This window comes from Peromyscus maniculatus, chromosome 10 (assembly GCF_049852395.1).
Source record: "Peromyscus maniculatus bairdii isolate BWxNUB_F1_BW_parent chromosome 10, HU_Pman_BW_mat_3.1, whole genome shotgun sequence".
Lineage (NCBI taxonomy): Eukaryota > Metazoa > Chordata > Mammalia > Rodentia > Cricetidae > Peromyscus > Peromyscus maniculatus.
Window position 1 is genome coordinate 49,001,451 of NC_134861.1, and position 60,948 is coordinate 49,062,398.

Consider the following 60,948-nt stretch of genomic DNA (forward strand, 5'->3'; position numbering starts at 1 on the left):
AGCTGGGGAGAAGGTGCCATGTATATCTTTTTTTTTACTTTTATTGATTCTTTGTGGATTTCGCATCATGTATTCCAATCCCACTTATCTTCCTGACCCCTTGCATCCACCCTCTGCCCTCGCAACCTCCCCCCCTCCAAAAAAAAATTTAAAAGAAAAACCAAAAACCAACCCAAACAAAAACAACAACAAAAAAGAAAAGAAAGGAAAAGAAAAAGGAGATGAGTCTTGTCATGGAAGCTGGGGTGTGGCCCACTGAATCACACAGTCTACCATCTTTACTTGCAAGTGTTCATTGCCATGAGTCATCTGTCTGGCTTGCGGCCTCTGGCTTCTGCTACACCACCAATAATGGGCTTTCACGGGGACTCCTCTTGGACATCCTATTGTCCTGGGTCGTGGAGATCCCGCTGTTTTGGTTCTATAGGTTGGTCTCCTTCACCTGTTCCAACAGTTCGTAGATGCGGTGGATGCTGGAGTGGGCCAACTCACAGCCCTGGTTCTGGGTCTGGGTGGCTGCTGGGTTGCTCAGCCTGCTAGCTCTCAGGTCCCCAGATCCGGGTCACCCACACTCACACCACCAGGGCCAGCTCTACTGTTTTGCCCTGGGGAGGTGCCCCTCTTTCCTGACTACTATAGGGGGACACGAGGGTGGGGGTCAGGTCAGCTCTCCTGCTCTTTTGACCTCAGGGCTGACTCACCTGTGCCCCCAACCACAGGATCAGCTCTAGTGTGCTGCCCAGGTGAGGTGCAGGGCCCACTCTACCATACTTATTTTTAATCAGGAAAGAAAAAGACGTCTCTAGCGTCCTACAAAACGTTTAGTCTGAGTCCTAAACTGAAGCTCACATAATTGAAAACACGACAATGATCCATCCGTTCGTGGCAGAGATGGTTGTTTTATAAAATAGTTGATGGACACATGAGTGGAAAGGACCCACGGTGCTGTGTGACAATTGGCTAAATAAGTCATGAGTGACTGGAAGACATAGCTAAGTTGAGAGAAAAAGTCAGATTTTTCCCCTTACAGTGAAGAGGCCACACACATCTACTCAGCACCTTGATGCTTAAATCATCATAGTTACAAAGAACGGAACTGACACCAGTTAAAGGCATTCAGTCCCTCCTCCCCGCCTCTCCCTCCCACCCGTACACCCACTAGGTTTAGCTTTACAAACTGCCCATTATTTGATCATTTTTTTGACCTTCATAAAAGGTAGCTTCCTGTGATTCAATATAAAATATTCAATTAATGATTAATCAAGCGGATATGCTAAACACACCATGTGAAGCTTGGGAGAGTAAGGATTGAATGAGAAATGCTTTCCCTTTCTGCAAACCCTTGATGGGGAAAACACACACTGACACTGTTTGTATGAGAGTTCTGGATGTACAAAGCACTTTGGGACCATACTGTCATCTATGTATGCATAGAAAACAGCAACTTGTCAGCGGGGATGTGGCTGGGGGGAGCTTATGAGACTGCTTCCTTTTGCTTAACTCTATTTTTATACATTTTATTTTACAGTGAATGGCTGGGGAGATGTTGCCATGCAAATGGGAAGGCCAGAGTTCAGATCCCCAGCACCCACAAAAATGCCCAGCCTGGGAGTGTTGGAGAAAAGAGATCCCCATGGGGTGAGCTGGTTAAATTGACTAGCCAAATTAGTGAGCTCTGGGTTCATCAAGAGATAATTCTGCCTTGATATTTAAGGCAGAGAATGATTGAGGAGGACACAAACATCAGCATCTGGCCTTCATAGGAATGCACCCACACATATGTGAACATGCATACATGCATGCACACCACACACATCCATCCAAAAATCTCGACTTTCTATTAGAGCCTGTGCAATATTTTGTAATGGAAAGTTTCTGACAATGTACTGTGAAGGTTGCAGAATTAATGGCTGTTAGTGGGGGTGTATAAGACAGAAGACTTCAAAATTAACACATTCAGAACTATGTAGGGAAAACAAGTGAGAGACAAAATAAGCAATCAGACAACGGCCACACCACAGGAGACAAGGAACTCTGGCCCACAGTCCATAGAAAACAGCCCCTTATTTCTAGCAAACAGCCTTCAAAGCCAAACAACCTTTGCAGAGCAACAGCCAGGATGTTATTAACACCAGACATCTTCCCTGATCTTCGTCCGCCATCAGAGAAAGCCAGTTACGTTCCCTAAACCAATTACACAGGACGCCCTCCCCGCCCAGGAGTCAGCCGCCTCCAGCTTCCATTGGCCAGCACCTTCTAGCCTGGCTGCTTCTGCTGCCCATCTACCACCATGAAGCTTTCCAGTCCTAGGCTGCCACCAAGTCTCCCTCAGCCTAGGTGACAGTGTCACACTCCCCTGCTGGTGCAGCAGTTAGTAGACAGCCCAGTTTCATTTTCATTGGTCAGTCTTATTTATTTCCTCGGAAGAGAATGAGGAAGGACTAAGGGGTGGGATTAACATAAAGGTTACCATGCTGAGGTCATGTCATGGATGAGAACTGCTGAAGAAAGCTGCCCGGCAAACCCACAATGTCCACTCAGTGCAGGGTTCTGAATGAGCCCCAGGAAGAGGAAGTCTGTTTGCCACTTTCTGTTTCCTTTATTATCCCCCTTTTCCAGTATACTTCGCTCAACCTTTTAACCTGAAAAGGGGACTCTACACCCAACACATACTCTGTTTTGTCTGTCCTTTGAAACCTCAATGTATATCAGGAACATGTGGTGGCCAGGTTCTCACCCCTAAGGTCAGCTAAGGGGGGAATATGTTGAACTGCTCCCCATGGGTCCAATGGAAGGCTTGAAATAAACACAAAGGCGAATCTAGCTAGCTCATCAGCACAAGCTACTTGCTTGAACACAACTCTGACCGAGGTTTAATGAAAACCCTCTTTGTTTCCCAGAAGTCTCCAACCCAACACAGTCTGAGAAACACTAGATAGGAGTCCCCAAATAAGGGCCCAGGGGACTCCCAGAGCAGGAGTCAAAGATCGGGCGTTGCTCTGGTTTGTCCATGGTACTCGGTGCTGACCGTGACACAGATGCATTTCCAAGCTCCATCTTCCTCTCATGCTCACTGGATGGTAAACATGAATCACCATTAATAATAATTTTCCACTGCACGTCCAGAACAATCCATCCAGAGAAAATTGGAACTTCTTCTTTACTGAGGTCCGGTCCCATCAATTTGATGCTCATTTTATAGAAAGGCCATTGAGCAAAATTAATGTACCCAAACAAATAGAGTTTGTCCTTGTAACTGATTCAGAGTATGACAGGAAACAAAGGGGCTGCCTTAATGGCCTCCTTGGGGAAATTTATTTTCAGAACATTGAGTTATTTTCTTCTACTCTATGAGATTAGATTAAAATCTTTTTAAGAACAAGGAGAGAGAGAGTAAAACTTAGTTGTCTGTTTTCATAGGCATCACTTGAGAGCCCATCCACCTCTCGTTTTCTCCTTTGTCGTTGTCCAAGTCAGACTAGGCTGCCATCTCGGTGGTATTTTATTTCCTGCCATTTTCAGGGGTTGTTTGTCTGTTTGTTTGTTTGTTTGTTATTTTCTCCATCCCACTTAAACATGGTTTACCCCCAACCCTTTCATATGAAGAGAAAAATCAGGAATTACCATAAGCCCGGAAGTGAGGGAGCTCCAGCCTTTTGAAAATATCACTACGCCTGCCTGAGATATTGCTTTGGATGCCACAATGATTTGAGTGTGTCTTCCAAAGTTGATGTGTTAGAAATGTAATCTCTAACTTCATGTTAGTGGTTATGTGGACTGGGGGTTTTAGAAGATAGTTAGAATTAGATGAGGTGACGAGGTTGGAGCTCTATGACATATTAGTGGCTTGATAAGAAGACAAAGAGAGACTCGAACTTGTAATGTCACATAACATGTCCCCTACCACGCTATGACGTAACGAGAAAGCCATCACCAAATGTTTTTTAACTTCTCTATCTCTAGAACCACACATAAGATAAACCCCCCATTCTTCATGAATTAATCAGTTTATAAACCAAGAATGGAACACAGCCTAAGAATGAGTATTACTGAAAAACTCTGGCTGTCTTTTTCTCCTGTACTGGATAGGTCAATGATGTTATCTACTCTACACTCAGGAATAAGGAAAGAAAAAAAATGTCCTCCCCGCCATGGTCTTTATGCACAGAACACATTCTACTCTGTGTGATCTCCCTATTTCCTGCCCTCCCCTCTCATTATCAATTAACAGTAAAGACAGCCAGTTCAGGGATAAGGAGATGGCCCAGTCAGAAAGTGCTTGTTTATCAAGTATGGGGACCTATTACATCCCTAGGACACGTTGGAAAGCCTGAATGAGAAGCAAGTGTATGTGATCCTAGAGCAGAGAGGCAGACAGGTGGATCCCTAGGGCTGCTGGCAAGCCAATCTAGCCAAACTGTGAACGTCCAGGTCTCCACATGCATACATATATATGTGTACATGTGCGTGCACACACACACACACACACACACACACACACACACACACACACACACACTCTATGGACTAATTCATGAAGTAGTTCATGTCAGGCATGACAAGTTTTATCCAAAAAGGAAACGTAGTGATGTAAGAGGCCAGCCAGCTCTACCTGGACAGAAACTAGACCTAGAAAATATGAAGGAAGAGTCCGTTGAATAGCGGGAAGAGAGGCTGAAACTTGCAAAGCGAAGGTGTGAATGACCCATTACAGTTAAGTGACTACCGCAGCTCAAGGAGGCATGTATAGGGGGAAGGTCACCGGTGAACACAAGCAGCAGGAACAGCATTGCAGATAGGCCACACGAGCTTGCCGTTTTCCTGATGTTGGGCCGACATTAAAGCAAACAGCTGGGTATGTAAGAGTCTTGCCTAGCATACACGAAAAGCCTTGGGTTTGATCCTCAGCACCGCATAAACTGGGTGTGGTGGTGCATGACCATATTCCTAGCACTTGGGGTTTGGTGGCATGAAGATCAAGGGGTTCAAGGCCACCTTCAGCTACATAGTGAGTGCCAGACCAGACTGGGCCTACATGAGACCCTGTCTCATAAAAACAGTTGATGGCTGCAGGGGGAGAGAGAAGTACCTTTTCTTTGGGAGTGTGGCCACTGGTGTCTAGTGGATGACTCCATAGCCAAGTGCATATGGGCAGGATTAACTAGACTCAGAGGGTTAAATAAATCAGTAAATAATTAATTATAAAAGGAGGACATGCCTGGGCAGAGGTGGTGCATGCCTTTAATCTCAGCAAGTGGGAGGAAGAGGCAGATGAATCTCCAGGCCAGCCTGGTCTACAGGGCAAGTTCCAGGACAGCCAAGGCTACACAGAGAAACCCTGTGTTTGGAAAAAAAAAGAAAAAAAGGAAGGAAGGAAGGAAGGAAGGAAGGAAGGAAGGAAGGAAGGAAGGAAGGAAGGAAGGGTGGAAGGAAGGATATGAAATTGGGAAGGGATGTGATGGGAAGAGTTGAGGGAAGAGTAAGGGACTGATAGGATCAAGACACAAAGTTTCAAAAAATAGATTAATGAGAAACAAAACAAACACAGCAACAATAAGATCCCACAAACTGGACACTGCAATACACACTTGGAATCCCAGCACATGGGAGGTAGAGGCAGGAGGATTATAAATTATAGGGCATTCTGGACTACATAGGGAAACTCCATTACAACAAATAAGAAAACAGCCTGTGACCTGGCCCTGAGTACCCACATCTCTAATGCATGAACCACAGGCAGAGGCTCTATAAAGAAGAGGCACCGAGTGGAAAGGACTCCTGTTTTCAGACAGGAGCTGAGTGTTGTGAACCAGCTCTGTTACCATCTATGGAATAATTACGAGTACAGGGTTTGGCATCACTAAGCCCACTATTTGGATCACAAAAGTGGAGTTGGATGAGATGCATTAAATTGGTGTTTAGTGAGAACCCTCTATGTGACAAGTCCTGCCCTGGCTAATGGGGTAGAGCAGGGAACTAACCAGTCTTTGGTTCCTAGGACCCTGTTGGTAGTACAGAGAGGTAAGTAGGTTATTCTACAATTGTGTCATGTTAACCTGTTGTCTTAGTCTCTATTCCTGTTGCTGTGATAGAATACTCTGACCAAAGCAACTTCAGGGAGAAAGGGTTTACTCTGGCTCACAGTTCAAGCGTACAGTCTATCATGGTGGGGAAATCAAGGCAGCAGAACCTTAAGGCAGCAGGACCTTGAAGCAGCTCGTCATATTGCATCCACAATGAAGAAGCAGAGAATGGGAGATAGCAAGGCGGCTTAAAGGATAACAATATTGCTAATCAAAGCTGGGGGACATGAGTTCAATTTCTGAAACCCCTGTAAAGGTAGAAGGAGAAAGTTCCACCCTTGCCTGGTGGAATGCACAGCCTATCTCCAAAAATAATAATGAATGTTAAGAGAGGAGGAGGAAGAGGAGGGGGAGGAGGAGGAAAAAGAGGAGGAAGAGGAAGAGGAGGAGGAGAGAAAGTGCATGCTGCTGCTCCAATCCTTTCCCCCTTTACATAGCTCAGGCTCCCAGCCAGGGAATGGGGCCACCTAAAGTGGACTGGTATTCCCACCTAAATGTAATAGCTGTGACTTCTCCACAGGCAAGTCCAGAAGCCCATCTCCAAGATGATTCTAGATTCTATCAAGTTGACAATTAACACCATCACACCTATGTCACAGGTAGAGAAGCTTAGGCAAAAGAAGGATGTCAAATCTGGTTTGGACAGAAGTTCCTCACTAAAGACTCCTGGGGAAGACTGAGACCTGGTGAGTAAGGTTAGTCCATCATACTGAAGAGTAGGGGTGTTCTAGCTGAAGAAGGGAAGAGAAAAGTGGTCCATATAGCAGTTAGTTCATATGCCTACTTGGCTGGCTACAGTGTTCATTTGGTAAAGTGATGATAGAGATGTTTCTATGAAGAAGCTGTACATGTGGTGACCATCTGCAATCAGTTAACTTTGAAGTAATGGAGAGTGCTCTCAACAAGGTAAGTGGGCCTCAGGCCATTAGTTAAAAAGTCAAAAGAGCAACTAATATTTCCCAAGGGAACAATTCTGTCTCTACATGAGGCATCTACTCCTTCCTCAGTGTCCAGCCTGCAGGCCTTTCCTAGATACCCTAAACTTTCCGGGCCCTCCCACCTCTGTAGACAAGTCTTAAAAATGACCCTTGTTCTGTTCTGTTCTATTTCTGTGGCTGATGCAGTCTAGGTGCAGAATTATATCCAAGTCCTCAAATGAAGAAGAGACCAGAAGGACCGGCTTCACCAGTGAGAAACAACGGCCACAGAGCCTTGGATGTCTCAGTAAGAATAGAAATTCAGCTGGGCGGTGGTGGTACCTGCCTTTAATCCCAGCACTCAGGAGGCAGAGCCAGGCGGATCTCTGTGAGTTCCAGGCCAGCCTGGGCTACCAAGTGAGTTCCAGGAAAGGCGCAAAGCTACACAGAGAAACACTGTCTCGAAAAAACCAAAAAAAAAAAAAAAAAAAAAAAAAGAATAGAAATTCAGGCTCTTCCTGAGAAGTTGGGGGAAAAGCATGCTGTAAGACACACAGATGTGTTAACATGCACACGTACATAGGAACCACCAAAGACACACAACTCACATGGAGGAAGGAGCTAGACGATCGAGGCTTAAACACCGTCTTCATAAGATAAAGGGGAGTCAGAAACAGGAGCCAGGCACTGTGGTGTGTGTTTATGATCCCAGCACTTGGCAGGTGAAGGCAGGAAGATCAGAAGTTCAAGGCCATCTTCAGTTATATGCTGAGCTCAAAACCAATTGAGCTACAAGAGTCTCTCTCTCTCTCCCTCTCCCCCTCCCCCTCCCTCTCCCTCTCTCTCCTCTCCTCTCCTCTCCTCTCCTCTCCTCTCCTCTCCTCTCCTCTCCTCTCCTCTTCTCTTCTTTCTCTCTCTCTCTCTCTCTCTCTCTCTCTCTCTCTCTCTCTCTCTCTCTCTCTCTCTCTCACACACACACACACACACACACACACACACTCGGGGAGAGTGGATTGCTATAAGTACTTTTATAATGATAATAAATGACTCTTAGGGAATATGACAGTGTAGACTATGGTGGGAGTGGTACAAAGCAAGAAAAGTGGATGATTTAAGAGCCACTTCAGAAGTAGAACTAATGAGGTGAAGGATGGAGTAATGGAAGGATGTGTAGACTAACTCATTAGCAAAGTCAAGTACACACTGACAATTACTTAATAGCCTAACATGACATTTGCAATTTTCTTTCAAGCAGGAAGGGCTGTTGGCTCTACTTCTGATGCTCGTTTGCATCTCATTTATTGCCCAACAACCCCAACTCTGGGATGAGACGTTAAAAATAGCATCAGCATGTGAGACTTTTAAAGTTATTATAATATTACTAGAGTTCAAAAGTCGAACTTGGGGACTAAAAACTACTATTCACTCATGTTCAAGTGTCCCCACGGAGTCTTCCAATTGGCAGAACTTCCTTGGACCAATGAAGTACCTTTAAATTGAGGCCAGCTGGAGTGAGTCTGGCAAAGAAGCAATTCCAAGAAGATGTCATGCCAGGCATGTTACTGTAGTTGAGGCATCTCCCTAGGTGATTCAGAGAGGTCTGGACATGTGGATAAGTTTGTACACTGCATCCTGTGCCTAGTCTGGATGGACTCATCTCTGAGGAAGGGATTTTGATAATGAGGCCCAGGACATTCAAAACATCCTAAAGTGTGAATTCAATATATTCTGTATGTTGTGCTCCAAGGGCAGATTTTTAACAAAGAACTCTGATTGTTAGAAATTTAGAATGTTTTAATTGTGTGTGTGTGTGTGTGTGTGTGTGTGTGTGTGTGTGTGTGTGTTGAGAACTCCCACTGCTGTACATCAGTCAGGTAGCATACCAAGTAGCCTCTCATCTCAACAGTCACCATGAGTGGACTTCAAAGTACATGCTTTTAACCACTGCCCTACATTTCCCAAAGCCATGACCAAGGCAGATCAGAATCGTGCCTGGCAGGACCCCTGACATGCGGTGTTAGCTAACAGTAACAGTGTAACTAACAGTGTAACTAACAGTGTTAGTTCAGGGTAGCACAAACCCTCCTTTACAGCTTGTTGTCACTGTCCTTGACACCATGTAGAGCCATCTGGGAAGGAGTCATCATGAAGAACTCTCAAGCTGAGGTTGCCTTGTGGGCCAGCCAGTGAGGGATTTTCTTTCATTTTTGAAAAAAAAGTTACAAAATTATTTTTTTAAATTGTATTAATTCTTTGAGAATTGTATACATGCATCCAATGTATTTTGATCATATTCACACCCCTGCTTCTCTCCCTAGCTCCTCAGAGACCCACTCCTCTTCCCACCTCCTCAACTTCATGTCCTCTTTTTTTTTTTTTTTTTTTTTTTCCGAGACAGGGTTTCTCTGTGTAGCTTTGGAGCCTATCCTGGAACTCACTTTGTAGCCCAGGGTGGCCTTGAACTCACAGAGATCCACCTGCCTCTTCCTCCCAAGTGCTGGGATTAAAGTCATGCGCCACCACCATGAGCTCCGCCCCCACCTCTTTTTTTTTTTTTTAAAGATTTATTTATTTATTATGTATACAGCATGTATGTCTGCAGGGCAGAAGAGGGCACCAGACCTCATTACAGATGGTTGTGAGCCACCATGTGGTTGCTGGGAATTGAACTCAGGACCTCTGGAAGAGCAGTCAGTGCTCTTAACCGCTGAGCCATCTCTCCAGCCCCCCCCCTTTTTTTTTAATAGCTGAGTCTAATTTGTGCTGCCCATACACTTACGGGTATAGGACCACCTATTCATGAGGTCCTAACTCACTCTCCCTCCCCAGAAGCCATCTGCTATTAATAAACAGTTCCTCAGCTAGGGGTGGACGTTGGTGTGTTGTGATGTTAACTAAAGTCTTGATCTTGTGATTGTCTTGGGCAGTCCACCACAACTGCTGTGAGCTCATGAGTAAAGCTGAAGATATTTTCTCAATCTGAATAATTTCGGAGGGAAAACTCACCCTGAATATAGGTGGCATCCATCCCTAGACATAGGATCTGGACTGTGTAAGAGTGGGAAAGGCAGGCTGAGCACAGGCATGCACAACCCATCATTCACTTTTCCTAATCATGGATGTGCTATGTCAACTCCTTCAAGTGCCTGTCACCTGACGTCCCCACAGCAAAGGGCTGTGACCTAGGGCTATGATCTGAATGAATCCTTCCTCCCTTAAGTTGTCTTTGTCAGGGTATTTTATCACAGCCAAGGGAGAGGAAACTGAGACAGGTGCCCTTTCACACATACGGTAGGTCAATGGGCCCCGTCGGAGCTTAGATTGTGTGTGTCTCTGTACATGTGTATGTGCAGAAGGGCAATATTTTTTTTCTTAAATGTGTTTATTGGGATGGTTCCCACTCATCTTGAATCAGGTGCTTTTCAGTGCTGCTTCCTCCTGAAGAGCATCCTTCTGTCAGCCTTGCTTTTCTGCCTGTAGGCTGACAGAGGACAGTGGAGCAGCCAACACACAAGACCATTGTTTGTGCTTGGCTAAAGACTGTGGTGATCTTACAGCATCCTGGGCATTTCACATCCATAAAGTAGGAATGGGGGCCCTGTACCAGGTGCTTTTTCTTGTGTTTCCTCTTGTTCTTTTCTGGAGAGGGATGAAGGAAATCCTTTGCAAGAGGCATGTTCTCGTAGGTAGGTCATCACTGCCGGAATGGCCTGAAGGGCAATCTTAAAGGTGGAGAAAAGTTACCCAAGGAATGCAGCACCTGTGAGTCCCCTTGTGTTCCAGTTTGTTTCCTGTTGCTATGATAAATGCTATGACCAAAAACAACGTGGGCGTAAAGTGTTTAATTGGCTTACACTTCCCGGTCCCAGTCCATCATTGCAGGAGGAACTGAAGCAGAAACCATGGAGGAATGCTGCTTACTGGCTTGCTCAGCTCGGTGTCTTATATAGCCCAGGTTCATCTGCCTAGGTGCTGCAGGCATCTAGGTGGGGTGCTACTCACAATGGGCTGCCCGTCCCCCACCCCATCAATCATCAATCCAGACACTCCCATGGGCCAATCAGATGAAGACGAGTAAAGGTCCCTCTTTCCAAGTGATTCTAGTTTGTGTCAAGTTGACAATAAAAACTAACCAGTATACCATGTAACTTATAAGTTATCTCAGGTGATAGAAAGCAACCATATTAACATGGGCTCTGGAGACCAAGAAACTAGTTCAAATCTCAACTCTTCTCATCAGCTATGGAAAGATGGGTGAGTTATTGAGCTTCTTTGAATCTCAGGATCCTCATATCTGTAGTAAGCTTTCTTGGACCACCAGCCCCCAAATCATGACACAGAGACTTATTATTAGTTCTGAATGCTCGGCCTTAGCTTATGATCAGATCTAGCTAGCTTTTGTAACTTAATTTAACCTGTTTCTTTTCATCTATGTTTTGCTCCTGGGCTTTTTAACATTTCTTTCCTTCTGTATGTCCTACTTTCCTGCTTCTTCTGTGTCTGGCTGGTTGGTGACTGCCTGGCTGGCCCCTGGTGTCTCCCTTTTTTTTTTTTCTCCCTCATTTCTCCTCATTCTCCCTGCCAACCTAGATTTCTCCTCCTACTGCCTAGCTATTGGCTGTTCAACTTTTTATTAGACCAATCAGTTGTCTTAGGCAGGCAAGGTAAAACAGCAACACATCTTTACATAGTTAAACAACTACAGCATAAAACAGAAAGCAACATACCTTTACATAATTAAACAAATGCAGCATAAACAAATGCAACACAGCTTTACATAGTTAAACAAATATTCCACAACACACCTGTAAAGCTGTGGTGATTAAAATAAAAACAAACCTTTCAGGGCTTGGGTGAAGACAGGTAACATGAACCAAGCATGGGTCAGGTATATAGCAGTCACTCTGTGGATGCTTAATGTGGACACTGCTCATCATTTCACATCAGAACACATTTGCTTAGTTTTTAGATGTCATTCCCAGAAAGTAATAACCGAAGACTAGAGAACCCCTGGAACAGCTCAATACAGTTTCTGCACGATTTTGAAGTACAAAGAACTAATTTCTACTCATCTTCCTTAAAAACTTCAAATATAAACTAACTTTGCACCTTTGGGCCTCTTGCTGCTGCACCTGCTTTCCCTGCTCTCCGCTCTCCCCACGTGGCCCAGCTCAGGGTCATGTCCACTCTGGACTCTCCCAGAGGTCCCTGCCTCTGGTTATGCTCCCCCACATATTTATAATAAACTTTCTCCTCCGCCATACCTAGGAGCAGCCATGTTTCCTTTCCCTTCCTTCTGTAATCCTTTCTTCTTTCTTTTCTCTCCCTTATTTCCTTCCTTCCTTCCTTCCTTCCTTCCTTCCTTCCTCCCCCCCTCTCTCTTTCTTTCTTCCTTCCTTTTTCATTCAATCTGAATATAGTTAGAGTCCTAAAATCTCTGAATTTCTTGTCTCAAAATCCTCACCCTGCTCTTTCTATCAATCTCCACTCAGCCCTTATCTATGCCCTATATTACCTTTTAACCTTGTCCTCTCTCCTTATGCACATAGCCATGTTGAAGGTGATGACCTTCCTTGCTATGGTGTTTTGATTTGAATCTATAGACACTTGGCTCCCCATATGACAGCATTAGTTTGGAAGGTTCTGGAGACTTTCAGAGGTGTGGCCTAATTGAAAGAAGTAGGTAAATGGGGGCAGGTCCTTGAGGATCATCTTATCCTGGCTGTTCCTATTGCTTCCCACTCCAAGTGAAACAGCTTTGCTCCCCATGGTCTGGCCACCATGATGATGTGTTCAAGTTTACTGGACCAAGCAAGTATGAGCTGAGATTTTTGTTGTTGTTCCTCTGAAACCAAGAACCTCATTCTGTTTGTTTGTTTCTTAGGTTGTTTCTGTCAGGTATTTTGGCCTGCAAAAAAAAATAGCAATGCAAAATTATCACAATGCATTGCAGAATGAGTTTGTAAGAGCGCTGGATAAGCTCATTCAAAGGTTGTGCAACCACTAAACTTGACTATGATAAAGAATGTATTTCTAAGTGGCATTCATGGGAACAAAGCAGTGATAGTATCAGTATGAATTACTAAAGGTGTTAGAATTTGTAGAGTTCAAACATGAGATCTTGACACAGTGAGCTAGACAGATAGGTGTGTGTGTGTGTGTGTGTGTGTTGCTGGAGACTGAACTTGTGCCCTCATACAATCTAAGCAAGTTCCCTATCACCATGATTCATCCTTAGCCTGACAGTGGGATATATATATATTTGTCATGTTCATTTGAACAGAAAGCAAGTTTGTCCTGGCTGACTGGTGTGGCAGTGCAGACTGGAAGTGCTAATTTACTCACAAGGTAGATGCTTTACTTACAGGGAATGAGACAAATTTGCTATTCCAAAGTCTCTGACAGAAATGTGTGCAAAGCTTATTATAATGTAAAAGCACTTCTGCAAAAGTAAAATTCTGAATGAGGGCCTGGAGGATGGTTTAACAGTTAAGAGGCTGCTCTTCCAGAGGACCTGGGCTTGCTTCCCAGCACCCACCAACATGGCAGCTCACAACCAGTTATAACTCCAATCCCCGTTTCTGGGCTCCCTGGGTGCACACATGTGGTGCACAAACACACATGCAGGCAAGATATCATATACATTAAATACACATTTAAAAATGTTTAAAAAGATTGAAAGAGCAATAGTCCCACAGAAATGTGAAGATTTTTATTTTCTCAATTGTGTTAAAGTATCCTGAGAAAAGTTATAGCATAATTACTAATAATTTGATAAACTTTGTTACTTGGTAAGTAGTTTAAAAGCCTCTTAGTATGTATCCAAGAAATTGAGCAAGTAAATAAATGAAACAAAGAGGATATAGATAAAGTGTCTGATGATAGATCATAAAAATTTATTTGGTAACAAATAACTGCAACTTTTAGCATATATCTTGGGGTTTTAACAAAGATTGTCATGATTTTTGTTTGTTTGTTTGTTTTTGTGTTTGTTTGTTTGTTTGACAGGATTTCTCTGTATAGGCCTGGCTGTCCTGGAACTCACTCTGTAGACCAGGCTGGCCTGAAACACAGAGATCCACCTGCCTCTGCCTCCCAAGTGCTGGGATTAAAGATGTGCACCACCATCACCTGGCTGGTTGCCATGATTTTGCTAGTAAAAGTATTTTCCATAATCCATCTATTTATTTGGTAAGATTTTTTTCTCAGTGTATAGGCCTATAAAAAAAATAAAATGAGCAGAATTGATACTGAATCTTGTCTCATGGAAGAGGTGATACTTGTCTACTAACCCATGAACCGAGGAAACAACAAGGCTATTCATTTTCACTAAAAGATGCATTTGTAATAAAATATTTCATAGGAGATTATGTCAGACTAACCCTCTTATGGATCAAAATTATAAACTTTGAACAAAAATCTAAAAGCAATTATTTGAAGATGCTGGCCTCCATCCAGAAGCAGGCAGGCAGAAGCGGAAAGGATGGCTACTCTTCAAAGGATGGTGACACAATGAGTGAGATTTATGTTCCAACATTTGCCTAAGGGCACTTCCTACTATACACCGGAAAAGGCAGCTGGCACTCGGTCAAAAAGCTACCGTCTTACTGGGTTACGGACTTGTGGGATGCAGCTGGCATTCTCCAAGCAGCTAGAAATACAGGAGGGGAGCTCTGGAAAGGACTTATCGAGGTACAGGGCCCCCATATTTACACACACATACTCCATCCAAATCCTTGCTGCATGGGGAGACTATGCAAGGAGTTCAAGAAAACAGCAGTTGGAGCATTGAAAGGCATTATCAGAAGTTTGACTCCAGACAAGTCAATTACTTGCTAGAACAACACTCATTAAGGGAGATGGCAGTATGTAGAGGCTCAGCAGCACATCACCCACTGCATCATATATATATATGATGTATATATGTAAACCTTAAGAGACATATACATGAACATGAAATATAAAATTTTGGCTTGTAGTCAAGAAGTGGAAGTGAGTAGAAACTGACTCCAGCCTGGCCCAGATGCCATTTAAACAATCATATGTTTTCAAGGACTTAAGAAAATACACAGTTGGGATGAATTAGTAATATATGGGACTCTCAGCAGAGAAATTGAGCTAATGTGTGCTAAATGGAAATTCTAGAACTAAAAATAAGGCTTGGAATTTAAAAAAAATGTACTGAGTGAGTTGAAGAGTTATTTTATTGACTAACTACAAGGGTCAGAGGACAGGAAATAGATTAAAGGAAATTTCCAAAATAAAGTGATTAAAAACTAGTTGAAAAGGAAATAGGTAGGCAGAGCCTTGGGGCAATATTCATAAGTCTGACATATACACAATAGGTATTTCAGAAATAAAAGGGAAAATGAGACAGAATAAAAAAAAACAACTGAAGTTGAGCCCCTTCCCAAAATAATTTTTAAACATAAATCTACAGATTCAAAATTTTTAGCCAGGGCTGGAAAGATGGCTTAGTAATTAAGAGCACTGGCTACTCTTCTGGAGGACCTGGGTTTGATTCCAGCATCCACACTGTGGATCACAAAAAACCTTAGCAAAACCCAAGCAGGATATAGCTCAAGAGAAACCGCACCATGATGTAGTTATTTAAAACCAAAGACAAAGATAAAATCTTAAAGTCAACCAGAAAAAATAGTGACGTAATACAGATCGGACAGGTAGGTGAACTCAGAGACAAGGAAGGCAACAGAATTATGGTGAGACATTTTTAGAATTAAACTTGGATGAGATCATCAGCAACATCGGCTGTTGTGGTTGGCATCTGGAACATTCTCCGCAGGCTCACATTTTGTTCCAGACTGGTGGCATCGATTTGAGAGGCCTTTAGGAGGTTAGGCCTGGCTGGCAGAAGTGAAGGTCTCTGCAGGTGATGGTGCTGCTGGTATGGGCCATGGTTTCTGCTCCCTGTGTCTCCCCTAATGAGTCGTCTCTGCCTTATGCAGCTCCTGTAAGGCCTTTTCCCACTGTGATGATTTAAACTTCTGAAATCATAAACCAGAATGATCCCTTTCCTCTCATGTTGTTTATGTCAGGTGTTTTGGTCACAGTGGTGAGAAAGATGAGCAGTACATCAACTTACAGTCCACAGTCTATAGGAAATACCATTGGAAAATGATGGTGAAATTGATCATCCCAAATAAATAAAATCTTAGACATCATCCCCAGATCTGCATTATAACTAATTTTGTTAAGTTCTTCACTGGGAAGAGAAATGGTACTACATAGAAGATTAGACCCATGAGAAAGAATGAAGAATATTAGAAGTGGTAAGTATTTTATAGCAGAAATTATTTTCTTTTTTTTTTTTTTTTTTTTTTTTTTTTTAAATGATTTATTTATTTTTATTTTATGTGCATTGGTATTTTGCCTGCATGTATATCTTATGAGAGTGTCAGATCTTGGAGTTACAGACAGATGTGAACTGCCATGTGGGTGCTGGGAATTGAACCCGGGTCCTCTGGAAGAGCAGCCAGTGCTCTTAACCACTGAGCCTTCTCTCCAGCTCCCGGAAATTATTTTCTTAATTTGTTTAAAATACATGACTGTTTAAAGCCAAAAATGTACATTGTGTTTAATGTATGCAGGTATATTTTACATGGCATTAAAAACATTAAAGATGGCAGATAAATGGACCTACATTTTTGCAGGGTTCTTATATTTTATGACAATTAGTATAATATAAGCTCTTAATACATTAAGATAATTTAAGGATGTATACACTAAGTCCCAGAACAACCACTAAAAATTATGATAAAAGTACTAGTAAGGGGGTTGGGGGATTTAGCTCAGTGGTGGAACGCTTGCCTAGCAAGAAAAAAGAAAAGAAAAAGTACTAGTTAAAAAAAAAAAACAAAAACAGTGGTGAGACTCGGATGTGCTAATCAGAAATGCCAGATTAACACCAAAGAAAGCAAAAGGAGACTCAACCAAAAAAGGATGAAACAAACAAGATAAAAACTTCAATCCATCTGTATCGTCATTACATTTTATGTAAATGAACTAAAAACTCCAACTGAAGCATAGAGATTAACAGACTAGATTTAAAAACTATGAACTAGCCGGGCGTTGGTGGCACACGCCTTTAATCCCAGCACTCGGGAGGCAGAGGCAGGCGGATCTCTGTGAGTTCGAGGCCAGCCTGGGCTACCAAGTGAGCTCCAGGAAAGGCGCAAAGCTACACAGAGAAACCCTGTCTCGAAAAACCAAAAAAAAAAAAAAAAAAAAACAAACAAACAAACAAAAAAAAAAAACTATGAACTAACTGAAAAATATTTATCTAAGACAAACAGTAAGCCTAAGATAAGTGTAATGGTTCTATTCATACAGATAAGATAGACTTCAAGGCAGGAGTATAACTAGAGGTAATAAAAAAGAGTTCATAATAAATATTAGGAAGGCTGAATCAGGGCTGGTGCAAGGCTTACCACTGATCTTGTGCTTTATTCTCCAGGACCTACAGGCTAGAAAGAGAACACTAAGCCTTCGAGTTGTTCTCTAACCTTCAACACACACACAGGTAATTTTTTTAATTAAAAAGTAAAATTATTAGGAAGTCATAAAAACCAACAAAATAATAAGGACAAATACACAGTAAAAAAGACTGTAATAACCTCCTCTTAATACTAGACCCAATGAAAATTCCGTGACCAAATAGGTGACCTTAACAACACTGTCAATACTTAAATTACTTAGAGAATCAACTGGGAGATTTTAAAAAAAAAAACACTCAACTTTAGAATATATGTTCTTTGTAAAAATGCACACAGAATGTTGGCCAAGTCCTATCACATGCCTGGCTATGGAATGTCATACTTGAGCATCTCTGTTGTTCACAGTGTCCTTGTCCTAGTGTGCTGTGAGAGATACCATGACCTAAAGGAAATTAGGTTTATCAGGCTTACATGTCCACATCAGAATATATCATTGAGAGAAATCGTGGTAGGAACTCAAGCCAAGACTATAAAGGAACACTGCTTACTGGCTTGCTCTCTATGACTTACTCAGCTTTCTTATACAACCCAAGATCACCTGTCCAAGGAATGACATCCCTCACAGTAGGTGGGAACCTTCCATTTCAATCATTAATCAATAAATGTCCCAAAGATATGCCCACAGGCTAATCTGATCAAGTCAATTTCTCAATTGAGGGTTCTCCTTCCCAGGGGACTCTATTTTGTGTCAAGTTGACCAAAACTAATCAGCACAATACTTAAACTAGAAATAACAATTTCTAGAAAACCCTTAAATACTTGAAAATACATTTCAAAGAAGTAGTTTAAAGAAGAAATCCTAAGAGTAATTAGAAACTATTTTCAGCTGGGTCAAAAATGAAACCACACCACATCAAAAACAGTGGACCGCAGGTAAAGCAAAGCTATGAGGGCAACTCATAGCTTTAAAGGCATTATATTTAAAAGGTAGGAGCCTCCCCAGTCAACATTTTAATCTTTACTAAACAGCTAGAAAAAGAAAAGTGGAACAAATGAATATTAAGGAGCAATAAATAAATACAAACAATAAAATCAGTGAACTAGAAAACAAAAAGTTAACACAGCCAATATACGACCTTTGAAAAGAGATTTCTAAAAATTGATACACTTTAGATTAGTCAAAGCAAAAGAAAACTACATATTACTACTACCAAGAATGAAAAGAAACTCCCTTGCTCGAGCTTAGTACCAAATAAATGTACGTAGTGTACAGATTATGGTAACAAGACTTAGTCCAAGTTATGTCTAAAGAGATGCTCCCTGCTCTCATGGACTTCTATTGTAAGATGTTAGTCAAATAAACATATATATAACATATGGATTCTTGTAACAGGAGAGGACTATTTAGGTTCTGTCGGAAGAGAAGCTCCCCGTCTTCATGAACTTTCAGTGGAAAGTGTTAGTGGAATAAATGTATACAATGTATATAGTAATAAGGGAGGACCATTTAGGTTGGAGGGGATGCTCCTCGGTGGAAACGACGCTGGTCCTGCTTCCGCAGTAGGAGCCACAGCAGCTGCACACAACACCTCCCGGGGAGGGGGGGGGGGCGGAGATACAGGTGGCCCGGCGAGACCCGCCCCGCCCCGCCCCGCCCCGCCCTCGCTTGCCCCACCCCCGGCCCTTCTGCGCAGGCGTGTGGCGGGCGTCCCGGGGCTCGAGGGGCGGGGCGTGGCCGGCGGCTGGGCGGGGCGGGCGCGGGCTGGTGGACTGGTGAGGTGGCGTCGGGGCCGTCCGGCGGCCGCGGTTTGGCGCGATGCTGAGGCCCCAGCCAGGAGGAGCCCGGCCGCTCTGAGCGCCCGAGCCGCCCGCCGAGGCCATGGCGGAGGACTGCCAGCCCCCCCGCCCCTCGGAGGACGAGGACGAGGAGCGGGAGCCGCTGCTGCCTCGGGTCGCCTGGGCCCAGCCGCGGAGGGGCGCGCCCGGGAGCGCCATGAGGCTGCAGGCGGACGAGGGCGCGGCCGTCCCCCGCGAGCCCGCCACCGACAAGCCGCCGCTGGCGGCCGGGGACGCGTCGACCTCCACGAGCTTATCCATCGAGCCGGACCGGACCCGCATCTCGGGCTCAGGTGCGTCCCGTGTGCGCGCGCAGCCCGCCCCTCCCTGCCTCGGTTTACTCCCACCCTTCCCTCTGTAGCAGGCGGCCCGGGGCCACTAAAGTCTCACTCTGTAGGCTCCCCCCAAAAGGAGTCAGTCCAAGTGGGAACCCAGCACCGAGGAAAACTTCACCCCGGACCGTGACGTAAGTTGTTTGTTCAAATTTGAACTTCAGTTCCGAATTAAGAACTCAACAGCGGTCCAGAAAGTTCGCCTCGCAGTCGTGAGTTTTCCGGGTGGATGACAGCCGAGAAACGTAAAGAAAGAATGACCAGTTGCCGCTGAGACAAGTTTCAAAACTTTCTCTTAAATGTTGCTATTGTGACGTTAGCCAGAGGGGGCAGAGGCTAGTGAAATCTTGTCGCCGGCTCTCTGCAAAGTGTATTTGTGCATTTGAAAAGAGAACACCTTTTCATTATCATGTGGGCTGATTTTTAAGTGGACTGGTTACTTTTGAAAGAGAGAGACTGACAAACTATGTTTAAACTAAGATTTAGACATGCTATTGCAGGCCTGGATGTCTGTGTGGTGAGTTTGGGGTGGTGGAGTGTAGTTCGGCTAATTTGACTGAAATGGGGTAGATTTGTAGAAAACCCATCTGGAGTCTAGACAGGCTTGTTTCTAAACACAAACAAAACTCCTACTTGTTGGTGTTAGGATGGATCCAAAGAAGTGGTATATGCGCTGTTCCAGAGCATCATTCCATGTGACCGTTTATGGAAAGGCCACAGGGAAGGTAGTTTTTATTAATACTGCTTATTTTCCTAGAAGTTGCTAATTTTTACTTGACCTACTAATGTGCTAGTGTGGCTTGAAAGGATTTTGGACAGAACAAGTCAAGATTTCTAACTGAACCTTTATTCGAACACAGACATTGTAAATAAGAGTCCTAAAGGACTGTGGTTGCGCACGCCTTTAGTCCCAGCACTCGGGAGGCAGAGCCAGGCGGAACTCTGTGAGTTCAAGACCAGCCTGGTCTACAGAGCAAGTTCCAGGACAGGCTCCAAAGCTACACAGAGAAACCCTGTCTTGAAAAACAGAACAAACAACAACAACAAAAGAAAAAGAGTCCTAAAGGAAACGGTCTCTGAAATGCATTAAGTACATGTCTGCCATTACCATGGCATTAGCTGATGGATGGGTTTGCAATACAATGAATAGAACAAAGGAATGTGAAGTTTCCCACCTTCACAAGTGAACCCCAGTTCAACCAGCCACAGTGGACACTTTGGCCATATGTGATATAGAATCCAGTCTGTGAGGTAACTGAGATCATATGGCTGCTACTTGCCTTTTCTTGCCCCAGAGTTTACCTTGTATTTAAATAGAGCCTAAGGTCTTAAAAGTACATTTATTGTTTGACAGGTTTGGGTCTGGTTTTTTTTTTCCCCCTCCTATTGTTTGTTTGTGATAAACACTGTCAAGGGTAGAAAAAGCCAAAAGAGGCCAAGAACGTGATAGTTAAAATGCAAGTGGATTATCAGAATTACCTCCTTGGTGGTGATATTTATGTCACAGTTTAAGATGGTTTTTGACGTTTCATTAGTTCTCACGGTACACAGTAGGTTAGTTGTCATTGACCCTCTTTGTGGAGAGTTGAAAATGAATAAAACTGTAATGACCAAGTGACTCCTAGGACTTCAGGAGTAGGTAGTTTGCACAAAGTCAGATATCCAGGAAGTGGTAAAACTAAGACTGAGCCTCCTTTTTTTTTTTTTTTTTTTTTCAGGTCGTGAACTTTGTCCATTTTGCTATAAAACTCTGTTATAAAAGAACTGCTACTTTGGGGTGTTGAGTGGGTTTTCTTTTTAATAGGATTTTAAAATCGTTTCAGGCCACTTAAAAACTACTTAAAATATTTAAAACTTCTAAAAGATTTATGATTGCATTGTTTAACTAGATTTTTAAGTTTCTTTTTCACGACAAACCATTCAGTTGTCATGAAACCACCTTTAATTTCAAGTTATCCTTTCTTTTAGGTCAGTGTGGATATTTGTGGTGTTTAACTACTTTGTTTCTATGAACAGGAACTTTATGTACTTGAGCCAGTGGAGAATGTCATGCGTCTATTATCTTTATATTAATGATGTAGTTGGCAAAGTCTAGAAGTCCCATGAACTCGAGTGTTGTTAAGTCAGTGTTCAGTCATTCACTAATCAGTGAATCAGGTTGTAATAAAGATGATACCTAATACCTGTGGACCAGCTGTACATGCTGGACATAGTTCTCTGCACTTCACATGTAGTAGATCATACCTAGCCCTATCCAATGAGTACTGCTTTGGATTCCCACATAAGGAAGCAAGCTTGGCTTGGTGGTACATACCTGTGATCCCAACACTTAGGTGGGTGAAGCAATAGGACAAGCAAAAGACCTTCAAGGCTAGCCTGGGCTGTATAGTAGGTACAGGCTAGCCAGGGTTGCATAGCAAGACTCTCTCTTAGAAAAAAAGAAAAGAAAAGAAATAAGGAAGGAAGGAAGGAAGGAAGAAAAAAGTAAAAATAAATAAAAGGGTTTTAGAAAGAAAGAAGCACAGGGTAGAGAGATGGTCCAGCAGTTAGCAGAGGACTCAACATCACATGGTGGTTCACAGCTTTCTGTAACTCCAGTTCCTTGGCATCTGATGCAGCCTTCTGGCCTCCATGGGTACTAGGCATGCACGTGATAAAACATTCACACACATAAAACCAAATAAATAAATCTAAAAAGTAAAGAGCTCAAATGTAACTTCCTGGAGTCTGTTTCAGTGGAAGGAACTCTTAATAGCTGCTGGCAGTGGTGTTGCCTGATCAAGGATCAAGAGACTAGTAATGAACTATTTTAGGGCAAATTTTACAAGAATACATGTTTCCTGTGTCTTGACAGTCTACTCGTAACTGAGATTGGAAAGTAAGCAATGATGGTACTAAAGATTATTGCTCCGTTGGTGCTTAAACACAGCTATTCCAAGTTGAGTGTGCCGGCTCACTCCTGTAATAACAGCCGGTAGAAGGCTGAGGCAAGGAGGGTCAAGCATTGGATTAAGGCCGGCCTGGGTTGCATAGTGAGTTCAAGGCTATCTTGGCCCAATACAACGAAACTCTTAACCTACAAAACAAAACAAAATATGTAGCCATTATTATCCATTTATTACAGAAATGGATATCATTCATCAGATATCTGAGTATCTACTGGGCACTAGCAGAAAGCAGGCCTTGAGAAAATGATAGTAAACTCTATCAAATGATGGCCTGTGCTTGGCTGCTGTATCCCCACATAGCTTTGTAGCCTGTGGTCACCTAACCCAGTTTTGATGGGCTATGTCTGTGACTGACAGGGAAAGCTGAGGTTCCTGGTCTTAGAGGACCAGGGGAGTGGCATCAGTTTTGGAACCCTTGAAGCATGTTTAATCACCAAGCTCATTAGCACTTTTTCTAGGAGGAATTCTAGTTAGAGGGTAAGATGTAGGAAAGGTGAGTTCTTGTTGGTTTATTTAAGTGAAACCATGTTAAGTTACCATGCCTGCTTGCTTTCATCTGAACCATAAAAGGTAACAGAATAGCTTTTTAGAATTTGTACTTTCCAAAGCACCAATGATGGCTGTTGGTATGGTCAAATAGATACTTTGTTAACTTTTTAGATAGCTATGGTGAGGGCTTTCCATGATCTAGTCTTTGTTGTCGGCCATGTGATACATCAGAAATCATAAAAAGCTCTGTGCTTCCCCAGAATTCAGGTTATTTTGTTACAGTTTTAAATGTGAACAGCAAATGGGAGTTGTAGGAAGGAAGCTGGGTTTTCTGTAGGAATAGTAGAGACAGTTCAGATCTTAAGCCACTTGGACATCTGAAAATCGGAAACCAAAATAAGGCTGGACCTTGAAAATTGAGATTCTCCTTAGAAAATAGATTTTGAGGACTAAATCTATGACTACGTGGTTAAGAAGGCTCATTACTCTTGTAGCAGACCTAAAAAAAGTTCAGTTCCTGACACCCAGGTAGGGCAGTTCACAACACTGGGGTTCTGATGCCCTCTTGTGGACTCCTAAGGCACCTCCACTCACACATACACAATTAAAAATCTTTTTTTTTAAAAGAAGAAAATTTTGAAAATTTTTTGACGTGGACACAAATAAAGTAACAGTGTATCCCTTAAAAGTATGAACATAATTTTAATTTAAAAAATTACAAGGGCCAGGAGTGTGGCGGGTGGTACAATGGCACTCAGGGGCTCTAAGGTCAGCCCTCACATACCCCTTCCCTAAAGAAAATACAAATATGTCTTCCACTACTGAAACTCCAACCTGATGCCAGCAACAAGCCTTCAAACCAAATCATCCACAGTACAGTAGGCACAAAGCAGTGTGAGATCAGTGGGTGTTCTTCAAGTTAATCCCATTATCCGTGTGTATTTAAACCACTAGAGTGTGGGGAATTGTAGAGTATAATTGCCAAGAACACAGCCAATGAAAAATTAGCTACTGAAAACAATCACTTTGATTTGAAAATAGTTGAGATGTAGCCTTTTCTCTAATGATAACTAGGACCAGTTTATCTATCTATCAACCTATCTATCTATCTATCTACCTATCTATTTTTTACACAAAGTACCTTTGTAGATTGTAGTGGTAAATCCAGGCCACCTTCAAGTAAGAGAATGACCATTTCCAGTGGGGAGGATACTGTCTCATTAAGAGGCTAAGAACATCCTGGCTTATTGTACAGAAATTCCTCTTGATTGATCTGATTTTGGTTGAAGCTAAATTACTAAGTATTTAGAGAGCAGTTGTGGGTTCCACGACAGCATGGAAGAGAGTATGTGTGATAAACTCCCAAGTGTAGCCCATGTATCCATTCAGTAACATTTAACAATAACAGTGTACGTGTAGTATCCAAAGGAACTGTTGAAGATGGGAGAGACCAGAGTGGTCTAAGAGTTGAGTCATTTTAATACCACTTAGTAGTGTATGGCAGGATCCTAAGTAAATAATGCAGCATTAGAAGGCCTCTGTTTTAAAGTTGATGTCAAGAATAGAGGGTCTCTGTTCTGCTGTAGATTTCCTAGTTCTGGAAGCCCTGTTTTATGGAGGAGTTGTGGAAAACTGAAGCATGGAACTGGGGAGATGGCACAGTGCTTAAGAGCATCTGCTACTCCTTTGAAGGACGTGGGTTTGTACCCAGTGCATAAGCATCCAACTCACTGCCATCTATAACTCCTGGTCCAGGGGCTCCAGTGCGCTCCACAGGCCTCCTTAGGCACCAGGTCCTTGGTGCACATACATATATGCAAGCAATACACGTAAAATAAGTACAACTTCTTTTCCCCCTTGGTTTTTCAAGACAGCATTCCCCTGTGTAGCTTTGGAGCCTGTCCTGGTATCGGTAGACCAGGCTGGCCTCAAACTCAGAGATCCACCTGCCTCTGCCTCCCAAGTGCTAGAATTATAGGCATGTGCCACTACTGCCCAGCAATACAACATTTTTTAAATCTAAGCTCTGGAAAGCCTGAACACTTTGAAGTGGAAGGTAGTCGGGAGGGAAGTGGTTTCTCGTCTGTGGAAAGGGGTAAGGAGACTTGGGATTTGCTCCAGAGGCCAGTTCTCTAGGATAGAGGCTTTAGCTGGAAGAAGAGGTTTGTGTTTGTTTTCATGCATACAGAAAAACACCAGGAAAAGAAATTACATCTCTTTGAAGTCATTTTGTGTACACTCCTTCTCGAGAATACTTGCTGATGATGTATTTTGGAAGGCACCCCATCACTAAGAACAAATAAACTTTTCAAGATCGTTCTGTTGTTAAGAATGTGTCCATTGGGTCTGGAGAGATGATTCTGCCAGGTTCGGTTCCCAGCACCCACATGGCTCCTCACAACCATCACTCCAGTTCCAAGTCAAGGGGATCCAGCACTGTCTTCTGCACCCTCGGGCACCAGGCATGCATCTGTTGCACCTGTCTACATGCAGGCAAACACTCATGCTCAGGAAATAAAATTTTTTTAAAGGAGCCTGTAAATCTCTGAAGTGTAAGAAATATCACTTGACTAATGATGATGGTTACTGGTGCCTGTATTCAAATAAATATAAATGCCCACTACATACCAAGGTTAGAGTTTCTTTGCTTCATTCTTAAGGATCTTCGAAGGACAGACAAGGATTGTTTGGAATGAGCATCTCGATTGTATAGACATGATTAAAACACTTTGCTTATTCTCTTGAGTAGGTAAAATATGTCCAAATAGCCCTTTTTATAATATTTTTGTCAGCAAAGACTTTAGAAAATAGTAAATAACAGTTTTATTTTTCTGAATTAAATAAAGTTGATTATGTTTTGAATTTTCATAATAATGTACATAGAGAATTTGAAGTACCTTCCAAATTAGAATGGAAATGGCTGTCAGCTTGTCTTCCCATTCTAAATGATTCATTATTAATTCATCAGCAGGTGATTATTGAGTGCTTATTGTGTTCCAGAAACTGTGAAAGTTCTGGGAACACAGCAGTGAAAGAAATCCTTGACTGCTGAGAGCTCACAAAACAAGTCAGGAGACAATGCTCAAATAAAGTGGAGATTAGCAGCAGTTGGGTAAGGGAAAGGAGAGGCCACAAGGACTTGGCCTTTTCCTTAGAGTGACATAGGAAACCCTTGGGCTGTTTAGTACAATGGGGTGATATGATTGTGAGTTGGTTTGATATAATTTATGAAGGAGTTGATAGGACTGATTTCATTGTAGGAGTAGAGGTTATAAGAGTTTGTGTTTTGGATTATGGCTTATTATAGGTCAAATGTGGAGACTTTTAGTGTGAGATCATTGATGAATCCAAGGTCTTTGGCCTAAGCAACTGGAAGATACAGAATTGGCAACCCTTGGAATTGGGCAGAGTGGCTGTGTTTGGGAGAGGTGGTAGAGATAAGGAATTGAGTTTTGAGGGTAGTAAACCTTGAGCTGTCTTGTAGCAGCCAAGATGTTGGGTCCAATAGTGGGTGTTTGGGGTGGGAGCTGGGAATGGTGTTGATAAAGGAGAACAGGGGAGCATGAACTAGATCTGGGTAATACACTACTGCTTCCTGTCATCTACTGAAGGAGGATGGGAGAAGGGCTGTAGACAATCTGGGGGCAGCTTGCTGGAAGTGCACTTGTAACCCCAGGGCTGGGGAGGCAGAGACAGCAGATCCCTGGGGCTCACTGGCCAGCCAGCCTAGGCTAGTTGGCAGGTTCCCGTTCCCAGTGAGAGAACCTGTGCATTCTCCCAACAAAGTTAGAGTTGGGAGGTAGTTCAGGGGCACAAGGGTGTTTGCTGCTCCACCTGACCACCAGAGTCCAATCCCCAGAACCCATGTGGTAGAAACAGAAAAGATTCCCAAAGTTGTTGCCTGGCTTACATGCATGAGAACATGCACACATACCAAATAATAAATAAATATTTAAGGGGAGCAAGCTAGAGAGATGGCTTGGTGGTTAGGAGTACTAACTGCCCTTCCAAAAACAACTGTGTGTAACTCTAGTCTCAGGGAATCTAATGCCCTCTTCTAGCCTCCCAGGGTTCCAGGTATGTACCAAACATATGTGCAAGCAAAATGCCCATATGCATTTAAAAAAAAAAGGAAAAAACAATTAAAATATATTTGTTTATTTATTGTTTTTGCAAGACAGTGTTTCTCTGTGTAACAGCCCTGGCTGTCCTGAAACTCTCTCTGTAGACCAGGGTTGCCTGGAACTCACAGAGATCTAACTGCCTCTGCCTCCCAAGTGTGGGATTAAAGGCATGCACCACCATCGCCCAACTAGAGCTAAATATTTTTAAAAGGAGGGCATGTACATCAGACCTGAGGAACACCCAAGGTTGGCCTTGGACCTCCATGTGTGTACACCTGAATGTACACACATGTACCCCCACAGGAACACACACACACACACACACACACACACACACACACACACACACACACACACACACAAAGAGTGAGGTTAGCCATGAGGATCAAAACTGACTCTCTGATGTTTGATTTCCTTTTTCCATACCTTACTGTCCTGAAGCCGTGCTCACAGGTCCATAGTCTGTGTGCTCACACAGCTGGTCTAACGCAGTCACTGCTGTTATTTCAGAGATAAATACATTCTTGGAAGATCCAGAATTTGCTGATATTGTATTGAAAGCAGAACAAGCAATAGAAAATGGAATTTTCCCAGAAAGAATCACTCAAGGGTCAAGTGGAAGTTACTTTGTGAAGGATTCTAAAAGGGTAAGAACTTCACATGTATTACACACATTTTTGGAAGACCCTACTTTAAATGTGAAATGTCCGAGTTTCTGAAAATATTTTTCTATTACATCTTTTGTTCCTTCTTTTCCAAAATAAAGATTGGTGATTTCTGTTTTCTAAGTGCTCAATAATATAGAAATGGAGCTGATAGTTTCCAGTTGTAGCTTGCTGTTCTGATATTTTCTATTTGGTTTCAAGCATTTACCTTATACCCGTATTTACTTATGGATCTGTTAAATGCATATTCATAGTCCCTCCTTTATAGCTCTGTTACCATATTAACCAAGTACAGTGGAAGTTGAAACTTTCAAAACCTGTCTAATGTCATTTCCCAATGCTTGATTTATTTTTTTAAGGTATAGTTCAATGTCCTAGGAATATTTTTCTGGCATTATGCCAAGGAAAAGAGGCATGGCAAGCTTGAAGGCATTAGAGTGTAGCAAAGCAAATGAACTCTGATTCTGGAGTAGAAAAGAAAAGTTGCTATTCACTTGAGTTGAGTTTTCCAGAAATGGTGCTGTCTTTTCTAAAAGCTTTCTGTGTGGTACATAACCCACCATCCTTTTTCCATGAGGTCTACCCCCAGAGTTAAAGTGATATTTTAAAAGTCATTTTTAGCCAGGAGATGGTGGCTTACGCCTTTAGTCTCAGCACTTAGGAGGCAGAGGCAGGCAGATCTCTGAGTTTGAGATCTTTGAATTTGCTGGCTTAGAACTCACTGTGTAGCAGCCATTCTCCTGTTTCAGACTCTCAAGTGCTAGGGGTCATAGGTGTCGAGCCAAAAGTCTGACTTCCAGGCTTGAGTTCTTAACTTGTTCTTGTTTTTCTAGAGTTAATTTTTTGGAGTTTATTGTATTATAAAGAAATTATGTTTGAAATTGTATTTGTCTGAGATAATTGAGCCATGAATTTAATGAGTATATTTTATTAGATTAGTACTAACAATTATAGAAACTTTTGGACACCCATAAACATTTTTCTCTATTTTTTTCCCCCTCTTACAACAAGAGTTTGACTACATGTCTCAGGCTAGCCCAGAATTCACTATCCTTGTGCCTTAGCTAACCCAGTAAGTGCTGGGATTAAGAGGATGCACCAACACCCATGGCCACAGTTTTTCTTGCTGGGAGAGAGTGAAAATGGGTTCATGAAAAATATATTGGGAAAAATCTTTGATGAGAGCTGCTGATGGCGTGGTTGTTGAGTTTATGTTATTTGTCTGTGTTTTTAAAAATTACTTGAGCACCTACTATGTATCAGGCACTGTTCTAGTCCTGGAGGTAAAATCTAATGGATTCCTTGTCTTTTTTAGAATATTTAGTACAGCAGGGAAAGGAGACAGTGAGTGAGTATATATTTGAATATTTAGTAGATCACAAGTAATATACAATACTGCTTACATAAAGTGTGGCCTGAGGCAGGAGAAACTTCTTAAGCTTGTGAGTTTGAAATCAGCCTGGATAGCCTAGCTATAGAGAGAACTGGGGTGGTGTTGGGGGCGGTGGGGCAGACTCCAATGTTAATTTGGAAGTGCCACAATTCAAAACACTTGTAGTTAATCTGGTTAAATGGCATGAAGCCTTGCTTCACTTTCTAAGGTTTGTTAGAGGAAAGTTTTAAAAATACTGAACAGGGGAATATTGATTTTAAATTGAGAATAATTTTTACAATGTGATTGGAATCAGTCATGTTAGTACTTGGAGGTTTTTTATTACCCACTTGTCCATAAAAGTCTAAGGATGTCTTCTTTTTTTCCCCCTTAGAACATTATTGGTGTGTTTAAACCCAAATCAGAAGAACCTTACGGCCAGCTGAACCCAAAGTGGACCAAGTATGTCCATAAGGTTTGCTGTCCCTGCTGCTTTGGCCGAGGCTGCCTGCTCCCTAACCAGGGCTACCTTTCTGAAGCTGGCGCCTACCTGGTGGACGCAAAGCTTCAGCTGGGCATTGTACCTAAAACAAAGGTAAAGGAGAGTTCACTTATCTGTGGACACTTGAGTGATAACTCCCAGTGAGAGAGCCTAAAGTGGACTTCCTGTTGTGGTAATGCAGGAGCCCAGAACAACTGGCTTTATGCACTCTGGTGTAGAAGCAGATAAGGGAATAAGTCTCTTGTTCCCAGGGTCACAGGATTCTAACAGAAAGGGGAAAGGACTAGTATTTAGGAAGCAGGAAAGAATCGGGTAGGCCCTAGAGACCCTTTTGATCCTGCTGACAATAGCTTGTGCCCACAGCATTGCCCTTGTCTTCCTTTGGACCTTTATGTAATTTTATTTGATGCCTTTCTTTAAGTGTTCATTTTTAGTTCTATATTTCAAGGCTCTTATTTTTTCCACTGGAAACTTTAGACTGCTTTTATATCTTTTTTGAAAGAAATACCTGCCATTTAAAATTCTGACCTTTGTAAAGATTTTAGATTCTCTAGGAGCTTTTTTAGAGGGTTAGACCTTGCTCATTTACAGCATTAGAGTGAATTTGATGGTCCATGTGAGTAGAAATACCATAATCCAAACTCTAACCATTTTTTCTAGGTGGTTTGGCTTGTCAGTGAGACATTTAACTACAGTGCAATTGACCGTGCAAAATCAAGAGGCAAAAAGTATGCCTTAGAGATAGTGCCAAAAGTAGGGAGAAAGTTCCATCGAATAGGACTTCCTCCTAAGGTAAGTTCCTCTAATAAGCTTGGCTTTCAGGGCAATTGGATGTCTATTCCCTGACTCCTGGGATGAGACATGTAGACAAGGGGCATCCTGCTGTAGACTGTGGAAATGAGAGAGAGAGAGAGAGACAGAGAGACAGAGAGACAGAGAGAGAGAATGAGAATACTTGTTCCTCTTGAGCTCATAGTAGCAAGCAGTTTCAATGCAGTTTGATAAAGCTGTTTAGGTGTTAAGTCCATGGAGATCTGAGGGGGTAGAAAAAGGATGCCTAGAGTTCCTTTCAATGGTAGAGCACTTGCCTGACATGCACATGCAAGGTTCTGGGTCCAGTCCTTTCTGGGGTGGGGTGGGGTGGAGCTTATTGAATTAGGAGGAGTCATGATGTAATTTGAAAGGCTTTGCAAAGTTACTGTGAAAAGCACAGGTCTGGAATTAGAGCTGGGTTCCAATTTCAGCCTTTCTGAAAACGTCTGTTTTTATAAAATGAGATGAAAAACCACAACTGCCTTTTAGGTTTCAGGGATAAACTGAAGAAGTTCACATCGCTTGACACATAGTGAAGACATAGTAAATGGTAGTTCTGCGTTCTACCAGCCAGATTTATTACTTAGTATAAAGCCAAGGGCCTTTTGGCAGCTGCTAAGCAAGGATACAGAGAGCTAATGGAAGAGGCATTCTAGAAAACTCTCTAGGACTTTTTTTTTTTTTTTAAATATATTTGACTTAAATTTTATTGTTGCTTTGCAAGTATCTGAAGAATTTGAGTAGAGCCTGGCGCGGTGGCACATGCCTTTAATCCCAGCACTCAGGAGGCAGAGCCAGGTGGATCTCTGTGAGTTTGAGGCCAGCCTGGTCTACAGAGTGAAATCCAGGACAGGCACCAAAACTACACAGAGAAACCCTGTCTTTATAAACCAACCAAACAAACAAACAAACAAACAAACAAAAAAAACAATTTGAGTAGAAATTCATAATTAACATTTTTCTATTTAATTATATCCCAGGTGGTCAGTTTTGAACATTTTTACTATTTTTTTAGACGTGCTAAAATAAGTGTGACTAAAGGATGCCGCTCGAAGAAAACCTTTAAAAGGAAGTTGTTAAAACAAGCATATAAAATCTTAAGCCAGTGAACAGACTTCTTTATGGTGATTTGTTTGCTTGCATTTGTGAAGCAGAATAGGTTGCTCATTATCTGTATGTCATCTGCTGATGAAATTTGTATTCTGACATCAACTAATTTAGTATTAGCTAGTAATTTTAATAATAAAAATGCTCTTTCAAATGGGCATATTTTCAAGGAAAAGACTCTTTAAAAAGCCATTAGAAAGGCTACAATCAGTTGATTAAATCTTTAAAATTTATGATATGATCTCTGATCTGCCTAAAGAATCCATTGTATTTTAAAATGTATTTTTTGTGTTAATGTTATGAAAAGGAGACAGAAATGCTGCTTCGGTGAGAAGATTGCACTATCATGACGCTGTAGTTTGACCTCTCAGTTAAAGCCATTTTGATGCCTATTTTTAGGAAGTGGCGTTCTTAAGGTGTCACCTTCGGGGCATATGCTTATTCTCTTTTTTAATTTCCTAAAATATCTCCCTAAAAGTCTTGGATTGAGCCCTTTTAGTTACTGTGTGTTCTTTGTGATTACTTAAGCCTAGTCTCTTAAATGATCTTAATCAATGCGGCTTGTCTGGATTAATGCTTTTTTCCTTAAGTGCTTATGTAACATTCTGTGATGGAGCTGCTGAGAAATTTGAAGAGTAATGCCTTTGTACTTCCCTTTCTAACTATAGTTCTTGAAATTATAGATCGGTTCCTTTCAGCTGTTTGTGGAAGATTACAGGGAGGCTGAGTATTGGCTTAGGAAGTTTGAAGCTGAGCCTCTGCCTGAAAATATTAGAAAACAATTTCAGTCGCAGTTTGAAAGATTAGTGATTTTGGATTACATCATCAGAAACACAGGTACTGACCTTCTCTCATTTGCTCAGTCTCTTAGTTGTAAATCAGATTGTCGTTCCTGAAATCAAAGCCATAAACGGTGGTTCAAGAGTCACAAGGCTGAGTCGTCCTCAGTGTTGGGAAACAGGAAGCACTGACCCTCCTGGGCAGGTAGTCCTGTGCTGCGGGCCTGACTCATACTGAACCACAGAGAACACTTCCCGTCCCCTCAGGTGGAGTTGCCCAAAAGCAGCACAAAGCCAGAGACTAGAAATGCTCTCCATGTAGATGAAGAGATTCTTACTTTAATATTGCGTTATGTCGTTTGTGAAACATTAAGCTTTTTGTTTGTGCTGCACTATGAGGGGGATCAGTGGTGTAGATGGGACAAAGCTGTGATTCCCTAGACTCTCAGGTCAGTATTTCATGAGAACTTGTCCCACATATATCTTCTGAGATACAACCCTCTACAGAAATTACACGTTGGGGCCAGGCCTGTGCTTGACAAGGCCTCTAGGTGATCCTTATGCATTCTACAGCTTGGGAACTACTGCTTTCAAGTTTGTTTTTCATTACTTATATTAGCTTCTAAAAAGCATCCTATAATTTTCTCAGTTTGACTTTCTTAATTAAATAGTCTTAGGTTAATATTAAAACTGGTCCAGAGTACTCAAATGTTGACGTTGGGTGAGGCTACTTTGAATGTGCTTTCTTCCTCAAACGAAAAGGCGTTATCTTTGATTTTAATTAACCTTGATCTAGCCGTTGCCCTTACTTTACAGGGTGGTTCTAAGGGTCAAATCAGTTCATGTAGAACAATAATCTGGTACAGAGAAAAGTTTAGTAAATGTCAGCTTATATTGACCAGGTTTTTAAAGTTGTTGTAAATCAGAACTTTTATATTGTCTTAGTCAGGGTTTTTATTGCTGCAATGAAACACCATGCCCAAAAAAGCAAGTTGGGGAAGAAAGCATTTATTTGGCTTACACTTTCATATTCCTTCATCACTGAAGGAAGTCAGGACAGGGAACTCAAACAGGGCAGGATCCCAGAGTCAGGATCTGATGCAGAGGCCATACTGGCTTGCTCCCCTTGGCTTGCTCATTCAACTTTCTTATAGAACCCAGGACTACCCAGGACCATAACCCCGGGGGTTGTCCCACCCACAATGGACTGGGCCATCCCATCAATCACTAAATCTGCTCCAGCCAGCCTCGTTTTGTCCCTACTGAGGCCACAGGAGCATCTGCACAAACCAGGCCAGCAACAAAGGCCTCTCCCCATCCAGTGGCTCCTGTCAGCCTTGGCTTATAGACTGTAAGAAAATGCCTTACAGTTGGATCTATGGAGGCATTTTCTCAATCGAGAGTCCCTCCTTTCAGATGACTCTAAGTTTGTGTGTCAAGTTGACATAAGATTAGCCAGCACATCTGTAGTGAATCTGTGCTACAGAAAACCAACACAAATCTCAAAAACAAGGGCCTTAGATGTTGCCCCTTAGTATGAAGCCATAATATCTGTAAATATCAACTAACAGACTTTTATTTCTTTTGAAAGACAGGGGAAATGATAATTGGCTAATCAAATATGAAAAGACAAAATATGCAAAGAAAATTCAAAGAGAGGTAAGGAAAACTTAGTAAAAGTATGTATTCAGTTTATATAACAGATTTTTGGGCTGGAGAGATGGCTCAGAGGTTAAGAGCACTGGCTGTTCTCATAGAGGTCCTGAGTTCAATTCCCAGCAATCACATGGTGGCTCACAACCATCTGTAATGAGTTCTGACACCCTCTTCTGGCATGCAGGCAGGACACTCTATACATAATAAATCTTTAAAATATACATATACATATATATGTGTGTGTGTATACACATACACATACACACACATACACATATGTGGTGGTATTGTGTTCCCCAAAATATTGTGCACCCTAATAAACTTATCTGGGGTCAGAGAACAGAACAGCCACTAAATATAGAGGCCAGAAATGATGGCACACACGCCTTTAATCCTATCACTTGGGAGGCAGAGATCCATTTGCATCTCTGTGAGTTTAAAGCCACACTGGAAACAGTCAGGCATGGTGACTCACACCTTTAATTCCAAGAAGTGAGCCTTTAATCCCAGGAAGTGAGGGCAGAAAGCAGAAAGGTATATAAGGTGTGAAAACCAGGAACTAGGCTGGTTAAGCTTTTAGGCTTTGGAGCAGCAGTTAGTTCAGCTGAGATCCATTTGGATGAGGACTCAGAGGCTCCAGTCTGAGGAAACAGGATTGGCTGAGGAATTGGCAAGGTGAGGTGGCTGTGGCTTGTTCTGTTTCTCTGATCTTCCAGCGTTCACCCCAATACCTGGCTCCGGGTTTGTTTTTATTAATAAGACCTTTTAAGATTCACGTTACACACATATATATGTGTGTGTATATATATACACTATACACACACACACACACACACACACACACACACACACACACATATCAGATTCTTGAAGTTGTTCTTCACCTTGTTTTTGAGGCAGGATATCTCCCGGGAGCTTGCCAAGGCACCTAGGCTGGCCGGCTGTTGAGGTCTCTGCCTCCTTGGCACTAGCATTGCAGGTGTGACTGTTATACCTGACTTTTCACATGGGTCCTGGGGGTGAAACTCAGGGTCTCAGGCGTGTGCTGCAAGCATTTTGCCAACAGAGCCATCTCCACAGCTCTGGACTCTACTTCCAGAACAAATCCCCCCCCACATTCCCTCTTTCCTTCCCTTCGTATCTCTTTAGTATTTATATTGGAGACCAAGTATGACATCCACTCAGTTTTTGTAAAGCTTTTGACATTTGTAGAAATGCCATCCTCTACCTTCTTTTTATGCAATTAAAGTTTCTGATATCTAGGGGCATGTTTGTATTTACTAATTCTGTTTGTTCTAAGTATTTTGATTCAGTGATAGGTAATACAACATTATGTAATAAAATGGAATATGTGTTTTACTTGTGAATCATATCCTCTGAACTTTTAAAATATACTTCTACTTAAAAAAAAAACTGGTTTCAACTTACAAAATAGACTGTATAGATTCTCCACACTATCAGAATTACATATTTCAGATTCATTGATATTAACTTTGGGTGCCTATCTCAGTTACTTTTCTATTGCTGTGAAGAGATACCATGGTTTTTATATGCAATTTATAGAAAGAAAGTTTATTAGGGGCTTCCTGAGGATTAGAGTCCATGACCATTATGGTGGGGAGCATGCCAGCAGGCAGGTAGGCATGGTGCTGGAGCAGTAGCTGAGAGCTCACATCTTGAAACACAAGCACAAGGCAGAGAGAGCTAACTGGGAATGGCATGGACTTTTGAAACCTCAAAGCCCGCCCTCAGTGACACACCTCCAAGACTTATTAACCTTCTAATCCCTCCCAAACAGTTCCACCAACTGAGGACCAAGTATTCAAACTTAGAGCCTATGGGGACCATTCTCATTCAAACTACCACAAGTTTAAATTTTAGATATATATAAGATACACTTTTAGGATAGTTTTTAAGTTTAAGACATACTTTTAGGGTAGTTTTTTAAGTTTAAAAAATATATATTGTGGAATGTATAAGACAACATCTTCAGTGTTTAATCTCTGTGTTCTCAAGTTATCATTTAAGCTATTGCATCACTTTGAAATGTTTGTACTTGAAGCATTTATCCAGGAAATTTGAAAATTATGTATGCACAGTACTTATTGATATCAAAAACAAACTTTAGTCATAAAGTAACATGGGTGGATCTTAAAAGTATGCTGAGCAAAAGAAGCTGTGATGGGGGCTGGAGATGGCTCAGTGGTTAGGATCAGCAGCTGCTTTTCTGAAGAATATGTGTTCAATCCTAGTACCCATGTGGTACCTCACAACCCTCTCTGTAACTCCAGTTCTAGGAGATCTGTCGCCCTCTTCTGGTTTCTGTGTGCACCAGGCATTCATGCAGGCAAATACTCATTTACATAAAATCAAATAATTTTTTTAAGAGAGTAACAGTAGACAAATACCAAACATTTAAACAATGGGTTATCTAGACTCTTTCTCCAGAGTCAGTATTTTCAAACTTTCTTCTCCAGAGAGGAAAAAAAAATTAAACCATTTACTAAGTAAATATATAATTCTAATTTTTAAAGATAGCAATTATGAAATGTTTCCTGTTTATAAAGATTGTCTCTTCCTTTCTTGCATGATTTTGTTTTCTTTCTGGAAACCTAATTTTAATTTTATAGCTTTTCAAGAGAACATGCACTTAACCCTCAATAATTATTGTGAGTAATTGATCCTTTGGAAATATTTTTATGGAATCTATTATCAACAGATAATTTTTTCCCTTTAGGAATCAAACTGGATCAATGATAAAGAATTGCTTATTAAAATAGCTGCAATTGATAATGGGCTAGCATTTCCCTTTAAACATCCTGATGAATGGAGAGCATGTAAGTATTTAGGGTTCTCCCAGATGGAAAAGGGCACAGAATTGTCAGAGATGGAAATAGCAGAGGGAACTAGATAAAGTGTGATCACTCATTAGGGCTCTGTTCTAGCCCCTGGGGCTTTGAAGGTACGAGTGTCTTGAGTCTTGCTACATATTGTTTGTATACTTTTGGATGACCTTGTTTCATTTTAGTCTTGGAAATGGGTTTGGCAACTTCTGATTTCTAAGGTATTAACATAGGAATGATGTATCAGAATGTCTTGGTAAAGTTGTGTGTTGATGTTTTGGGCTCCATTCCTTTAGCAAGATTCAGACCTCTCATGCCACTTCCATGGTGTTTTAGTTACCCTTCCTGCCTTTACTGCTGAAGATGATTGTTTTTGATACATTTGGAGCCAGTTTGGGACATTTCTGTTGTAGTTAAAATTGTCCATATCTTGAGTTGTTGTTATTATTATTATTATTATTATTATTATTATTTCTTCTTCTTCCTCCTCCTCTTCCTCTTCTTTTTCTTTTTCTTTTTTCTTTTTCTCTGTTGAGACAGAGTTTCTGTGTGTAGCCTTAACTGTCCTGAAACTCAACTCTGTAGGACGTTTAGGAATATTTTTATCTAAAGATTTCCATATAAAAAATATTTCTAGCCTGGCATTGGTGGTGTACACCTTAAGTCTCATTACTCGGGAGGCAGATCTCTAAGTTCAAGGCCAGCCTGGTCCACAGAGTGAGTTCCAGAATAGTCAAGGCTACACACAGAAACTCTGTCTTGAAAACAAAACAAAACAAAAAATTCTAAATCAGTGGATTTTGAAAAAGAGTCCATTCTTGGCATTTTCAAAGTGTCTATTAGTTTTCCAGTGTACTATGCTATGATGTATAAATATGACCTATATGGATATCTTTTCACTTGGTAATTTCTTTGTGATTATAAACATGATCCATTTAAAGGACTGTATTTGAAAGAATGTTTGGGCATAAAGTTTCCTATATTTGTTCTTTAAAATTTGTTAGTTATTTATTAGTCCTAGAATGCCCTCCACCTGTCTTTTTTTTTTTTTTTTTTTTTTTTTTTTTTTTCCTAGACAGGGTTTCTTTGTGTAGCTTTGCGCCTTTCCTGGGACTCACTTGGTAGCCCAGGCTGGCCTCGAACTCACAGAGATCCGCCTGCCTCTGCCTCCCGAGTGCTGGGATTAAAGGTGTGCGCCACCACCGCCCGGCTCCTCCACCTGTCTTTAAGCACTTAATCCATTAACTTTTGAGAGGCCATAGCTGATTTTTTAAAATCAATTTCTTCCATCTTTTGGCTTCGTGTTTCATATACAAAAGACCCAGTGTTTAATATTCCTGGGTTCATTTGTGCGAATGTATTATATTATACATTTTATTGCTTTGTTTTTTGCCTTTGTTTTTTTTTTGTAATGTTGCTAAACTGCTTTTCATTTTGTTAGCATTGACTTGGTATTTATACTTTCTATTTTTTAACTTCTACCATTTTGTTTTAGGTATGATGTAAAACAACAGATGATTCCTTTTAACTTAGTCTGCATCTTTCAATGGGTAGCTTAAACTGTTGGTAGAGTTGGACTTTTCTTACTTTTATTTTTAATTTACCATAAATTCTAATTTGTTTCTTTTTTCTTTTCCCATGTTTTGTGGAACTGATTTGAAATGCCCTGGTTACATTTTATTTTTCCCACTAACCATTTGGAATCTATATGCAAATTGCTTTTTTAAAGTGGTAGGTTTGTAAACTTCCTATAAAACATCTGGGAACTTTTGCCAAATATGCTGTTGGGGATCAAGGGTCCGGAGCTTGCAGAAGAATTGGTATTAAGGGTATAGGGATGTTTTAGCTGTTGTGTTTATAGTGAAAGGCATGGCTTTATTTACTGTCATCCAGGGAAATCATGGAGAACAAATACCATTGCCTAACACAGTGCCAGGAATATAAATACTCAATAAAAGTTTGATGAGTGCCTAATGAAGGAAAAAAGGACTAATAGAGTCTTGGAGAACAGTAACATTCAAAGAGGGAAAGAAAGCCAGCAGAGATGGGGAGTACTTTCCTTTCAAGACAAAGAAAACTTTAGAGAGTGGTGTCCACAAAGCCACAGTGGAAGAACTATATGAAAGAGATGAGACACAGCACCTCGCTGGCTGAGTAGCCTGACTCACTTGAGCTGTGAGAGGCCCTTAGACAGGCTTGGGGGGCATGGAGGTGGTGGAGGGGGACGGTGATAGTAGGAATTGGAGGACAGGGATTAGAAGCAGAAATAGGCAAAGAATAAGAGCTTTTTGAATGAAATTGTTAAGAGAATGGAGAGAAGCTGAAGAGATGGCTTAGAGGTTAAGAACACTGCCTGTTCTTCCAGAGGGCCTGAGTTCAATTCCCAGCAACCACATGGTGGCTCACAACCATCTATAATGAGATCTGATGCCTTCTTCTGCCCCGCATGCATGCATGCAGATAGAATGCTGTATACATAATAAATAAATATTTTTTTTTTAAAAAGAGAGAATGGAGAAAATAAACAGCTTAAAGGAATGTGAGCCATACATGTAAAACTCACAGTTTAAGTCTCACACTGCTAAGAGGTGGGTAGAAATAAGGGATGAATCTAAGAGCAGTTGACTTTCCTTGTTGCAGCCAGGCGGTGGTGGCACACGCCTTTAATCTCAGCACTCAGGAGGCAGAGCCAGGCAGATCTCTGAGTTCGAGGCCAGCCTGGTCTACAGAGTGAGTTCCAGGACAGGCACCAAAAGTATACAGAGAAACCCTTGTCTTGAAAAACAAAAACAACAACAAAGAACCAAACAGACTTTCCTTGTTGCTGTGACCAGATGCCTTATTGAAGCAATTTAAGGCAGGAGGAATATATTCTGGCTTGTGGTTAAGGGTATTCAGTCCATCCATAATAGGGAATGGATGGTGGAGAAAGCCTTTAAAAGCATGAGGCAGGCCAGTTCCCTGCATGGTGGTACTCCTGTAATCTCAGCACTCTAGAGGCAGAAGCAAGCATATCTCTGAGTTCAAGGCCAGCCTGGTCTATATAACATGTTCCGGGCAAGATAGGGCCATATAGTTAGAAATTGTTGGGGGGGAGGGGAACAGAAGCATGAGGCAGATGCTTCACATTTTAACCCATCAAAAAGCTACAGACTATAATTCCCTAATCCCACTCCTGTAGCCCTACATCTACTTCATAAGTCTCAGGTCCAGAAGGCTCCACAGCTTCACCATCACATACCAAGTGTTCAAACACGGCTTTGTGAGAGGCATTTCACATTCCCTGGACAAGTAGAGTTAACTAGTTGGTGATTCTTCAGTCTACGTATGGCTCCTCCCTTTCTAGAAGATTCCACTGGCTACTAATCTTCCTAGTCTATTGCTAAGCTACTTCCCAGTCCTAGACTCATAAATGAGTGATTTTTTTTTATCCTTTAAAGCCATTTATTGAGTTCCTAGTTATTTAAAGTTTTAGAGTTTCCTCTATATACAAGTTCAATTCTTGATCATTTGAAGTTGTAGAAGACCGGAGCTCTGGTCCATGAGACTTGATCTGGGTGTGTGCATGATGACAAGTTCCCACCTGTTTCTTCACCCCAAACTGTGATGTGTTCTGATACAGGTTTTTGAGATAGGGCTGTCTGAATTAGACTCATTATCAAGGCCCCCCTCTTTACTGTGTGATGCTCAGAAACAGATCAGCTTCAGACAAGACCTTCACGTGCATTGTCATCCTGATTGGCCATCTGAGTCAGGAATCTGAATAGCTTCTGTTGTAAAGGATGACTGTATTTTGAGAATTTCTTTTTCTTTTCCTTTATGTGGGAGAAGCTGGGAATTGTAGGAAAGACTAGGATAAATGTGAGTCTGAACAAGTCATTACTCACTGCTCATTAACATCTATTTCTACTAGACCCGTTTCACTGGGCTTGGCTTCCTCAAGCTAAAGTTCCTTTTTCTGAAGAAATCCGAAACTTGATTCTACCCTATATCTCTGACATGAACTTTGTACAAGATTTGTGTGAAGATCTTTACGAACTCTTTAAGGTAAAAGGTTTAGTTTGGAGGGTGTTTTTGACTTCCTGGGCATATAGTTATTGTTTTCTATATTAAATTTTACTTTTCACTTGTATTTCTGTGGTGCTAAGGATTGAACTGAGGGCCTTCTGCATGCTATACACGCATTTGACTACTGAGCTCTATCCCCAGCCCCCTCCCCCCATTGTTAGGAATGAATGTTGGGACTGTAGGTCAGGCTGCTCTAAGAAGGGCCCTCAGCCTGGGCCACCCATGCAATGCCCATGTCTTCCTTACAGTTCTAGGGGCTGAAGTCTGAGGTCAGGGTAGGGGCATGGGCAGCTTTTAGGCAGCTTTCTTCCAGCTTGCATTCCATTGACTTCTCATTAATTACATTTTTACGTGTTGTAAGAGAACAAGCTAGCTCCGGGACTGCTGCTTCTAAGGGAACTAGCCCCATTCCTGGGAGGTCCACCTTCATGATTTGACCACCACTAAGAGACCTCACGTCCAAATGCCGTACAGCAGAGATGAGATTTCATCACACTGCGGACACATGCTTTATATTTAACTTTAAACTTATAACATCCCTGCAGCACTATTTTTATCATTTAGCTGTTGGTGAAATTAATGTTGAGAAAAATCAAGTTCTTTGCCCAGAATTGGAATATAAACATAGATCCGTCTTATACCAGCATTTTAAAAATATTTATCTTTTCGGTATATGGATGTTTTGTCTGCTTGCAAGTCTTCTGTACCGTGTGTGTGGTACCTACGGAGACTGGAGGAGGCCAAAAGAGGGTGTCGGATCCCCTGGGGTGGGGAATCAAACTGCAAGCACCCCCCAGTACTCTTAACTACTGAGTCATCTCTCCAGCCCTAGCAGTATTTTCAGTTTGTACCAATAGCTTACTCTTGGCTGCAGAAGCACAGATGGACGCATAGTTCTTAGAGGACAGAATTAAGCAAACATTTGTCCTCATACTAATTTTGAAAATATTTAGTTTTGACTGTCAAAGAAAATGCAGTTTTTAAGAATATGCTGTGTTAAGCCTCATTTGCAGATCTACCTCTTGTGTTGCTTACAGCACAACCTGACACTCGGAGAGGAATAGCAATTTTGTTTTTATAATACACACATTTGTAGAGTTATATTTACTACTCAGTAGTAAATCAAGGCTTTTTCTCCAAGCTGGATTTTTACAAAATCACTCTTTAATTTGTAATGTGTGTTTTGTGACTTGATAGGATTTAATTCTTTAAAAAAGCCTAAACCCATTGGCTCATATTAAACCCTTTCTAGAGCAAGTTTGTAGTATAAGCAAATAAAACTTCTCTTGTTGTTCTAAGACTTCCCCCAAATACATCAGACTGAAACCCTCTTTTCTCTCCCCGTGGTGGTGCACTAATCCCAGAACTCGGGAAGCAGAGGCAGTCAGATCTTTTTTGATCAGCCTGAGCTACAGAGCCAGTTCCACGACAGTCAGGGCTACACAGAGAAACCTTGTCTCAAAAAGCAAACAAAAATAACCCCACTCTTTTCTCATTTGTTTTCAATTGAAAAGCTTTCTTATGGCCTTTTTTTGCTACATAGAAGGATTTGTTTTAGTATTTGTTATTTGTTTAAAAGTTGATGGTGTTTGGAACTGTATTAACCTCCCACCTTCCTTTCTGTAACAGACTGACAAAGGATTTGACAAAGCTGCTTTTGAAAGTCAGATGTCTGTGATGAGAGGCCAGGTAGGTCCCTGTTTAATACTGTTTGTTAAGAATGCCTGCTTGAGACAGTTATCAACTTTACCCCACTATGACACTGAATGTTGTTATTATTAGTGTGGCTCCTAATGCTGCCTGTAATGCTGAACCCAGATAGCTCAGGTGACATTGGTTTAAGTTCACCACCGTCTCCCTATAAATTAGCTATTTTCCCCTTGGGTGCTGTTTAACCAGTTGTTTGCTCAGCATAACTGCTTGCCTCCTGCCCCTTTAAGCACTCCATGTGGAATCCGGGTTGCACAATGCGTGTGTGCAAACATTCTCCCACTGAACCACGTCCTCAGCCCCACTCGTCCCCATTTTGATGACTATTTTCTGAGTGTCCTACCTTTTTCTTCCTTAGATACACTTGCACAAACATTTCCATACTAGATTCTTCTGCCAGGAGGTAATTTTCCATCTGGAACATACTTGGCTTTTTTAGAGCAGTTACATCAGCAAGGTTGTGTGCTGACTATGAGAGGACCACATGATTTCAGCTCAGTCTTCTTACTCTTTCCCTTACCACTTGGACCTGAGATAAAGGCCCTAGGCCTGTGGGCATGAGCCTGAAGGTCATGCTCACTCACAAGCAATACCATCTGGTTCAGCTGTGTTCCAAAAGGAAGATTTGAGATGATAACTACCTTTAGTGACTCTAAACTAATGTCCTCACCCTAAGAGCATACATTTAATAGAGTATAGCCATTTGCTTCTGTGTTGTGTCAAAGATGAGTCTAGTTTTTCCATTGACTATTGAATTATACACAGTGGTATAATGGTAAATATGAAATCAGATCTAACTAGTAAGATAAAGTTAACATTGCAAAGACCCTTAAGAGCTAGAGTATGAATTACAGCTGGAAGGGATTACAGAAGTTATGAGTTTTAGCATTAAAGAGTTGTGATAGGAGGAAAGAAATCTAAAATCCCTGTGAGGTTTCGTGCTTGTGTGTGTGTTGGTGAGAAACAGGCTCCCTAATGGTAAAATCGTGAAGGGGTGAAGCAGCAGTCTGTGCTTCACAGATGAGCCAGGCCAGGGTACCCAGCTAGGAAGCTGTCATGTGAGTAGAAGGGATAGGGACCCATGCTCATACTTACAGAGTGAGTGGTACCATCCCTTAGGAGATTTGACTGCACTTACAGGTGGAAGGAATCAAGGCACAGTTTGACTTGTTGCTTGAAACAAACTAACTTGACACAGGAATATGGTTCATCTTCTAGACATTTGTCCTAAAGGATGTATATCCTCTGGAGATCTGTCCTAAGTCCTCAATCAGTACCTGAAACCAAGCACTGTAGACAAATAACCTATGACAAAACTTGGTTAGCAGTGACAATGTAAAAAAACGAAGTAATTATAATAATATATTGAAACTTACAAATTCCTTGTTTTTCAGTTTTTCCTTTCAATAATTTCAAATTTATATTGACTGTGACAGGTAACTGAAACTCATAGAGAAAAGGGAACTTCTCTGTATTTATTCTAGGAATGCCATTTTAAATTTAAAATGTTATAAACAGTTGTGTAAGTTTCAGTATAGTTTGAAGTTCACACATCAAAGTTCAGACATGAGAAATTTAAAATAAAACAAAACAAAAAACCCTACCTGCCTGAGAAAGTAATAACATTGAGCTCTGAAGTTAGATAAGACATGCCATGGGTATCTGCTGTCTAGAGTTCATTTATTCATAGCCTCTCATTCCAAAGAAGTTAAGTCATTGCAAAAATAGGTGTGTAGAGCTAGGCATGGTAGTGCACATTTATAATCCCAGTACTCTGGAGGCTGAGGCACAAGGAACCCCAGTTCAAGGTCAGCATGGACTACATAACAGGATCTTGTCTCTAAGAGAGAGAGAGAGAGCAGTGCATGACAGGGTCAAGATCTGAAGAGAGAAAAGAATAAAATAATAGTGTCTTGATTATGAAATTTGATTTGATATACTCTAATTTTATTTTTGAATATGTGTGTGGTTTGTGTATATGTGTATAGGCAGATTTTCCTGTCCCTCCAGCCAGCTCCCAAATAACCACATGGAGACTTATTATTAATTATGAATGCTCAACAGATAGCTTAGGCTTGTTTATAACTAGCTCTTATAATTTTAGCTGGGCAGTGGTGGCGCATGCCTTTAATCCCAGCACTCGGGAGGCAGAGGCAGGCAGATCTCTGTGAGTTTGAGGCCAGCCTGGGCTACAGAGTGAGTTCCAGGACATGCTCCAAAGCTACACAGAGAAACCCTGTCTCGAAAAACCAAAAATAAATAAATAAATAAATAAATAATAATAAATTAACCCATTTCTATTAATTTTACTTTCTGCCTTGTGCCTTTATTACCTTTACTCTGTACTGCTCAAGCTGCTTTCCTGCTTTCTCCATGTCTGGCTGGCGACTCTGCCTTCTTCTTCCCATCGTCCTCTCTGCCCCAAATATCCTGCCTAGCCATTGACCATTTAGCTTTTTATTAAACCAATCACAGTAACATCTTCACACAGTGTAAAAGAATATTACACTAATTTCCCCCTCCTTGTCTAAATAAAAGGAAAGATTTCAGCTCTAAAATACATTAAGAACAATTATCAGGTATTGTTTAGGAAAGGAAAGGTATTAACTTTAACAAGAAACTATATACAATAAGAACACTTGCCGGGTGGTGGTGGTGCACACCTTTAATCCCAGCACTCCGGAGGCAGAGGCAGGCGGATCTCTGTGAGTTCAAGGCCAGCCTGGGCTACCAAGCGAGTTCCAGGAAAGGCACAGAGCTACACAGGGAAACCCTGTCTCGAAGAAAACAAAACAAAACAAAACAAACAAAAAGAACACTTATCAAATAAGAATTAGATTTACAATGCCCAGTCCATTTGTATTTGGCAGATTTAGAGAAAATACTCCATTATCTGTCTTTGCTTGATGAGTCCAAAGCTTTGTACCTAATTTACTTTCTATCATGACTAAAGAAAACTGTAACTATCTAGTCTTTAATCCCATCAAAGATCTAAGAAGGATTTAATATTACCTGAGTAAACAGGAAGTGCAGAGCAAGCAACTTCTAAAACTAAGAAAGGACAGAGACATCTGGCTCCCTGGCCAGTCACCCGAAGGTTCCTCTGCTATGTTGGAGCATCCATCTTCTGCCTACAAGCCTAGAATATCTGCCAGACTTTTCTGTGAACTGGGAATTTTTAAGGATTGTCCTGACTTGTTTTGGCAAAGTTCAGCAGTCGCTTTCCTGTATGTCTTGTAGAATGTCTAGCAGACTTGGTATGAAGCAGGAATTTTGAAAGACTGTCTTGCCTTATCTTGGCAAAATTCAACTGTGTTTTTCCTTTGTGTCCTGCTTGTCCAGTTTGTATAACATACTATCAGCAGTCAAGACAAGAGCAGTTTTTTGCCCAAATGGCTAGTTTTGCCATGTTGAAAGTAAACTCCATATGGGATATCTTTGATGCCCATCATCTTCTCTGAAGTAAACTATTGCTGTTATGAAAAGCCCTGTGTTAACAAAACATTTTAAATGCCATATTCTGTAGGTCTTTGAAGTATTTGAACACCATCTGTCTATCTAAAATACATCTCTGTTTGACCTTGAAAACATACCTAACATGACCACAAGTTTGATTGTTGTAGGTGACTACTAAACTTCATTTCTTTATTATCCTAAATAGTTTCCAATGACTAAAACTTTACATTTTTAAATAAACTGTATAGGTACAATACCTTAAATAAGAATAGAAACATATATAAAGTATAATAAAAATAACTTTAAATTTGTATCAATATATAAAAATTCATACCAATGTAAAATATTTGAGACTAGTAGTTCAAAAGTAGACTCAACAATCCACTGTTTTATCCCATTATTTCTATACTATATCCTCCCTTTTTCTCTTCAGAAAGAGATCCCTGAATCTAATCTCCTTTGTTTAGTTTTTTTTTCTTACCATGACTAATAACAGTTTGTAACCAACCCTCCTAAACAATGAAAAACATCCATAACCCACTGACCAAAACCATCCACCCCGTCTTTTGGGAATGTGGGTGTTGTGTTTTCTAGACTGTTTCCTGTTGTCTGGGGGTGCTGGCATCTTTGGGGGACCCTTCGAAAATTATGATAATGGTCAAGTCCTGGCTAGAATATTCTGTGTATCTCAGCCTGTTCTGCAAGCATAATTCTGAGGAAACTGCAACATAAAAGCATTCTGAGAGGCTGGATGTGAGCCACTTGTTTTCACTGGTGTCTGGTCCCCTTGTGAAAACACAAACTTACAAAGGTAACATCCATATATGCATTAATACAAGTATGGGCTGTGCATTTTACATAGGCCAGCCAAAGATGATTTTTTGTTTTGTGTTTGAGCAGGTGAAAATATATGTTACTTGTCTTGTAGTTATTTTAGGTTTATTTCTTTATGTCTGTAGCTAGGATTTTCAGGGAGTCTTCCCTGATCAAATCTGATCTCCATCAACCTTGATCAAATCCACAGCGTTTTGTTTCCTGTGGAAACAAAAACATAACCTCTTCCCCAATGTAACATATTTTTTGACATACATTTTGAAGTTAAGACATTTTAAAATTATATAGGTTGTTTAGTAATTTTTATATTCCAATTTCAGCAGCTATTGTTCGCTCATCAACAATCAAAAATTTGAAGTCAATACAACAAACACTGTATAGGACCCAGATTCTCTGTGTACTTTCTATTTTTATGTGGCTTTTCTTTTTTGTATTATTTGTAAATGACTTACTTTTTTCTATGACTGACTGTACACATTTTCTTTTCTTTCTTAAGCCTATGCACATTTTTAAACACACTGTAACCTGCTTAGAGGTTTTCTTCCATCTGAACCTGCTTTACTGTGTATCTGTAACCTTTTCTGTCTGTATGAGCAAAATCTTACACTGCCATGCATCTTAGCTCATGGCATGCTGGCCTAACTAGCTCTTATAACTTAAATTAACCCATTTCTATTAATTTTCTTTCTGCCTCATGGCTTTATTACCTTTACTCTGTAATGCCCATGCTATTTGTCTTCTTTGCTCTGTGCCTGGCTGGTGACTCCACCTTCTTCTTCCCAGCATTCTCTCTGCCCTGAAAATCCTGCCTAGCTATTGGCTGCTTAGTTTTGCTTTTTGTTTTTGTTTTTGTTTTTGTTTTTGTTTGGTTTTTTGAGACAGGGTTTCTCTGTGTAGCTTTGTGCCTTTCCTGGATCTTGCTCTGTAGACCAGGCTGGCCTTGAACTCACAGAGATCCGCCTGGCTCTGCCTCCTGAGTGCTGGTATTAAAGGCATGCGCCACCACTGCCCGGCTTAGTTTTTTATTAAACCAATCACAGTGACATATTTTCACACAGTGTAAAGGAATATTCCACAACGTGTGTTGGTGTGTGTGCATCTTGAGATAGACAACAGATATCTGCCCTGGTTGCTTTCCTCCTTCCATATTGAGGTGGTCTTCCCATTAGCTTGCTCTGGGGACCACCTATCTCCTACCCTGCTTGTATGTGGACTCTGGGAATACAGACTATCTGGTTCCCATGTTTTTGTGGCAAGTGCTTTAGCCAGTGAGCCATCTCCCAGACTCCGGTTTCCTAGTTTTAATTTGATTTTGAACTTTCTGATAGCCAAAAAGCATAATGTATCTTGACCATGGGCCTGGTCATTTTTTTTTTTTTTTTTAACTGTCCTGAAAAGGAGTTATCCTAGCTAGGCATGGTAGTACATGCCTTTGATCCCAGCACTGGGGAGGCAGGCAGATCTCTGTGAGTTCAAGGCCAACCTGGTCAGCAGAGTGAGTTTGGTTTTTGTGTTTTTGAAAGTCTTTCTATGTAGCCCTGACTTCTCTTTTGGTTTTTCAAGACAGGGTTTCTCTTTGTAGCTTTGTGCCTTTCCTGGATCTTGCTCTGTAGACCAGGCTGGCCTTGAACTCACAAAGATCCACCTGGCTCTGCCTCCCAAGTGCTAGGATTAAAGACGTGCGCCACCACCGCCTAGCTTCATTATTTACACCAGACTAGCCCTGAACCTATGGGAGATCAACTTGCCTCTGCCTCCATGAACTATTACAATTGTATCTATAATGCCAGACATGGTCACACACACCTTTACTCCCAGCATTTGGGAGGCAGAGGCAGGTAGATCTCTGAGTTGGAGGCCAGCCTGGTCTACATAGCTGAGTTCCAGGACAGCCAGGGCTACATAAAGAATGAAAGGAAAAAAAATTATAGCAGGCACAGTGACAAACACCTTTAGTTCTAGCATTCAGAAGGCAGAGGCAGGAGGAAGACTTTCCAAATTGGAAGCCAGCCTGATCTACATAGCAAGTTGTAAGACAGCCAGAGTGAGACACTGTCTCCCCTCCCCAAATATATGAATAAAAACTAGAATTAAGGGTGGTTTTGGTGTATGCCTTTAATCCCAGCACTCGGGAGGCAGAGGCAGGCGGATCTCTGTGAGTTTGAGGCCAGCCTGGTCTACAGAGTGAGTTCCAGGAAAGGCACCAAAACTACACAGAGAAACCCTGTCTTGAAAACCCAAAAAATAAAGTAAAATAAAAAATAAAAAAATAAAAAACGAGAATTTGCTATTAGCTATGAATTGAGGTTCATAAACTTACTTAAATGCCCCAAAGTAGAGATCCTAAGGTATCTTTGAATGAGCACAGACCATGTGTATGTATCTATAAAAACAATAAAAATAAAAAACAAAAAACTGTGTGTGTGTGTGTGTGTGTGTGTGTGTGTGTGTGTGTGTGTGTGTGTGTGTAACTTTCCCTGGTTTTGTTTTTCCTATTTGAAAGGCTTTTACAATTTTATTTTCAATGGATGACTTCTTGATTCTTTCATCTACTTTGGGCCTGCTTCATGTTTCCCCTTCTACTGCACAGTTAGTGTTTACTGACTTGTCCCCTGCTAACATGAAGGCAGATATCATGGGTGTTTATTTTAGTAGTCATGTTTCTAGCATGTGCTGATATTTTATTTGTGCTGAAATGTGATATTTTATTTGTATGTTAATAAATAAAATTTTCCTAGAGATCAGAGGTCATAGTCAACCATAAACTAAAGTCAGGTAGTGGTAGCACACACCCTTAATCTGATCACATGGCATTTAAGTTCTCTATCAGTAGAATGTTGTATAAGCCTTTTGATCTCTTTAGTCTCTGATGTCACTGCTGTCGGACATTGGCACGTTCTGCAGTTGGTAAAGGATGTTTATGTTCTAACCTTGTGCACCCATGTGTGTTTGAATGTACATACATGTGGTACATACGTATAGCACTTACTCCAGATTGAGGAGAGTCTCTCTCTTCCCACAGATCTTAAACCTCACTCAGGCACTGAGAGATGGGAAGAGTCCTGTGCAGCTGGTGCAGATGCCGGGTGTGATCGTGGAGCGCAGTAAAAGCGGCGGCCAAGGGCGGGTTGTACACCTAGGCAGCTCCTTCACCCAGACCGTCCACTGCAGGAAGCCATTCTTTTCTTCCTGGTAGCAGATGTAAGGGGAACAACTGTGTGGTGTTACTCTTCTGATAAAATATTACACTGATGTAAACCTGCTGCTGAGAGCACCAGTTGCCAAAACCTCAAATAATTCAAGTCTTTAAATATAGACAAAATAATACTATATTTTGAATGTAATCAAAAGTTTACGATTTTTTCTCCAAATATTAAATTTCTATTTCAGGGAAGAAGTGATATATCTCTTATACTGTATTTTTATAGAAAATTTGTACTTCATGTTGTTATTACTTTAAAAAGTAATGTCGTGGTTTACACATGCTAGCATGACTATAATTGTTTTCTAGAATTTCAACTAGAAAAGAAAGGTTGACTTTGGATGCTGTAACTTTTTATATATTTTTTAAACATGAGAAGAATCTTTTTGCATTCATTCCAAAAGACCTTTGAAGGCGGCCAAGCCAGAAACTGCTCTTGTAGACTCTGCACAGAGTCGCCAGTGAGAAAACAGGGAGACTAAATAAAGCTCCACTTGAAAGCTGCTGGTTTAAAACTGGAAGAAGGGCCCAAACGCGGGCACTACTGGGGACCTGGAGGGTAAATGCTGCCCAAGTGACAGATGACCATTATTTTTGTACTTTGATAGCTTTGTTGTTGCGCTCTTCTGTTTTAATGGGGGAGGAAAATCTAAAGACATCTCCCCTCCTTTTTATAAAAAGGAGATAACCGAGAGCTAAATGGAATAATGTGAAATTAAGGTAGAGCTCCAGTATTTTAAAATTACAACATTGCTTTAAAAATCCCCTTTTGTTTCTCATATGGGATCATTTGAAAATTAGTACTTCAAAATACTAATCTTAACCATTTAGTACGTCGGTTAGTGTTGAACATCACTGCAAAGTAAACCATACATACCCTGAAGTGTATACTGAATTTCAGCTGGGGTCAAGGGTCAGAAAGCCTTGGAAACAGTAGACCCACTCTGAATCGGAAGGGAACGTAACTCAGACCATCCACATGGATTTTAAACATTCGTTCTTTGTTGCATGGTGAGCATCTGTATGCTCTTTGGAATTTGTTTAGTCACCAAGGCATGTAAGTGGGAATGAGCCCAAAGGGGAAATGTGACTGCAGAGAAGAGAACACTGATGTCTTGCTTCAGGCTCAAACCCTTTCATTTGTAAATGTGTTGTCTTAGGATTTTGTAATGAGTTATTCTTGAGAGTGTCTCCAGGTGGTGACATTAAGGTGGGCAGACTCGCAGTCTCCTGTCACATCTGTGCCTGAGTCTCAGCGATGTAATGAGTGAGCACACTGCCCTAGTGCTCAGTTGGAAACCTGTGTCCTCCTACCTCTTCTGACCTTCCATTAGCTCAGGTTGGAGATAATGGAAGCTTGAGTGGAATATCAAATTATACCACCACCTGTTGGCAGATACTAGTCATTAAAATGTGCCTTTCTAAGATGTCTTCTGCAAGAGAGGGCATAGTTGCCTTTGCTGTAGTATGGCTTTCACAAAAAGATTTTTTTTCAGTATTTTGAGAATTGCTTTATTAATTTTTATAACAAGGAACTTGGTAAATTGCTACTGTTCTATAGTCTAAAATTAAAATTGTTCAAGAATATTTTTAACTGTCTGACCGTGGTAGAATAGTTGAGATATTTAAAGATTACAAGTGAAAGTACTTAGGCTGTGTTTTGTAAACATTCATGAACTTAATTGTTATTTAAATATTGTGGGATTTTTTAATGAGTATATTTATATTGTCAAAAATGATAAGCAAAAGGAATAAAAATCATTGTCTTGAGGCTACATTGCTCCTGTGTATTAAATTTCTAGAATGCTTATAGCTATGTTAATAAACTGGCATATCTATCAGTTACCTTTGTGTTGCTGTGGTCACACACCTGACAAGAAGTAATTGTGAAAAGGCTTGTTTTGACTTACAGAACCCTGTGTCCCCAGTGCCGAAATTCAAGGGTGTGCCGCCACCACCTTCTGTTCCTCTGGAACATTACTCGGTGCTCTTAACCACTGAGCCACCTCTCTCCTCTCTCTTTTTTTACTTTCATCATGCTGTTTAATCTAGCACATGGTCTAGAGAGGCTTGTAGCAAGAGTACAAATACTTGTCCAGCAGGTCTCCTAGAGACTCTTTCATCCATTGCTCTGTTTGGCCGCTAGCCTCTTGTCTCTTCAGCAATGGTGAGGCGGATTCCTTTTCCTCGGGGAAGAGAAATCCATGGTTTGTGGTCGTTCCACAGTGTTCAGTCCATCATTGTGGGGAAGGTATGGAAGCAAGAAAGTGAGGCACCTGGTGACACTGTACCACAGTAAAGAGGTAGAGACCGGACAGGAAGGGGCTGAGTTAAAAAAACTCAAGGCTTGTCCAAGTGACCATCCTTGAGACCCACCCCTGATTGGGGGTAAAGTATGGGAACATGTGAGCCCGTGGGGGAACACTGTCATAAAATCACAACAGTGCACTTTGCTTCCTGCTTTGGATCTTCTCATGTGGTGCTGAGAAGTGCTGAGGGTGGAACCCAGGGCCTTTCACATGCTAGACTGGACCACTGAACTACATATTGAGAAGCATTACTTGTCATATTAGTTATAGAGTTTAACCCTTTTTATGCCAAAAGGTAGAGGTAGGGGTATGTGTGTGTGTGACTGAAACTTCTAAATTTGAGACATGTTCATGAAAATGATATGATTGATAAGATTCTTTTTAAGTTAGAGAACTGTGCTAGTAAATAAAACTTGACTGAAAACAGAACGTGCTGTGATGAGGTTACGTCTTCAGGGTCTGTAGCAACAGGTGACAGACAAGCAGCTTGAAGGTTTTATAGAGCCAGCTGCCTTCCCTAGGCTGCTTGAGCAGCTGTCCAGATAGGAACAGACATGCTTAGTACTAGCCTACCTTTCCATCCTCTTTGCAGTTAGTGTGGGACATGTGGTTCAGTTCTGGCCAGTAAGACAGAGAGCCATCCATAAATTCCAGAGCCAGCAATGAAGCTCCATGATGGAGTTTTGTCTCCATTTGGTTGTGAACAGGAACTTGGCTAAGTGGAAGTAGCCTGGGCACGACATTTCTGCTGGAGGAAGGCCACCCAGAAAGTTGATTGGTGGCATGAGACTGTCACCAGGGTAAACACGAAAGACTGGTCACTATAATTGCAAATTTAATCATCACTGTAATATAGACTGTCTTGTCCTGAGCGTTATCATGTAAAAAGAAGATGATACATCACTTTAAAGTTTAGAAAATGCTCAGAGAGGCAAGATGGAAGCAGCAGCGGTGGCTTTTTAATCTCTCTGAGTCGTCACGTAGCAACCAGGAAAGCAAAGCTGTGATAGAGTATCCCCGAATCCTGGCGTGGGAGTAGTTTCTGTCCGGTCCATCAGCAATGTCACGTGGAAACAGCTGTGGAGAAGCAGCAGCAGAGAGAAGGTAACAGAAACTTGATGATGGGGGAGGTTCAGTAACCAGTCAGTCAGGAAAGGCTCGCCTGGCCTTCAGTCTTGGCAGTTAGCAGAAGGAGCTCAGAAAAGTGGTCCTGGGATGGCTGGATAACTGTGAGGGATTGCACTGGACAGAACCATCTCTGCAAGCAAGGCCTGGCAGGTAGAGAAAAGGATCTGGTACTGATGAGAGAGGTTGCCGAATGAGCCCAAATTCACATTGACAAAGGAAGCATCGTGGTGAGCAGAGGAGAGAGCCTGAAACTCTGAAGCTAAGGCATAGTCCTGGCCCACACTAACCCCCACCCCCCACCCACCCCCGCCCAGGAAAGGAAGCTTGAAAAAAAAGAAAGGAAAACTGACCCCAGTTATACATGACTACAACTTCCAACATGGTCTCAAAAGCACAAAGTAACAGTCTTAAAACAATGAGAACTTCACAGAAACTGACCAGTGAAGCGGAGAAAACAGTAATCTGGTTTTTGTTTGTTGTTGTGTTTTTTTTTCTGTTTTTCGAGACAGGGTTTCTCTATGTAACTTTGGTGCCTGTCCTGGATCACGCTCTGTAGACCAGGCTGGCTTCGAACTCACAGAGGTCCGCCTGGCTCTGCCTCCCAAGTGCTGGGATCAAAGGTGTGCGCCACCACCGCCGCCGCCGCCGCCGCCGCCGCCGCCGCCGCCGCCGCCGCCGCCGCCGCCGCCGCCGCCGCCGCCGCCGCCGCCGCCGCCGCCGCCGCCACCACCACCACCACCACCACCACCACCGCCCGGCCAGTAATCTGGTTTTTTAGGAGTGTGTTGCCATGCTGCCCCGTTTGTCTCTGCCTTGTGCGCTCAGTGATCTGGTGAGTCTCCCCAGGTGGGCACACCGCCTCACAGGTGGACACACTGCCTCACAGGTGGACACACCGCCACGCCTCGTTCAACCTAACATTTAAAAACATGCTGCAGGAGGAGTTTTCAGAAGCAAAGACAGAACAACGTCACATTAAAATCAGATCTAAAGGAAGTGGGTAAGCCATAGAGGCAAGCTCTTAGTACATGAGAGCTGACAGAGCTCAGAGGAAACACTGCAGATAAAAACGTGTCTCCGAAACGAAGTAGAACAAAACCAGACAACACAGAAGACCAGAGCAGAAACATGACAATAAGTGTTGGAGAGCCTGACCCACAGAGAAGGACATCGAGTACCAAGGAAAAGGTGTAAAGATAAGAAACACAACAACTTGAAGATGACTTCATTATGTAGAAAAATGCAAAATCTACATAGTTAACTAGTAGGATTAAAAATGAATTTTAAATTAAGTAGTTTTGAAGATCAATTAAAAAAAATTAACTGGGCAGGGGTGGTACACACCTTTAATCCCAGCAATCAGGAGGTAGAGGCAAGCAGATCTCTTGAGTTCAAGACCAGCCTGGTCTACAGAGTGAGTTCCAGGACAGCGAGGCCTATTAAACTGTTAAACAGAGAAAATGTCTTGAAAAAACAACAAAACAAAAAGAAAAATTCCAATAGCACTACTTGTCAATAGCATCAAAACACATTAAATCTTAGGTCCAAACTGAAGATACATTGGATTTCCACACTGGGCTATGAAAGAGCTGAAAATAAGGATTTAGGGGTTGATTGTAGCTCAGTGCTAGAGCTTTGCCTGACATGATCAAGGCTCTAGATTCAGTTCCTAGTATCACACAAAATAAGATGTATTCACATGAACAGAGGGCTTATACTTGAAAATATTAAAGGCTACTTCTCAAATTTATCGACTGAACACAAAATACTGAGAAATTTTGGTTAACACTGAACAGGAAGTTCTGAAGTACATATGAAAATGTTTTGGCCAAAATAACTAGAAAAGAACGGTTGGAGGAAGTATTTTATTGGGTCTCAAAACTAAAAGCTATTACCAGGCAGTGTGGTACCGATAGACAGATTGTTATTCTCGGAGAATTCAAAAGGAAACCCTAGCCCTGTGGTAAACTGATTTTTAACAAAGATACCGAAGTATCTCAGAGGGAAAGAGCCTTTTCAATAAAGGATACATACAGTAATAGCCAGATAACAGACAGGCACACACAGCATCCAGATGCCCTTCGCCTCCTGTATAGACCCACAAGAGTTTGCAAATGCACAGAGAAACATTCCTGCAATCCCAATCTTGCAAAGCCAAAGGCAGGGGGATCACAAGTTCAAAGTGGCCAGTTTGGGCTTTGTACTGGGACTTCCTCACCACCAATAAGAGAACTGAAAGTTCTAGAAGCAAATAGGTGGTCTTGTTGACCATCTTAGGGTTTCTATTGCAGTGATAAAACACCATGACCAAACACAGCTTAGGGAGGGAAGGGCTTATTTCATTTCACATTCCAGTTCATCACTGAAGGCAGTCAGGGCAGGAATGCATCTTGTGTTTAAGATTTTGGTTACTGCATATAAGGAATTATGTGTACCAGTAGATTCCTTGGAGTGACAAAACATAGCAAAGCTATTGTAAACTTATTCTCTTAACCCAACAACACAGTTAACCTGGGATTTTGAAAAGAAAAGGCCCCTGTGGTCACAGGGAAGAGATGATCCAGAAGTGATCCCTTGAGGGAAGATGTGATGTCTCAAAAGATTCCTGGTGCCTGCGTCTGGTCTATTAAAAAAAAAAAAAAAAAAAAAAAAAAAAGTAGTCCAGCAGTTGAGGTGACTGGGGCTCCTGGGAGTCCTCTTGCTGGTCTTTGAGATCTGAACATCGAGAGCACATGATTTCAATAAGTAGCAGCTAATCCCTGTAAGCGAAGAGATGTTTCTTTTTCCTTGGACTCCTGCAAGCAGGAGTCGCACTTGAAGGCTTCAGAAGCTCCAGACAGTAGCAGCAAAGAACTGGCAGCCTCCCCAGCCTCAGGGGTGAGAGGGTTATGTAAACATCCCCGGAACAGGGCCTAGGAAACTGGTCTAACCAGATGGTAGGTGCCTGATGCCACTGGGGTGAATAACACTGCCTTTCATCTCAGTGTGGTTTGGGGAACCTTCTGTAGTAGTGGAAATGGGGAAGCGCTTTGAAACCACATGCTGTTTCAGGCCAGAGTGGCAACTGCCTAGCTTGGTTACTAAACAGTTTAGCATCTGGCCGCCCTTGCTCTCTGCTACCTTTGAGGAGATGGGAGTGCATACTGTCCCAGATCTCTAACTTAAAATGCCATTATCTTCCTGGGACAGCTTCTGCTTCACTTGTGTGCACAGCAGGTATTACGACCCCAATGTCAAATCTCAAAGGCCTGCAGCGCAGGCTGAGTTGTCAGCTTTGGTGCAGAAATTTGGTGTAAGCCCTGGAGGACTGCCAAGGAAAAGGCCTCTGACTGAGCAATGAAGCTAAAAAGACTGCGGTGGAAACTGCGCAGTGAGGCCGGGGAGTTTGGGTTGACAGTGCACGTGTTGGCGTGTGGATTGTCAATGTACATGGATTGGGGAAAACTCACTTTGACTTACCTGTTCTGAGTGCTGCCTGGTATCGATCTTGTATTTTCCCAGGTGCTATGCTCAAGTTTTCCAGGCTGCACAGGACACTACCTATTGATCCTTCTTCCCTGCTGTGTCCCCGGTCAGCTGAACATTATGGCAGAGTTGAAAGCCTCGGTACTTCTCAGTTTCTGTTGCGTTCTGCCAGGAGCAGACACAGCAGAAGAAAGAGACGAGGACCAAAGGGGAGGGGAGGTGGGGATCTTCACCCTCCAGCCTCAGCAGACCGCTTTGGAGAGTATACACATTTTAGCAATACTCGTTTGTGTGCCTGTGTGTCCTCACACTTTTTTTTTTTTATAACCCAAAGCTTCTGCCCTGGTGGCTTGTCATGGTTTCCTGAGCCCTATGGAAGACCTTATATCTTGTAGGATAAATTCTTCTCTTTTGTTTTGTCATGGGGGTTTGGGGGAGGCAGCCAGAGAAGACCTCTCAGACACAATTTATTGTCAATTGAAAGTCTTTATTCCAGCTGGCTGGGATTACACTCAAGTATTCAGGACCCAAGTGTAGCACTGGGTGTTTAGGTAACGGGCTTTTAAAGGCAAAACCTCATCTTGTTATCTTGAGTAGCAGTTGTAGAGGAAGGTTTTGCACAAGCAAGCAGTTTAACAGAAGCTATGATATGCAGTTAGCTGGAGAGGAGGGTTTTGCATAAGCAGGCAGTTAAACAGAAGCCAAGATAAAGTTAGCTGGTCACCTTGACCTCTGCTTCCTAGAAAGGAGTTGGGTAATTTTCCAAGGGGCTTTCCATCAAGGAAGTCAAATTCTAGTCAAACCTAAAATGGTCTCAGCAAGAATACAAGATGGAGTGTTTCACAAATCCTAAATGGTCTTATAATAAAATCTGGGAGCCAGATATCAGGATGAAAGCTGAAAGATCAGAGAAGCAGAGCAAGCCACAGCCACCACCTCTTACCTCACCAACTCCTTAACCTGAATGAACAAGTTCCTGTCTCCTCCCACCTTATATTCCTTTCTCTGCCCAGCCATATCACTTCCTGTTTCAACCTTCCTAGTGCTAAGATTAAAGGCATGTGCCACCACTGCCTGGTTCTGTTTCTCTTTTAGACTGGATTACTCCCATGTAGCCCAGTGTGGCCTTGAACTTACAGAAACCCAAATGGATCTCTGCCTCCTGAGTGCTAGGATTAAAGATGTGTGCCACCACTGCCTGACCTCTGTGACTAACTGTGGCTGTCTCTGTTCTCTGATCTTCAGGCAAGTTTTATTTCTTAGATCACAAACAATATTACCACAATGGAGGAATCTCTGCATTGTCTTAGCCTGTTACAGTTTCCAGAAACTGTTGTCTTCCTTGGCTCTATGTGATGGCTAATTTGTGTTTTAAATTTAAATGACTGTGCTTAAGAGATCTATAAAACAAAAATGCCCCACTTGCCGAAGGACAGATAACTTCCTGGAAAGCTGGGTGCTGTTCATTTAAGATAACAAGTTCAGTGTTTTCACTTCTGTAAGAAAGCATGGTTGTACCGATCTCACAGGATGTGTGCTTGATCACACATAGGCAGGAGGTACATAGGAAGTATGTCAGGATGTGTGCTTGCCCCTGATTAAGTGAAAGTTCAAAGGATATAGCTTTGTGTTAGGGGATGCCGTTCTGTGCACTATAAATGTTGTTCCCATTGGTTAATAAATAAGCTGCTTTGGCCTATGGCAAGGCAGCTTAGAAGCAGGTGGTAAATATAAGCAGATAGAGAGAAGAAAGGAGAGGAGAGAGAGAGAGATGCCAGCCACCACTGAAGGAGCAGCAAGATGCCAGTAGACCGGTAATGCCACGGCCACATGGCAACTTATAGATTAATAGAAATGGGTTAAATTACAAGAGCTAACTAGCAAGAAGCCTGCCATAGGCCATACAGTTTGTAAATAATATTAAGCCTCTGTGTGTTTACTTGGAACCAAGTGGTTGTGGGACATGGGTGAGAGAGATACAGCTGGACTGTGGGCTGGGCAGGACACAGGAAATCTTCAACTACAGCCTTCCGGGTTTTTCTTTTCTTTCCTTCTTTTCTTTCCTTCTTTCTCTTCTCCTCTCTTTCTTTCTCTCTCTCCCCTTCCTTTCCTCTCTCCCTCCTTCCTTCCTTCCCTTTTCTTTTCTTTTTTTTTTTTTTGGATTTTTTTTCTAGACAGGGTTTTTCTGTGTAGCCCTGGCTGTCCTGGAACTCACTATGTAGACCAGGCTGGCCTCAAACTCAGAGATCCACCTGCCTCTGCCTCTTGAGTGGTGGGTGCCACCACCACCTGACTCAGGTTTGTTTGTATAAGACCTTGACTAATGTAATTTGGTACTATACTCTGGGACTCCTGATTATGGACCTGGCCAGTATCCATGGTCCTGGCCCATATTTAATAAAGCTTGCTTCATACTTGGCTCAAAAGTAGTGGTAGTGGTCTTATTCTCGCCCAGTGGGATTAACATCTGTAAAATGGGAAGGAAATGGCACTGATCAATCAGGCTTCTTGGTGATTTAGCTTAACTTTACCCACAATTTAGAAAACAGCCCCTCTATGAAACCTCCCTTGCCGGGCGGTGGTGGTGCACACCTTTAATCCAAGCACCTGGGAGGCAGAGGCAGGCGGATCTCTGAGTTCGAGGCCAGCCTCGGCTACAGAGTGAGCTCCAGGAAAGGCACAGAACTACACAGAGAAACCTTGTCTTGAAAAAACAAAAACAAAACAAAACAAACAAAAAAAAAAAGACGCCGATTCCTGAAGCCTTCCTCAATACCCCACTTGAGTGTGTCTTCTGATTCTGGCTCGGATCCTACGTGCTACAGAGGTGATGCCATTTGATTCTTACTTTTCTCAGAAGAGCTATGTGTTGTTATCCCACATACGCCCAGAAAAGTTCAGAAGAGCTAGAATACTTGCATAGAGTTTATATAATTTATAATTTATATGTGGGAGATCAGGATGCAGATTGAGGTCCCTCTGACTCAGCCCCACCATGTCTCCTGCCTGAATTGCCCTGGGTTGGCTCTCAGGTTCCTAGCCCTGGGGGTACCTTTTCATAAGACGCTTTGCAAACCTGCTTGACTCCTTTGAAATGAAATCCATAGTTACTGTAGAACAGTATATTTGAAACAATTTTCTCTTTTCTTTTCTCTTCCTCCTCCTCCTCCTTTTAAGCAAGGTCTTATGTAGCCTGGGTTGGCTTTGAATTCAATATGTAGCAGAGGATGGCCATGAACTCTTGATTCTCCTACTTCTTCCTCCAGAATGCTGGAGTCACATGCTTATGCTGCCATGCCCAGGCTTTTTTGTGTGGGGAGGGTTGAACTTAGGACTTTGTGCATGTCAGGCAAGCATTCTACCAACTGAGCTGCAGTCTCAGCTTCTAAACACCTAATTCAGGTAATAATTCAGTGAATGGAAAGACAGCTACTTCTAATACAAGCCCAAGATTCTCTCACTGTCACCCTCATTCTGGGGGTGTCTGGGCTCAGAGGCCTTTTGAAATGCTGAGTCTAGTTAGTTTCTGCTAATATCAGCCACATATTCCTTCAAGGGCCATCTGGGCAGGGAAGGGTTAACTCAGAACAAACAAAGCATTAACTGTGTGCATGTTGTGCTAGTGATAACACGCTTTACTGATTTCATTTTACAATATGGAGTACAAGTATGTCTCTATGATATACAATATGAAAGCATACTTATTTGTCTCTCCTGTCCCCTATCAGTTCCCTGACTCAAAACAGAGGATTCCAAGTTCAAACCACCTCTGTCTCTACATGGCCTTTATCTCTATAATCTCCATGTTACCCTCCAATGTCCTCTTCTAGGTGTACTGTCTTAGGTATTTTTCTAT

At 41.8% G+C, this 60,948-nt stretch overlaps 1 protein-coding gene and 1 pseudogene across 4 annotated transcripts; one reads left to right on the forward strand and one right to left on the reverse strand.

The window, feature by feature from the left end:
• Window positions 1-10,363: 10,363 nt before the first annotated feature.
• Window positions 10,364-10,705, reverse strand: LOC107401129 (small ribosomal subunit protein eS27 pseudogene; annotated as a pseudogene).
• Window positions 10,706-16,067: 5,362 nt separating this feature from the next.
• Window positions 16,068-51,965, forward strand: Pi4k2b (phosphatidylinositol 4-kinase type 2 beta). 4 transcript variants are annotated; one of them, XM_042285993.2, is made up of 11 exons: window positions 19,829-20,139; window positions 20,269-20,347; window positions 27,694-27,830; window positions 29,615-29,815; window positions 30,383-30,514; window positions 32,326-32,479; window positions 34,013-34,080; window positions 36,815-36,914; window positions 40,834-40,967; window positions 42,618-42,677; window positions 50,011-51,965. In XM_042285993.2, the coding sequence occupies exons 1-11, from the start codon at window positions 20,089-20,091 to the stop codon at window positions 50,182-50,184; spliced, it is 1,290 nt and encodes a 429-aa protein (XP_042141927.1). In that variant the 5' UTR covers window positions 19,829-20,088; the 3' UTR covers window positions 50,185-51,965. The 4 variants fall into 4 exon arrangements, with proteins under 4 accessions (XP_042141928.1, XP_076402409.1, XP_006976151.1 ...); XM_042285994.2 differs by lacking the exons at window positions 19,829-20,139; window positions 20,269-20,347 and adding an exon at window positions 16,068-16,290; XM_006976089.4 differs by lacking the exons at window positions 19,829-20,139; window positions 20,269-20,347 and adding an exon at window positions 19,205-19,583.
• Window positions 51,966-60,948: the final 8,983 nt, after the last annotated feature.

What these genes read in the sequence shown, in the direction of transcription:
- Pi4k2b (XM_006976089.4), top strand. Translation starts at nt 19,334, where the DNA reads ATGGCGGAGGACTGCCAGCCCCCCCGCCCCTCGGAGGACGAGGACGAG. An exon ending in CAAAGAAAATTCAAAGAGAG is followed by an intron (nt 34,081 to 36,814) that starts GTAAGGAAAACT and finishes TTTTCCCTTTAG; the next exon opens with GAATCAAACTGGATCAATGA. An exon ending in ATCTTTACGAACTCTTTAAG is followed by an intron (nt 40,968 to 42,617) that starts GTAAAAGGTTTA and finishes TTTCTGTAACAG; the next exon opens with ACTGACAAAGGATTTGACAA.